This window comes from Brachypodium distachyon, chromosome 1, assembly GCF_000005505.3.
Source record: "Brachypodium distachyon strain Bd21 chromosome 1, Brachypodium_distachyon_v3.0, whole genome shotgun sequence".
Lineage (NCBI taxonomy): Eukaryota > Viridiplantae > Streptophyta > Magnoliopsida > Poales > Poaceae > Brachypodium > Brachypodium distachyon.
This window is the reverse complement of record NC_016131.3, coordinates 17,883,015-17,948,593: the sequence shown is the minus strand read 5'-3', so window position 1 is coordinate 17,948,593 and position 65,579 is coordinate 17,883,015. Positions and strand designations below refer to the sequence as shown.

The window sequence follows — 65,579 nt, the reverse complement described above, 5'->3', positions numbered from 1 at the left end:
CGGTGGATGAGACGAGCAGGGTGCTTACTTCCCAGGTGGAGCTCATCAAGCCTACCGTGAAGAAGTGCCTCCTGAGTATGGGTGCTCGACTTGTTTCGTCGGCGGTTGCGGCAGTCCTGGATGGCGGTGCTGGGATGAGCGGGCTTGAGGGTGAGATGTCTCACGGGGCGAAGAAGCTTTTGGCGGACCAGGGTGCTCCTCTTCGTGCTCGGGCTCGACACTTCGTGCGTTGCCTTGAGCCCGCTCTTCAGGAGGGTGATGGTGAGGTGTGAGCCTGGTCGCCCTCGGAGGTGGTGATGTACCTCAGCTGCTTACTTATGCGATGTTGCATATCTCCACTTGACTTAGCCTCATGGCTAGCATGTTTAGGCTTTTAGTCGTAGAGGTTGTAAGGCAACTTTTTTGTTGTGTTTCATGCTTCACTATGTAGTCAACATTATCGGAAATGTTAAGTTAGCTCAGCATGTATTTCTCATGTTTCACCATGTAGTCGACATTATCGGAAATGTTAACTTGGCTCAACATGTGTTTCTCGGAGTACCACATTTCCTTCTTGTGAAAACTATATTTCCTCAGTTTATACAGCTTGCGATCGTTCGCTATGATTACACTTTTGTGTCATCAATTGCTGTCGCCGTTGGGATACGACTTGGCTTCGGTGCCTTAGGCCATGGTTACGAGCCATGGGTCCTAGTACCCTTGTGAGGGTCGCTATCGATATGCCGGTAGTGATCCGGACATTTCGACCTGCCGTTCGGGAAATTTCATGCGGATTTTTCCCTCTTCGGACTTCAGGAAGCTATGCTTTCACGCGATTATTATGGAGCCTTAACCCGGTTACTACCATGCAGGCCCGCGCGCGACGTCTCGCATACAGGTAGCATGGTTCTCCGAGGTAAGTAAGCTCATGCATAACTCGCTTACTTACAGTTCCCCTTAAATGCCTTTTAAGGAGCTTCCGACCCTCGGGGGACTTGGTTCTACTTGGTGGATGGCCTCGAGGCACGCTAGGATCCACCAAGGAACAAGTCGCTAGTAGCGACCTATGTCCGTGGACATTTTTAGAGGATGCTCGGGCCAACGGAGGCCTTTCCACATTCCTCGGTGAGCGGCACAAGGGCAGCGGCTCTTTTACGACGATGAGTCGTGTGAGTATCTCGTGTCACTCTTAATTTTTCCTCAAGGACTTGCTTTATTTATCCTTGCTTCCTTGTCTTAAGGTATGGCCCGATGGGCACTTACAAGCCTTATGTAGACGTGGCCTCGTTGGCGCTTATGATCCCTCGAAGTTTCGTAGGGAAGAGGCCGGTTGGGCGCTGATGATCTCCTTTCGGGAGCGGCAAGGATTTCCCTTGAAGGTCCTCCTTAGGCGTAGAACCGCCGGAGCTTGTCGCCGTTCCAGGCATGGACAAGATTTTGCCCTTTTATATTCTCGAGGTGGTACGCACCATTTCCCAATACTGCGGCGATGCGGTATGGTCCTTCTCATTTAGGGTCGAGTTTGCGCTGGAGCTTTGGGTCGACATTCTTTTTCAGTACGAGATCTCCTTGGGAGAAGGCTCGTTCCCGCACCCTTCTGTTGTAGAAGCGTGCGGCGCTTTGCTCGTAGACGACGTGCCTCATGAGGGCTTTGTCACGAGCTTCTTCCACATGATCGACGGCCGTCTTGTGATGCTCTTCATTTTTTATGAAGGCAATTGGGGTGGCTTCTTGGAGCCTTTCGACCCGAGGTGAGCGGAACTCGACCTCGGCGGGAAGAACTGCTTCAGCTCCATACACCAAAGAGAATGGTGTTCGACCCGTGGAACGGCTTACGGAGGTGTGTATGCCCCAAACCACGCTAGCAAGTTCATCTCCCCATGCTCCCCTTTCTTTGCTAACTGTGTGCTCTACCCTTCGGCGAAGTCCTTGGAGGATTAGTCCATTTGCCCTTTCGCATGCGCCGTTGCTCTTGGGGTAAGCTACGGATGCGAAGTGCAGCTTGATCTCAAGGCATTCACAGAATTTGATGAATTCCGCACAGTCGAACTGTTTGCAGTTGTCCACGGTTAGCTCTCACGGGACACCATATCGGCATATGATGTTTTCCCAGAAAAAATTTCGAACTGCCTGTGACGTGATCTTGCCAAGCGGCGCTGTTTCTATCCATTTGGAAAAGTAATCAATCGTCACCACGAGGTACTTGCAACCCCCGTTGCATGCGGGGAAAGGCCCGAGGGGGTCCATTCCCCAGCGTGCAAATGGCAATATTATCGGGATATTCTTCAGGGAAGTCACGGGCGCATGGATTGACTTAGCCATTTTCTGGCAAGCTTCGCATTTCCGCAATATGGTGATTGCGTCTTGCACCATGGTGGGCCAATAGAATCCGTGACGTAAGGCTTTTGCCGCGGTGGCCCTTCGCACAAGATGGTGGCCGCATATCCCTGAATGGATTTCCAAGAGGAGCTCGGCTCCTCGGTCAGGAGTTATGCACTTAAGCAACGCGGCCGCTCCTTTCTTGTATAGGATGCCATCGAGGAGGACGTACATCTTGGCTTTTGCGAGCAAAGTTTTGGAGCTTGGGCCTTCCGCTTCTTCGTCCACCTCGCCTTTCAAGGCGCGGATAATCAGTATCATCCAAGTGGGTGGAGCGTCGATGACCATGCTGGTCTTTGAAGTTTCATCAAGGGCGTCGGCTTCTTCCTTTATGGATGGGGCGCGAATTACTTCGAAGAATGCACCGGGTGGCAGCGGTTTTTTGGAACCGGCCGTTCGGGCTAACCTGTCAGCCAGGTGATTTTCTCCTCGTGGAATGCGACATGCCTCCATGCTCAGGAAATACCGTTCCATCTTGCGAACTTCTTCGATGTATTTCTTCATTCTTTCATCAAGGCATTGATATGACTTGTCCATTTGGTTTATCACCAGTTGGGAGTCTCCCTGGATGAGAAGGCGTCGGACTCCCATGGCCTTGGCCAGTCGAAATCCGAGAAGTAATGCCTCGTATTCTGCCATATTGTTAGTGGCATTGAAGTTAAGATAGGCGGCGTACTCCAAGATCTTTCCTTCGGAGCTGATGAGTATAACTCCAGCCCCCGCACCGTCGAGGCGCTTAGAGCCGTCGAACCTCATTATCCAATGTGGTTCGGGGGGCTCGGTCTTGGATGTGATTTCTTCGGGCGAGGCTGGTGGAGCATGCCACTCGGCCACGAAGTCAGCCGGGACTTGGGATTTTATGGCCGTTCTCGCCGTGAGTTCCAACGAGAAAGGCGCCAATTCCGTTGCCCATTTGGCGATTCTTCCGATGGCCTCCTTGTTGCCGAAGACTTCCTTGAGTGGGAAGGTAGTTGGCACCATGATGGTGTGGCCCATGAAATAATGACGGAGCTTTCGAGAGGCCATGAGGAGGGCGTATGCGATCTTCTCGATCTATGTGTACCGACCCTTTGCTCCTCCCAAAGCATCGCTCATGTAGTACACCGGGCGTTGTGATCCATCTTCTTCCTTCACGAGTGCTGCGCTTACGGCAACCGGGGTCGCGGCGAGGTATAGGAGCAAAGGCTCCCCCTGTTTTGGGCTCGTGAGAAGTGGAGTGGTCAACAAATACGTCTTGAGCTCTTCGAAGGCCCTTTGGGCTTCATCGGTCCACTCAAAGTTGTTGAGGCTCCTCAGGGCTTTGAAGAAAGGGAGACCCTTTTCGGCTGACGGGGCGACGAATCGTCCCAGGGCCGTCATTCTTCCCGCTAGGCGTTGCACATCTTTGACGGAGCAAGGATGTTCCATCTCCAGAATGGCCCGAATTTTTTCCGGGTTGGCCTCGATCCCCCGTTGAGAGACAAGGAAGCCTAAGAGTTTCCCTCCTCGAACTCCAAATGCGCACTTTTCCGGATTGAGCTTCACGCCATACTTGCGAAGATTGTCGAAGGTTTCACGCAGGTCCTTGGGATGAGTTCCTGCAATTTGACTTTTGATGACGGCGTCATCAACGTATACTTCGGCGTTCCTCCCCAATTGTTCCTTGAGGATGAGGCTGACGAGGCATTGGAAAGTTGCGCCGGCGTTCCTCAAACCAAAATGCATCATGCGATCGCAGAAGGTGCCGATGGGAGTGATGAAGCTGGTTTTCTCCTCGTCTTCCTTGCCCATGTGGACTTGGTGATATCCTGAATAGGCATCTAAGAAACTCAACCTCTCACATCCCATCGTGCAGTCGACCAGTTGGTCAATCCGAGGGAGCGGGTAGTCGTTCATGGGGCACCCCTTGTTCAGGTCGGTAAAGTCGACACACATTCGCCACTTGCCGTTGGCCTTCTTCACCAAGAAAGGATTGGCTAACCATTCGGGGTGCCAAACTTCTCGGATTAGCCCGGCGTCGGAAAGTTTGGCAATTTCTCGCTTGATGACCTCGCATCGCTCGGTGGAGAATTTCCGAAGTTTTTGTTTTACGGGAGCTTTGTCAGGCCTTACGGCGAGGCGATGCTCCATGACGTCGCGCGAGACTCCTCCCATGTCGGAAGGCGACCAAGCGAAGAGATCGGAATTCTTGCGAAGTAGGTCGACAAGTTCTTCCTCGAGTTTACTCAGGAGGTCGGCAACGATCTTCACCGTGCGCGTGGCGTCTTCTTGGGAGACACGTACTTCCTTGAGTTCTCCTTCGGGGAGGGGCTTAGGGATGTAGCGCTTCGGATGATCGGTTCCGGATGCTCGTGCATTCGAAAGCATGTTGATACTCTTGGATGATTCTCCCTTTTCGGCGCACTTGGTCTCATGGCGGTAGAGGGTCTTCCTATCGGAAGATTGCTCGCCGCAGACCGTTATCACGCCATTTGGGCCCAGGATCTTCATACACAAGAAGTTGTGGTGGACAGCGGCGCAGAGACGGTTTAGCGTAGTCCTCCCAAGGATGGCGTTAAAGGAGGCCTCCATGTCCACTACGTCGAAGCGCACGAGGTCGGTTCGATGATTTGTGGCGTCCCCGAAGATCGTGAGGAGCTCAATTTGTCCGAGCGGCTGAATGGACTTCCCCGGTATGAAGCCGGTGAGAGGATAAAGGGATGGTTGCAACGAGCCGTTCTTGTATCCCCCTTGTGGTTCCATCAGCTTCTTCAAAGTGCTCAGATATAGGATGTCGGCGGAGCTTCCGCCATCCACCAGAATCTTTTTGAGCTCACAATTGGCGACGATCGCCGTCATGAAGAGGGCGTCGTCGTGCGGGAAGCGTATCCCCTTGGCGTCTTCCTCGGTGAAGGTGATTGGCACGCTTGCCCATTTCGGTGGTGGTGTCGGGGTGAAGGTTCCCACGACATTGACTTCGCGAGCATACTCCTTGCATTGTCGCTTCGATCCCCGGCCTGTGGCGGAGCCCCCGAGTATCACTCCGACGTGATGCGCGGCTTCTTGAAACGAGAGGTTGTCTTCCTTAGGTGCCGAGTCAGCCACGAGGACGTTGGCGGGGCGCGGAGCCTCGGCAGCTTTTTCATCCTTGCGCCGGGTCTGCATTCATGCCTGGAATTCTTCGCGAGCCGCGATGAGAGTGTTGCACTCCTCGGTGCTATGGCTTGCCGAGTTGTGGATGAGGCATCTCCCAGTTCCTCCCTCGGTCGGACGAGGTGGCTTCTTGGGTTGCCAGGTCTTTTGGGATGATGCTTGTCCTTCGACGGCGAAGATTTTTCAGGCTTGGTCGCCGGCGCCCTTTTTCCCCCACCTCCTCTTCTTCTTGGAAGATGAAGCAGGCGTAGGGGGTTTGTCGGACGAGGGAGTTCCGTCGGGAGCGGCACGTGGCGCGTCCTTCTTAGCAATGTCCCCATCTTCGCCTCGGTCGTATTCCTGCAAGATCCGATAAAGCTCCTCGGTCGTCCTTGGAGGATTGCGACTTAGGGCCCGATTTACTTCTCCTTGGAGAAGGCCTTGCATGCATGCGTCGATCACGGTGGTCGATGGCGGATTGGCGATTTGGCTTCGTACCTTCGTGAAGCGATGGAAGAAGCTTCGAAGGGATTCCCCCGGCTTTTGTTTCACAGCGTATAGCTCGTGACCTGTACGGGTTCTTTGAAGTTTCCTTGAAAGTTGGCGATGAAGACCTCTTGGAGGCGTTCCCACGAGTGCACGGAGTTCTTCCGCAGGTTATAAAACCAAGTTTGCGCCATTACAATGAGCGCGAGCGGAAAGAGGTTGCACATCTCGACGGGACCTCCCTCGGCGGCCCGTATGGCGGTGGAGTAGACATCCAAAAATTGAAGAGGATTCGACTCCCCGTCGTACGGCCGTATTGTGGGTGGCTCGAACCTTGGCGGAAAAGACGTGTTTTGGATCTCCCGCATGAGCAGGTTGCAGGTCGGCCGATTCTTTTGGTTCCTTCGGTGGCGAGGTCCTCCCTCGTCGCTTTCGTTGCTAGAGGGGTCACTTGGAGAATGATCTCGGCGTCTTCTTGGAGGGTCGGAGCGTCGACGGGAATTCCTTTCGCCGCTGGCACGGGTTCCGGATTCCGCCACTTGCTCGTTTCCATGCAAGCTGGGGTCTCGTTCCTCGCAAGGCGCGGCTTGAGGTGGTACCTGGTGGCCGCCCTGTTCGACCCCGACGGGGGGAGCAAGGGGCGCTTGCAGGGCACTCGCAAAGCGAGGTTGATGTTGAGTGTGTGCGACTTCGAGAGCGCCTTGCGGCGGAAGCCCCCAATAAGGATGATACCAAGGAGCTCCTTGGGCAATTGCGGCGAGCGCCAGTGGAGGTAATCCCGGGTTGGAGGGGTCGTAGGCCGGGACTCCTTGGTTTTCTAGCACGGATCCTCCCGACGCCACATTGTTTCCTCTTATAGGTTCCGAAGGCAGGGTCACCACCAGTTGTAGGGAAGGTGGCGCGAAGCCCATCGAGCGAGGCATGCCGAGTTCCGTATCCCATGCGGGGGCGGCAACCGTAGGCAGCTCGCCGATCCTTGCCACTACGTTGGTGAGTGTCGAGGAATCGCCTACGACGGTTTCGAGCACCTTGGGTCCTTCCGGGACGGCCGGTAGCGGAGGGGCGACCGTGACTTCTGTCGTGGCGACCATGATTGTGGCGACGTTCGGATTGGTGAGGGTTCCTTCTTCCTCGGGAACCCCCGAGGCACTTGCTTTCTTCGTTTGCAACTGTATAGACTTCGCGGCAAGTTGGGGACCCGATGAAGCAAGCTTCGTCGGGGCTATTAAATCTTCAATTGCGGTGAGGGTTCCCCACGGTCGGCGCCACTGTTATTGTTCTCGACAACAATTAGAGTAAGGGGTGCCAAAGCTCGGTGGCACAGGTACGAGTATAAAAGTAGGGCGTGTATGACAACCTTATAGCGAAGGTCGCCATACACTTGGACAAGTTGACACGTCGATATTTTTTGAATAGGTTCAGTCGACCCTGCGGGTGCGACTTAGTCCTATGTTAGGAGAGGCTTCGAGGGGGTCGTTAGCCAAAGCGTTCGGGTCGATCGAGGCTCCCCGAATCACTTAGCGAGAGGTCGAAAGGGGACTTCTCGTACTTGGGCCGAACGAGACTTCCCAAGTAGGGAGGTTGAGATACCCTTAAGATTCTAACCCGATTCCCTCTCCTTCGGGCTCGGGCCGAACGAGGCTTCCTGAGATCCCGAAACTAGAGCTCCTCTCAAAGAGACTCTCTAGCCCTCTCCCCTTGAGTTTATTCAAGTGAGAGTGAGTGGTACATGCCCCCATGGGGGGCATTTATAGCCTAGGGGTCCATGACACAATACCATGGCTACCCTTGGGGGAGAGAGAAAAATGGGGACAAAATGGTAAAAGTAGCTTCTTGGTCCATAACTTTTGTGTGCACCATATGGAAAAAATGGGGTTTGGTCCATGGTCCATCATGGACTAAGGGCCCCCTTCTCACACTTTTCTTGCCTTCTACTCTAACTCATTTGACCCTTTGACCATGGCATGAGAGGCTTGACTTGTTGACTTGTCTTCCTTTGTCTCGTAGGATTGACCGTGCCACATGAGCGTCTTGACTCGTGCTTGGAAATGTTGACCCAGTCGTCGCCACGTAGGATTTACGGTTCGGCCCATATAGGGGTTTTAATTTACTACAACACATAACTTGTTCTTTTGGCTTTACAGCTATTGACTGCGCTTGGGTTGCGCTGAGGTTGCTCGGGCTACTCGCCAAGGGTAGATGGGAAAGCCCTCATCGCCAAGCCCTAGATGTGGCAAACTTGGCGTATTCAGGTTGAGCTCGGTGAAGCGTCTTCGAAATCTACAGCTCAACCTTCTACCTTCTGTGCACAAGTCAAAAGGACCATCTGTCAAGCCACCGGCGGCGCATCAACTGACTAGCATCAATTCAGAGGCCCTTAAAGGTTCGGTCGGCTGCTTTACCCCGGATGTCTCCCCTGGACAAGTAGGTGGCTTCTACCGAAGTCTTCAGCAACTCTTAGCCGTAGCTTTAGCCTCTTGTTTAATCTGATGTATACATCTGTATGTTGTAAGTTGTTGCTCCGTTTATTGCTGGAGCTCTGTAATCTTCTTCTACTTGTAATATTTATTCTCCCTTTTTAAAAAAAAGCCAAAAATCAAACTCTAATCTAGTTGTGCGCGCAGGCCGCGCACCCAAGCCTCTCGTACCAATCGAACAACAACGTACGACCACCCCACGTTCAGCACGCTACCTACTCCACACCGGTGCGTGCCCTGTCCCTGTCGATTGCACCCAAAAAAGTATACATATATAACCAAAATAACGACAAGGCAGAAACGGCACGGAAATTGCACAAATCAGTCAAGGCATCAAGGTACAGGCACTAGAACCTAATCTTGCTTAAAAAAAACAGCGCGCTACACATGATCAGGTCATACGAAGGATGCAAACTCGTACTTTTATTACATTATTATACTCCGTAACAAAGTTTCAAAAAGAAATATACACTTTTATTTTAGCAAAGCCGGCCAATCATCGACCCAATCACCTGACGCTCACGGCGGCGGCGGGACGACGTAGCGGGTGGGCTGTGGGCACGAGCACGAGCGGCGTCTTGCGGTGGAAGGTGAGCCCGCCGGCTTCCTCCATGCTCAGCTCCTCCGCCCGCGTCCCCTCCGGGAGCGCCCAGTCGAAGCTGCACAGTAGGCTGGCCAGCGTGAACTCCACGGTGGCGGCGCCCATGGCGATCCCGGGGCACACCCTCCGCCCGGACCCGAACGGCAGCAGCTCGAAGTGCGCGCCGTGGAAGTCCACCCCGGCGCTCCTCGCCGCGGGCTCGAACCTGTCCGGGTCGAACTCCTCCGCGTCCTCGCCCCAGCTCGCCGCGTCCCGCCCGATGGCCCACGCGTTCACCAACACCCGCGTCTTGGCTGGCACGTCGTGCCCGGATATCTTGACGTGCCGCGTCGTTTCCCGTGGCACCAGCAGCGTCGCCGGCGGGTGCAGCCGCAGCGTCTCCTTGACCACCATCTTCAGGTAGCTCAGCTTCGGCACGTCGTCCGGCTGCACCCGTGGCTCGCGATCGCTGCCGTTGCTGCCAACCACGGCCCTGATCTCTTCCTGCACCTTCTTCAGCACGCGCGGCTTCCGGATCAGCTCCGACATCGCCCACAGGATCGTCACCGAGCTGGTGTCGATGCCACCCACGAACGTGTTCTGCAGGAAAGCAAAGAATTGGAGTGAGATTGATTATATATGAGCCAAAGATGGCTCAGCTGAACTGCAACTGAGCGATACGTACCATGAGGAGGGCCTTGACGTGGTCCATGGTGAAGCTGAGTGTCCCGCGTGGCTCGTTCGGGAGGCTGAGGAGGACGTCGACGAGGTCGCCGCCGTTGCTGGGCTTGGGCCGGGCCGGATCAAGGTGCTGCCTGATGACCGTCTCGTAGAAGGCATCCAGCTCCTTGAAGATCCGCTCGCGGCGGGACACGAGCCCCGTGAGCCGGTCGACGAGGCGTCCCGCGGCGTTGGGGAAGAAGTCCTCGGCGGAGAAGCTGGCCAGCATGTCCATGGCATCGTCCAGCACCTGATGGAACCGCCGCTCCTTGTCCTCGTGCGCAGCCAGCATCTCCGTGCCGTAGACGTTGCCGAAGGCCACCGTGCCGATGATGCCGTCGGCCAGGCGAAAGATGTGCTCGTCCAGCGCCACGGGCTTCTTCTTCTTCTGGCCCTGGCTCAGGACGCGCACCAGCTTCTGTACCTGCTCCTGGCGCGCGCCCCACGCGGCCTTGACGCGGCGCATGCTGAGGAGCTCCACGATGAAGACCCTGCGCATCTCGCGCCAGTACTCGCCGTAGGGCGCGAAGGCCACGTCCCTGAGGCCGTACGAGAGCCGGCTTGGGCCCGGGGATGAAGGCCGGCTGCAGCAGCTCACGTCTTGGTCCTTCATGACCTCCTTGGCCGCTGACGCTGACGAGATCACCACCGTCCGGACCGTGCCGAGGTGGAGCAGCATGACTGGGCCGTGCCGCCGGGCCAGCTCGCGCAGGCTACGGTGCGGCAGCGAGCCCAGCTGGTGCAGGTTGCCCAGGACGGGCACCCGAACGGGGCCCGGCGGCAGATTGAGAGCACCTTGTCCTGGCGAGCGCCTCCTCCGGATACTCGTTATCAGCAACGAGGAGACGATAAGGAGGGGGGCTAGAACGAGGAGCTGCCATAGTTGAGGCTGGGCGAGGAGCTGCCAGGAGAGTGAGATGGCCATTTTCGTTTAGACGTTGTGCTGGTGCTGGTTATGATACTACTTAGCAGCCTAGGACTATATTTAAAGTGGAAGCGTGCGGCGTTACAACAATTTAGTACTCCCTCCGTCGGCATACATACATCTATATTTGGACAAATTTGAGTCACTTAATTGGGACGGAATGAGTATCATATAGCACGTACTCCTGGGGCATACAAGTATTAATATAACACGGCAATTATGGATGTTTAATATCCCTACAAATTCAAATTAATTTTATTACTCCCTCCGTCCAACAAAGAATGTCTCAACTTTAACTAAATTTGAATGCGTCTATACACTAAATCATGTCTAGATACATTCAAATTTTCACAAACTTGAGACATCTTTTGTTGGACGGAGGGAGTATACAATTTTAATATTAAAAAATATAACATAAATAATATTAATTTATCATACTAGCATTTATCTTTTATTGCAGCAGATTTTTTTTTCAAAAAGAAGAATATACCTCCGACCTCTGCATCAATCTATGCACACAACTATTTATTGCAGTAGATGACCATGCCAAAGCTTCCATGGTTACAATGCTCCACAAGGTGGATCCGTCGTCCGTTTTCGGGCGTCTGGGTCAAGACATACATCTTCCTCTCTTTTTTTTTTCCGAACACGGGTCGTCTGGGTCAAGTAGCGGCGTCGAGGGTCGCCACTCCTCCGGTACGGGACAAGGGTATACATCTTCCTTTTTTTTCCCGACAAAAGGCAAACCAAATGATGCAATACAATACAATTATTAATCCTTACATTCCAATTACACATGATTTCCAATTCTTTTCCAAAGATTACGGCACATGAAACAATTTCCATGAAAAATAGCTAGAAATTTTGAAAATAAAACAAAAATGGACCATGAGTTAGGACTGTATATATCTCACACTTTCCACATCTTCCGGCAGGTGGGATCAGGTGGATCCCACCTGTAAGGAATCACAGGAAACCACCAAACCACCTGGTTTCGGGCTACTTGAGACATACTATCTTAAAATGTTTTGCGATAAGCGTGTTTCAGTGATACGACCGTCCCAAAAACTGTGATTCTCTGAAATTTACTCACAAGTTAACGATGTTTCTCACACATGCGATATTTAATTTAGCACAATTGTTATCGTGATAGAAAAGACCATATTAGTTCTAACCATCTACGGAACCATAAATATATTTCTCAGACACATTCAAACAAGACTCTCGATTTGCGAGTGCCAGCGTGGTAGTTCTTGCAAGAAAAGTATGAGAATGATCAGATCATAACTATTTTTGTATAAACCAGAGTAAACATGGCACCGCTGCGTACATACATATATCCAAGCTAAGTAGACACGCCAGCGCGCGCATCACTCGCGCGACTCGTCGAAAACCCTAACTATCACAACGATGGCATAACACGAGCAACAGATACACAAACATGTAGGGAGAACACAAGCGAAGACAATCCAGGGCTCTGGGCTCATGGCTTGGCCTCCGGCACCGGGAAGTGGAACTCGGGCATCTCAGGCTTCGGCGGCAGCTCCACCTTGGGCAGCTCTGGCTTGGCCGGAAGGTGCACCTCCGGAAACGGTGGCAGCTCCACCTTGGGCAGCTCTGGCTTGGCCGGAAGGTGCACCTCCGGAAACGGGGGAAGCTCAACCTTCGGCAGCTCTGGTTTGGCCGGGAGGTGCACCTCCGGGAACGTCGGCAGCTCGACCTTGGGAGCAGTGGCCTCCTCCTCCAGGATTCTCGCTGCGGCGCTCATGGCGACGCACGAGAGGAACAGCCCGAGGAGGAAGATGATGGTGCTTCTCGTTGCCATATTGGCAGCTGCTGTCACTAATTGGATGATGTCTTGCAGGCTTGCAGCGAGAGCTAGCTCTGGCAGTGTGGTTTGGATGTGGGAGAGATAGCAGGCTACTTATAGGGTCCAAAAAGCTCGTGGCGTGTCGCGCGAGTCGATCTGGTGATTTGCAACAAGGTTGGTCATCTACTCGTCTGCACTTCCTGTTCACCTGATGCCTGCGCTTACAATTTGGATCAGGAAAGACTTACCTGGGCTGCTCTATCCTGATGTTGTGTGCACAGCGGGTACGACCTTACAAGCACGTACACCTTACCTTACAGATGTTAGGCCAGCTATTAAGATGAAACACACCGCGTGTCAAAAAGAGGGCCACAGATCGTAGAAAAACCCAAGCAAGTTTGTCCATCGGCGTGACAGCGTCAGCATTGCTAACCTGGAGACCGTTAACTTCGATTTGTGAATCATATCATCGTCACAATTTGTTGATCTTGAAGATTTGCACTCGATAAAATTGTTATGATTTGTCTTAATGTTTCTCTTCCATATTTTTCTTGGAATTGTGTCACTTGATGTGACGATTAGATTAGTAAATATGGATTTTCGGAAAACAAAATTTGCCAATATGATGGACTGTAAGACGGAATCGCCGTCAACGTGCACAGGGGCTCTAGGAGCCTGGGAGAAAACAGAGCGGAAAGACCTAACCAGAGTTGGAGTGGTTAGGATTGTAAGTTCGAGTTACTAAGGGTTTTTGTCACATTGCCCTTGGGCTTGCAAGAGTGATCAGTATCAGTGGTGTTAGGTTAGTCCAACATCGTTAATTGATTGTGTGCGAGCACAACATATAAGATAGAGCAAATCTCACCTATCAGATCTCTCTTTTGGGTTGAGTTAGGTTTGATGCCTTAGTCGGTTGTGGGCTCCCGTGGACCCAGACCGATAAGGCACTAGTTCATGTATGAGAAGTTGGGCTGAACCATTGTGCGTTCAAAGATCACTAGACTATTAAGGCCCCCTCAAAAAAAACTAGACTATTAAGGCAGTGCTAGGCATGCATGGTAGGAAGAATGCTACGTTAGTGTGGGAAAAAATCGGGGGGATTGGGAGTAGTGCGAAATTGGTGGCAAAGAAAGAGGAAGCAGAGTGGGGTAGTGAGGTTGAAAAAATGAGCATGTGGTTGGTCTACATCTAACGCTTCATTGTAGTAAGAAATGGGCGAGTAGTGAAAGGATGCGGGCATGGGTGGTGGAGTGTGAGTAAGTAGCATATTAGCGATCTAGGAAGCATGTGGTTGATTTAAATCGGGCGGTTTAAAAAACAAATTTTATATACCAAGTGAAATATTAGGTGGGATGCAGAGTCAATTGCATCCATGAACTATTGCCCGTTCCGATGATCGTTGGTTCGTCCACAAATTAATTAGGGATGTTTTTACACATGCCATATTTTATTTAGCATAATTGTTATCGTGATAGAAGAGAACCACACCGTATAAATATCTATATTTCTTGGACAAATTTAAACAATACTCTTGGATTTGCGAGTGCCAACGTGCTAGTTCTTGCAAGAAAAGTACGAGAATGATCAGATCATAACAACTTTTGTATAAACCACTGTAAACATGGGACCGCTGCGTACATGCATATACAAATCCAAATGTACATATCCCAGCTAAGTAGACACCAGTGCATCACTCGCACAACTTGTCGAAAACCCCAACTATCACAACCACGGCATAACACGAGCAACACGAGAACGAGCGGGAGAACAAAAGTGAAGACAGTTCAGGATCTGGCTCATGGCTTGGCCTCCGGCACCGGGAAGTGGAACTCGGGCATCTCAGGCTTCGGCGGCAGCTCCACCTTGGGCAGTTCTGGCTTGGCCGGAAGGTGCACCTCCGGAAACGGAGGAAGGTCGACCTTGGGCAGCTCTGGCTTTGCCGGAAGGTGCACCTCCGGAAACGGTGGCAGCTCTGGCTTGGCCGGGAGGTGTACCTCCGGGAACGGCGGCTGCTCAACCTTGGGCAGCGATGGCAGCTCCGGCACCGTAAGGTGTGGAGTGTGCTCTGCTTCCTTGATCGCCTCCTCCTCCAGGATTCTCGATGCGCCGCTCGTGGCGACGCACGAGAGGAGCAGCCCAAGGAGGAAGATGACATTGTTTCTCGGTGCCATATTGCTGGATACTTTGGATGTCTTGCAGCTAGCTCTAGCAGTGTGGTTTGGATGAGTGTGGGAGAGATGGCTGCCTCTGCGTGCTACTTATGGGATCCAAAAAGCTTCAGAGTCAGGCGCTTTGCAACAAGGTTGGTCATCTACTCGTCTGCACTTCCCGTTCGTATCTGCGATGTCGAGTCCACCCGGCAGCTTAGAATTTGGGCCATGAAAGAATTCTCGGGCTGTTTGCGGCTGCAGTTGAGGATCATCCTGATGTTGTGTGCTGAGCAGGTATGAACGTACAAGCACGTACACTTGTTAGGCCAACTGTTAAGACGAAACACCGCGTGCAAAAAAGGGAACATCAGATTGTAGAAAAACACAAGCAAGTTTGTTCCTCAGCGTCAGCACTGCCAACCGGAGAGTTAGCAACCTAACAATTAACTTGAATATGAATCATATCATTATCATAATTTGTTGATTTTGAAGATTTTCATCCAATAAAGTAATACAAATCAACTAATTGATTGCAAAATGTGGTGATCCCTAGTGTGGATCTAATTATGTATAATAAGTGTCGGTGATTTAGTACAAAGTTATTATGGATCGGAGGGAGTAACATTCTTTTCCATGTTTTGTGCAAAATAAACCTACTTTCGTGATTTGGCAGATGACTGTTTTCTTGGTCAGAGGCGATACAACTTCTTTAAACCTTATGACGCCGACAATGGTGAGGAATAAACACCTGCGGTTGTATCGCTTGATGAGACGATGAGATCAATGAATCTATCCATAAGTCTTTCGCTTTTTCTTAAAGAGAGCGATGGTGGTGAGACGGAGTCGGCCTCATCGGAATGGTTAGGACTCGGAGCTTGGTTAGTGAGGGTTATTAGCGCATTGCCCCTTATAGGCTTAGATGGATGATCAATTGGGCGGGGGCTTCATGGGTAATTAGAGTGGTGTTAGGCATGGTAGGATGAGCGCAGTAAGTCAGTATACAAGGTAGAGATCGGGAGAAGGAGGGTGGCGGTGGTGGCAGACGGAGGAAGCAGAGGAAAGGTTGAAAAAATTAGCACGTGGTTGATCTATATCCAGTGGTTCAAAAAATCGACAACTTTCTAAAAAAGAAGAATCGCTTGATCTGTTGCCAGACCCAAAAATTAAATTTTGAATATCAGGTATTTGACTCAAATACCTGATATACAAATTCAATATTTGAGTCAAATATTTGCACCATTGCATCTTTAAACTCTTGTCAGTCCTGGTCAACCCCAATTTCCAACTATGAAGATGCCCAATAAACTAGTGTTGCAAAGCTATTTTGGTAGGCATTAGACTTTTATTCTTGAACTTTAATATAAGGTAAAAATAGAGATTGTGTGCAATCAGTTTGATGCAGAGTTTAAGGATATGTCCTCCTTTACCGAGTAAAAAAACTACTGACGCCTAAGTCAAGGACATAAAGTATTCAACGTAAATATCGCACGTCAGATATATCTAGGATGGTACACGTCTGATGGCACACTTGTGTGGGTACCTAACTTGTGATCAAAAGAATCCTCACAGGCTCTTATGTTTCGTGGTTTCAATGGGAAAAATATCCGATGGAACATCAACCTTTCAGTGAGACTGAAGTATGCATAAAGGCCTCAATGTCCCAGGTGTTTTCACGAGGAAAAGACACACCAGTTACATCAAAACAATATATATTGTCGTATAGTACACCACAGCAAATATGGGGATTAATTGCTGCGTCCATAGCAAAATCCTTCTCCGTTTATACACACCATCTAAGTAGGCACCATAGATAAGCGCATCTGCAGGCACAGGACACGCTGAAAGACCGCAACTAACAAACACACCAAGGCGGGGCAACACGAGCAAAAGATACACGAGAGCGAACGGGAGATAATAAGTGAATGAAGACAGACAGCACGTCCTCGATCATGGCTTGGCTTCCGGCTCCGGGAAGTGGAACTCGGGGACGCCGGGCTTCGACGGGAGCTCCACCTTGGGCAGCTCTGGCTTGGATGGAAGGTGAAACTCGGGGAACGGCGGCAGCTCGACCTTGGGCAGCTCGGGTTTACTCGGCAGGTGAAACTCCGGGAACGGCGGCAGCTCGACCTTGGGCAGCTCGGGCTTAGGCGGCAGGTGCACCTCCGGTAACGGCGGCAGCTCAACCTTGGGCAGCGTCGGCAGCTCGGGAAGGTGTTCCTTGTCCTTCGATGGAGCGGCAACCTCCTCTAGGATTCTCGCGGCGCTGCTCATGGCGACGCAGAAGAGGAGCGGCCCGAGGAGGAAGATGGCAGTGTTTCTCGATGCCATTTTGCTGGTCGTCCGTGTGAGTGTGTGACTGCAGCTAGCGTGGTTTGGGTGTGGGAGAGATAGCAGGGGTTGCATGCTACTTATAGGGTGCCAAAAAGGCCCGTGAGGCCGTGACACCAGAGTAAGGTGCTTTGCAACAAGGTTGGTCATCTACTTGAGTGTGGATCGCCACACTGGTTTGGATGTTCCAGTTCATTCCTGCTTGTCTATGTCTGCTAACTATTTGGATTAGGAAAGACTTCTCGTGCAGATAATACCGTACAAGCAGATATACAGCTGTTAGGCCAGCAGCTGTGAAGACGAAACGCCGTGTGAAGAAAGGACAACAGATTGCAGTAAGACCAACAATTTTTTCGAAGCAAAACCAGCGGAAGAGCTGACAGCCTAAAATTAACTCAGAATTATGAGTCATAACATTTGTTGCAAAACCAGCGGAAGAGCTGACAACCTAAAAAATAACTCAGAATTATGAGTCATAACATTTGTTATAATTTGTTGGTACTGGAGAGTACCAGCGAATAGAGTAAGACAACAAATACTTGATTGCAAAACTGGGGGAATCCCTATTGTAGTAGTGTAGGTCTACTTGTACAGAACAGCCAATAGCGATCTTAATCTGACAAAGGGCGCACATACTTCCAGCCATAATTGGCATGGTTTGGCTTTCAGGGATGTCTTGTCAACCTGTAATGCGGAATTGAGTATCAGTTTGCTACAAAAGATCAAAAGAGCTCAATACCGGGGTGAAGTTAAACCTAGCTATGTAAAAAGAAAAAAAATGATATTTTAAGCGATTGAAAATTGTGAAAAGCTTAAACCTCGTTAGCACAGGCACAAGGAACATATGGGAGGGAATCTTCCTGGTCACACTATGTCAATCCCTGATGAGATGCACAGCTTGGAATCAGCCCCACCACTAATCACACTGTTCCCTTTCCACCAATCGGCACATAAAACCTACAGCCAGTGATTGTTGTTGAGCATCTCTATTTTCCAACAAGTATGGACAAGGTAAACCAAAAATTAACAATACCTTGTCTTTGTGTGAATCCACAGACGCCAGAGGCCACTGCAACAGGAGCAAAATCATTAGTGACATGTTTATGCAGCAATCTGAGAAAAAAGGAACAAATGAGTAAGGGAACAAGACTATTAAAAGCTTACTGCTGTTCTTAGATCCCACAACATTACTTTCCCGTCAAACGAAGATGATATCAAATGAAACCATGAACTTGGATGCCATTTGCAGGCAGAGATCCAGCTTGAGTGCGAAGAGAACTGAAAACTAGGAGCTAGCGTTCCTATTTGAGGAAAAAGATATGAGCTCATCTGAATGTAGTCCAATAAAGCTATATAATAAAACATAGCGTTCTATATATTTACCAGGTTTTCGAGGATCCCACACCCTTAATACAGGGTCACTACCACCAGCGGCAATCAATGAAGAGCTCTCACCACCAATATCCAAGCAATTCAAAGCCTTCCCAGCAAACTATAAAAAGGTTTGGACATCAAAGTGAAAACAGATCGGTTCCGTTATGAAACAGAACAGAACTGAATGAGTTATGACTGCTAGACTTAAATTTTTGGACAATTTACAAGTTAGTAAATGAATAAGTAGGGACTTCCTCCAGTTTGCAAGAGGCAAAACCAAGAGATAAAAGAGACAATTGGCAGCATGCAGATGCCAATCAATATGCATTTAAAAGCTGCTTTTTTTCTGCACTGCTATGCTAGCAGGAGAACAGCATAGTTTTGATGCATCTTTTTGCAAACTATAGATTTTTTCCACATCTAGTCAGGTATAAATAGATCAGTTTCCTACATAATTTTACAATCTATAGATATAGTCTGCATACCATATTCCATGTTTCTTTCCCTGTTTGAGCATCCCATTGGCGAATAGAATGGTCCCAAGATGCCGAATATATTGTTCGCTGCTCAGGCCAGGCCACAGAAGAAACACATTGTGTATGTCCCAGAAGTGTTGAAGAGGCAGAACCCTGTGATACAACAGAACCAAAACTGTGAGATGAACAGGATTTATCATGAGTTGATGACAAAAAAAATAGCAAGCAACTCTAATAACATGTAGTGTCAGTCTTCCCTCGCCCCCAGAATCATGGTTATCAATGCAAATAAGATCCACTAGAGCACAAGGATTTTAAAAACATAAAAGAGCCTAAGGCCATTTTAAGCTGAATAACTGGAACGGATCGGTCTAGTCAATCATATAGCACAGGGATTTTAAAATTATTATCGAGCCTAAGCCCATTTTCAGCTGAAATTGATCTAGTCTGAGGTATGGAGAAGTCAAGAATAGCTCATGACTTGAACAGAACCAAACAATTTTTCACTCTTTTGAGTATTTCTACTACTTGTCTGCAGGTCCAATGGAAAACAACACCATACACTAAACTGGGTGGGGAAAACCTTATTTTCCTAACCCAATCAATCAACAACAACAAAAGAATACTTTACGACATGGGTACTATATGCTTATAGGACCACATAATTTGGATTATAACGTAACAAGTACCTCTAACTGAGACTCTTCGGGTCCAGATGTATCAGAGTTCGTTCTTCGCTTCTTCACTGAGACAGCATCACCATCTTCTTCAGATCCTTCGACGGCCCATAACTTGATGGTGGTGTCCCAGGAACCAGAACATATCTAGGTACAAAAATAATGTTGGTAGTTGATACGAAAAAAGATGTTAGTAGTTGGACCGAAAAAGATCTTCAAAAGAAACTGAGGACCAAAAGAGTATCATCTAGCATTGATGCGTTATACCAGATAAAGTAATTCATTACCATATCTCCGGAAGGGTCAACAGCAATACTTTGAATAGAAGATGTGTGACCAGGAAGAATTTTGTAAGCCCCAATTCGCTTCGGGTAGTTCATAGTTACTGATGTATCAAACTGCAGGAATGCATAGCATAATGTAAGATGACATAAAAAGTAAAATATTGAAATTACAGACTTGTAAAAGAAAATTTGAGTAGATTTACTTTGAACAGGCGCAATGACCTATCCTTTGAGCCAGTCACTACGTGCGAATTGCCATCAGTTTCAACTCCTGGAACAGCATTATTTAAGTTAATTGCTTCAAGATACAAAGTCTTGACAATTGACCATGATAGGAAAATAATTAGCAAAAGGAATGCACACTTCAGTATTTTTGACAGATCCTAAACATATTGAGCAAGGTAACCTTTATTGATGAAGCTGGCAGAAGTAACTGCGCCACTGTGCCCCTCCAAAATTTGAGTACATACATCTGCATCTTTCCATACTCTATGAAAGAATGTAAATAAAAGGGTTACATACTGAAGTGTAACATTTGACACTGTTTATGTGCCTTATTTCTAAAAAGCTTGATAGATGTATACCTTGTAAGACCATCGTAGCAACCTGTTAATATGAATCTGTAAAAGGTTTAAGTAATTTAGCAATACTGGAATCCACACGGAAGCAAAACATTAATAAAAATAAGGTTAAGCAATGTAACCAGTTTATTTGAGAAGTCAAAGTGGTTAGATGTTGCATTGCTAGCTAATCAAACTTCTCTAAACTATACTGAACCTTCTTGGTAGGGAAGTACTGAAAATATTGGCTAAGTGAGACATATAGGCACATTATAGTTCTTAGAAATCTTTGTAAATCATTGCCTTGGCGATAGATATCATATACTTGAGGCATATGCATGCCCTCAAGAAAAGATCTAAGGACATGTCTTTATGTAGCAAACTTCATGTGGATGAACCAAATTCATTCTTCAAAATGGACCGAGCACAAAAGCATATAAGATTATGAATTTGCCCGCCAATTCCACCACTTGGTTTCAAGTTTGAATGCATTCCTCAGTAGTCTCATTTAATCACAAAATATGCCCTGCTTCCACAGTGGAAGCAAGTGTCAGCATGCTCTAAACAATTGTTGACTAAAGTTTTCATAGAGCTATTTATGCCAGCGGACTGACCATAATACTTAACCTTCAAGAGCTCAAGTACCAGCTAATGTGAACTGGAACTGGACATGGTTATTGTATTTTTGGGCAACACTTATCCACTTCAAATCCAAAACACAAGCTCGTGCTATCTAACTAATACACAGATTAACGACCTTACTTGAACAGGATCTGTTCTGTAGGATCGTAAGGCAACTAATACACACATTAACACAAAATAAAAAGAAAAGAATATCTAAGTTTCTGACAAAATAATTCACAATTGACCACCTAAATCCTCAGCGCACCGGAGACATACCCTGGGTTCGATCCATCAACTGCACTGACCCAGTCATCATGTGGCAAGGGTTGTTCCTGCTTCCTCGGCGCCACGGCTTTTACGTACTCGAGCTCAAGCACCCTCTCCTGCAAAAGCGTTCACACCTCAAATCCCCAGACGATCTCCACAACCACGTTCACAGCACGCCCAAAAAAAGAGAAACAAATCTCCGAGCACAAAATTCGTACCGCCGAGATGCCCTTGGCGAGCAGGAACTGCTGGAGCGGCATCCGCACGAGCTCGCCATCCACGAGGAAGTCGAAGGGCTGCGCCTGGTGGTCCGGCTCGCCTGCGGAACAGAGGGACTGGTTCAGAAAAACGAAAATCCCCGGGACGTCTCGTCCTACCGGGGCGAGGATTAGGATTTAGGGGTGGCCCGGCGCTCACCGGCGAGCAGGAGGCGGTTGACGATCTCGGAGAGGCCCATGCGGGAGAGCTCGGCGGGGACCGCGATGGCGGTGGGCGGCGCGCGGAGCGGGGGCGGCAGCTTCGTCACGAAGCGCACGCGCACCTGGCGCGACGGGTCGGCGGCGTCCATGGCGTCGTCGGCGGACGATGGGGGCTGGTGGCGGCGGGAAGGGTCTGAGGAGGGTTTTGCGATTGCGAGTTCGAATGGTGGGCAGGCTTATTTGGCTAGGGTTTTGGAGTGCGGGGCCCGGTTGCAGCGACGAGAACTCGGAAAGGACGGGTTAAAAACTATCTACTCCCCTTTACAGGAAACCCCTCGAGATATCTCATTGTTCACATTTCAACACGGCCTGGGGTATTCCGGGCCTTCCGGCTCATTTGCAGGATGCTTTCGCTCAAAAACAAAAAAAATGCAGGATGGGATGCTGGTCCGTTGCGGCGGCCCTTAACCACTGGCCCACCAGGAACTAGGCCAGGCAGCCAGGCTGCTGCTGTTGTCAGTAGTCACCAACCCAAATAAATGCAAGTACTGTCACGGCAAAAGTTGGTGTGCCAACCTTTGGGGGCATCTTCACTACACTGCCTCGCTTCGTTGCTAGTTCAGTCAGCAGCAAAGCTATCCGTATGAAAGAAGTAGGAGTTGCACGGGATTGCGAGCTCGCACAACATTCCGTTGCCCCTACGTGCCGGAGGTCAGAGGAGGAGACAAGAGAACCGATCCAGGAAACATGAAGATCGATCCTGATCTGTTTTCGCACTCAACGTACGTGGTTTTGACCCCTTGTCGTCGACCACGATCAGGAGTTCAGGACGTCCTCTTCTTTTTGGTAACCAGGACGTCTAGAACTTCGGGAACATATGCTACGCGTCAAGTCCAGAGCTCAGGTCTGGCGGCATCCATTCTTTCTTCCGCCTCGTTCAATCGATCGAGCATCTGTGGAGAAAATACGCCAAACTTTTTGATCGGGAGCGCATGGAGACGATTCGGGAGTCCACTCGCAACAGCAGCATATATTCCCTGTAGCCCGTAGCCCACACGCACCAACCGCACGATCCAGAATCTCGCGCCGAGCCAGGGGGCGGGTCGAGTTGGGCGAACGCGTCGCGTCGCCCCTGAAAGAAAACCGAAGGACCGAGGAAACCACTCTCTGGACAGTGGCTGCTCCAGGTAATAATTCGAGCGTGCCATGCCACTGTTAGTCTGTTCTGTTACCATGACTCGCATGAGAATGGTGGTCGGTCGTGTCGGATATCGCAAAAGGGGACCAAACCAAAACCAAGCGAGGCGTGAGGAAGGGGAGTCTGCCCATGTGGGGCCCACTGGATTATTGTCTGGGTGCTGCGGCAAAGCTGTAAATTCCGCCTCGGAGGCTGTGTGGTTTCCTTCTGCTGACGAATGGCTAGCGTGGATTTTTTTCACTTGGAAGCCCCGAATGCGCCCGCTGGTGCTCAAAAATATACTAGAGCGGCAAAAAAGTTTATATTGAGAATGGTAGAAAGTGGCTGTATTTGTTTACGGGAATAAAGCTGCCATTGCCGCAGAAGGAAAGTAGGAAACTGCCCATTTGTATTCAACTTTGAAAGGAAAAGGCTGGACAGGGCAAACGCGGTTGGGCGCGGGCGTGCGGCTCAGTCCCCCAGACGCTAGATGTCGCCGCAACTTGCAACCGTGTCAAAAATTGTCCCTAGGCACACACGACCTGCAGTCCGGCACACACACTCTCACTCCTCTTCACTCGCTCTGTCTTCGTCTCCGTCTCTCTCCAGTAGACGAAGAGAAACGGAACCTGGCCTACCGATAATAATCGCCCGCAATCAAACCTGCGAGCCTCGCAGAGCTCTCGCAAACGCGTGCTCCGAGGACCTCTGGCGGTAGCTAGCTCGCTCGCTCGGCATGGAGGCGCTGCCGGTGGCTCTGCTGCTGCTGCTGCTGCTGCTACTCTCGTCCGTCTCTCTCGTTGCCTCTGGTGAGTGAGTGAGCTCCGGTCTTTTTCTAACCTTCGTCCGACTTTTTCCTTGGATTTTTCCTGGGCTTGACTAAACTATTGACTGCGAAGCCTCCGTTCGTGCTGCTGAACTTAGTTTAACATCTCGTTGTCTCAGTGATTTTTTCCACTCGTGATGTTGTGAGTGCTCTATGTTTGGAAGGTCGTATACAAGTTTTCTCTCCTTTCTTGGCTCAATTTCTCGTCGAGTGGCCTGACCAACCACCGCCTACTCTGGTCATGATTTCTCGACTTTTCCCTAGATTCCCTTTTTCCTCCCTGCCATGCGAACGCGAGGTGATCCGGGATTACTAATCCTATGCGGCTATGCCTAAAATCACTCAAGAGCAACACGCAATGAAAAGAAATTGTCAGGAGATCTCCGCTCTTTTCCTCCCGGAGACGTGTTCTTCTCAAGTGGATTTTCCCAAAGTAAAACATCAATTGGTTCTCCTCTCCAAAAGAAAGTGAAAAATTCCGGTAGCAAGATGCTAAATGGAGAAGGCGGCGCTCTCCCCCGTCTTCCTGTTCTCGACTTCTCTGTCTGCAAACCTCACTCTTATCTTCTCGCTGCTTTAATTTGTCGCATACGTCGACCATCCCTTTCTCCGTTCTCTGCACCGCGGCCATTTTGTGACACGCGTAGCAAGAAACTTACCAGGAAAAGCACGCACCGCCTTTTATTACTGGAAACGCCCGACCTTAATATTTTCCTCCGTGCAGATTTCTGCGTGTGCAAGACAGATCAGGCCCAGGCGGCGCTGCAGAAGACCATCGACTACGCGTGCGGGGCAGGGGCAGACTGCAACTCCATCCACGAGCAGGGCCCGTGCTACAACCCCAACACCGTCGTCGCGCACTGCTCCTGGGCGGCCAACAGCTACTTCCAGAAGAACAGGGCCGTCGGCGCCACCTGCGACTTCACCGGCACCGCCGTCCTCACCACCAGCGACCCGAGTAAGTAATACTCCGTACCTTCTAGTGTTGTCATTGCCTGGTTTTGCCTTTGCCATCAAGTTCAGGAATCCAATACCCACAAAAAAAAAAAAAAAAAAGAGGTTCAGGAATCCACCGGCTGACATTTGTTTATTCTAAGACTGACGCTTGCCTATTTTTTGGGCCAGAAGATATTAAAACTAGAATCAGATTATGTTTGATCTTGCATTTTAGACATAATTCTGATCTCTGTATTTGGATACGGCAATTTTCTGCACAATTCTTACCATTTTGTCGGTCAATTCGGCATCCCTTTATTTCTACAACCTCTTATGTTTTTGCTCGCTTGCAGGTTCTTCCGGCTGCTCCTACCCCGCAAGTGCAAGGTATACTATACATTACTACTTCTTCACTTTAATTTTTAAAAACGCTGTTGCTTTGAATCTTTGAATGGAAACCGCACTTCCTCTTGGTGAACCAAACGAAGCTCTAAGAACAACAGTCTTCATTTGTATGTTTGAGGTGTGCTTAGTAGTACCATTTTTGTTGCAGACAGAGAGTACTTTTTTGAGACACTTACGCACACAGTCAAGTAGCAGGCTGCACTATTGCAAGATAATTCTGTTTATAGAATTATATTTTCCATACCATGCCTTACCGTGTTGAGATATACTAGTATTGCTTGTGAAATAATCTTGATCCAGGGCTTCGTTCTGAGTAACAGTAAAGAATTTTTCACGCAGGCACCGAGTGTTTCAGCATGATTTAGAATCAGAACTGCAACAACACTGACAAAATTTCCTTTCGTTACACAGTGCTGCTGGAACATCAACGTCTCCAACTGGCACTGGCACTGGGATGGGGACTGGGACTGGAACCGGAGGCACAACAGGAACCTTCACGCCCGTTGCCGGCACCGGCACCGGCATGGGAACCGGCACTACCACTGGGTCTACAGGCACCGGGCTGGGCGGCCTAAGTCCAATGGGCACAAGCAGCATGGACACCGCAGCAGCGGGCTTGCATCCAAAGGCTGCTGGACCGGCTGCCTTCCTGGCCGTGTTTCTCTCCTTCCTAGCGTTTGCATAAATTTAGACGGGTCGAATTCACCCGAAGAAAAAAGCTGTTTTTGGTAATGCTTGTTGCAGCCTTGCATGAGCTTTGTGATCTATGGACAAAGGATGAAAAACCTAAACCCATCTGAAGGTGTCATCCTCCTGTCCCAAAAACTCTTGCTGCTTGTTTGGTGTCGATGGCATATATGCATTGCGTGGGTTTCAGGATCTGTACTCCGTGATTTTGGTAGTAGGACGTATGTCACTTCATGCAAGGACTCTTGTCTTCCTTTCTCTGCTCCCATTCTTGTAAATCTAGGCGAGCCAGCCAGTAGTTGGTTAGTTTGAATGAGAATGTTGTTGGGAGCGTGGGGCATTGCCAGACTGTAACCAATAACATGCGAGATCAAGTTCCCCTAGCTCACTGCCATGTTCCTCTGAAATGCCAAATTTCTCACTAATCATGATCCCTCTCATCCAGATCCAGGTCAGGTGGGCTCCATCTGATGCTGTCACAGCTTGTTGCCTAGCTAGTGTATCATCATATAATATAGATCTCCACCGGAATACCGGATGCGACAGTTCATCATGCAATGCCGGACGGGGCAACGGGAGCAGTGCTTCCGTACCTATGATAGCGTCCCTGATTCACTGGTCGTGATAGATATAATAGTACAGCAAAGCATGAATCCGCTTCTCACGAGTGAATGCCGTGGCCAGAGTCAGCCTGCCTTCGTAGTTGTACGCTTGTACGGTTGCTTGGCTCATGGCATGCCAATGTACTGTACTGTTGCCCGTGCATTCTCCTTTCTCAGTCTCTCTCTGCTCTCTGGGTAGCCGGCGAGAGTTTTTTCTTCTTCTTTTGACAGCATAACCACCCATCGGAATCAGTGGATGCCGCGCCGAAGCGGCCCAGGAGCTGAGGGCCCAGTTCGACCTTAAGTAGATCGCGGGCCGGGCTTTAGAAACTGAACAGGCTTTCAGCGGAAGCCGGTATCTTCTGGGCTCGTGTTTACGTCAGAGGCTGGGACAGGCTCCACAAATTAGTCGCGACTCAATATCTGAACTATTTTTGCGAGAATACATGAACTTCTTTATATTTACAGATCACCCAACATTAGACACAAACTTTTAAATTTCAACACGATATTTGAACCTGACACATGGGGGATCTCAGTATCTCACCTCTCTTTTTCTAACGGGAAGAGATTTCACCGTTCAAACAACGAGAACACGCCACACGTACGATTTATTAGGAATCCCATTGCAACTACTGGCGGAAGAAGTAACCCGGTCCAGTAGTAGTACCTGGGGGTTACCAACGAACCACACCAATATCGAAGGAAAAAAAAAATCATCCTTTGAATCCAAGATGGCAACCGCGAACGCAGAACTCGAATTCAAATTTGATTTCCCCTGCATAGCTAAGGCCACACATAGATCAGAGTTCCCCCATTCTCTTGGCGCATTCCACGCTGCAGTCCATGGTCTCCTCCACTCCATACCTGAACCTGAACCCCAGTTCCACGAGGTTGTTCGTATCAGACTGCACCCTCACCCCTTCACCTGCCACCCTACACAAAACAAAGACAACATGCATTAACCAATCGCACATCAAAAAATAAAAAATATACTCGCTCTGTCATAAATTAACTGACGTGGACTCTATAAAAATAAATACAAATTCACGTCAGTTAATTCGAAACGGAGGAAGCACTACATATCAAACATACGGAAGAAGAAGTAGGAAACCAGAGACATACTTCTTGAGCAGAATCTTGTGCTCGGGGTGCTTGGCGGCGAAGCGGGCGACGTAGTCCTGCATGCTGGGGTACCCGGCGGAGCAGAGGAAGCGGCCGGCCATGGCGGGGCGGTCCATGCAGAAGAGGTGCGCCTCGCAGGCGTCCTCGATGTGCACCAGCGGCACGGACCCCAGCAGCGCCTGCATGAACTTGAAGGCGTTGTGGTACGCCTCGTTGCCCGTCAGCGGGGCCACGATGATCGGGATGCTGCTCCACAGGACGGGCTGGATCGTCTCGCCGCCGACGAGCCCACAGGCCAGCGTCACCACCTCGAACGCCGGGTTCTCGCGCTCGTTGTACTTCAACAGCTCCTTCTCCGACAGGCTCTTGGACCACACGTACGACTGCATTTCACACGCGTCGATCGCCATTGATTTTGTTGTTGTTAGAAAGTATATGTACGTTACGTTTTTTTTTTATGAGATGTTGTAGATTTGTTTTGCTTACGTCGAGGTGATCGTTGGTGAAGCCGTAGGTGAGGTTGAGAGGGGACCAGCAGGACTCGTTGATGAAGGGCTTGAAGCCGTCGCCGTCTTCCCGGAGCGGGGAGGCGGCGCAGACGGAGGCCGTGTGGATGACGCGCCGCACGGTCTTGGACCGCTCGCACTGCTGCAGGATGATGCGGTACGCGTCCACGATTGCTTCGGTTGGGTTCTTGTACTGCACAAACAATCGATCAAATTATATTGGTTAGATCACTTCAAAACAGTCAGCTGGTAGTAAAACAGTCACGGTCGGTAGGTGTCCCAAATAAATCTGCCACGGGGTATCTTATCCGTGCAACGCTATCACGCACGCTTCGCTGATATGGATGGAGCGTGCAAGCAAGACCGGAGGAAAGAAAAAGTCAGCGCGCCAGGGCGAGGCCACGATGCTAGCGGCCAGAACGCGAAACGCTACAGAACTACAGGGCCTACGACAGCGAGACAGTGGAGCGACCGCGCGAGAATTAACAACTGCGCACGCCGATCCCTCGCCCGACAGTTTCCACTTTGTTTCTTCTTCTTCTTTTTCGACACGGAGACAGTTTCCAATTTTATCAGTGGGCGTTGGACCGCTTCGCTTCGGTTCATATCGTTGATCTTTTATAAGCCAGCCGAAGAAATCTCATTGGACGCGAGAGTAAACGCATGGAGCGACGGTCACTTGTCTTGTGCATAATTTCCAATAGTTTACGTCGCAATTGACCTGCTCCAGCACTCGAGTACTACGTCTTCGGACTTTGGTCGAATCTTTTCGAGAGCAAACAGAGAATTTGATAAGACTTTGATGCTCTTTCCCCTTTCATAATACTCTTAACTAATCGAGCATGCATACAAGGAAAAAAAACGGATCAGACTTTGCCGTTCTGTTTTCTTGCATTATCCGGACGTGACATTGGCGTCTCAAAGAGGCTCAAAGGTCGTTTTCTTCTTATAACTTCGGCATTCTGAAGACTACATCCGGCCATCCCATACTGCAGGGAGGTCGGTCGGTCGGTGTCGTCCCAGCTTAATTGGAGAGCAAAGCTAATCGTGGCATCATGCCCGTGTGATCTGAATATTTTCTGACGCTGAACGCCGGCCAGGGGCTGGCCAACGAGACGGTTATCGTGGCTGCCAGCGATAGAGCGTGCAGGACAAAGGACAAAAAGTCAGCGGGAGAGCGCCGCTAGCGGCCAAAAGGCCGACGGTATAGACTACGGGACAACGAGACAGCGCGCGAACTAAATTAAGAACCGCCCCGGCCGACCATAACAGCATACGAATGGTAAGAAATGAACTACAGAACGAAACGCTCGTACAGTATAGAACTACAAATCAAACAGGCTACTAGCTAGCTAGGCACAGAGTGATTAGCTAGTGGAACCAATCAACGCGAGGTGCGACCCTGCGAGCGATGGACGAACTGAAGTAGTAATGGCTGACGGTGAAATTTCTCGTGGGGGTAGTTACCATGGTGCTGGTGGGGTCGTGCTGCAGCGGGGTGGCGACGAGGAAGACGAACTCGCAGCCGGCGATGGCCGGCTCGAAGGTGGCGGCGTCGTAGATGTCCGCCTGGAACAGCACCAGCCGCTCCGCCGCGCCAGGGAGCTCCCTCAGCAGCCCCGTCTTCTTCTCATCCCCTGTCGGCATACATGGATCAAATTAATCATGCGTTCTTCTTTCAGTTTACTTGCAGCTTACAATCCAGAGCTTAATTGGCGAGATCGATCGGCTGACACGACAGCGATCGATGTTTGTATAATACACGGGCAAGCACGTACCGAGGTTCCGCAAGGTGGCGTGGACGACGCAGCCGCGCTCCAGGAGCTTCCTGACGAGCCAGGCCGCGATGTAGCCGGCGGCTCCGGTCACGCACACCCGGCTGCTCATGATCTCCGGCCTCGATCAGTCTCTTCTCTTTTCTGCTGTGTTACTCGCTCTTTCTTCTGGTCACTGCCTGCTGGATCGGCACTTCCTGCCGCTTTAAGTAAGTGAGCGCGCTAGCTGCGTGGGCCAAGACCTGAGTTTTCTAGTACCAGTAGTACGCCGATGTGTAAGCGCAGGCCGGGCGGTGCTGCACGTCAGGACTCACGACACGATGGCCATATATTACCATATTAACCCATATATTAATCCTGGATGTTGTTCTCCTCAAGGCACCACCATCGCGGATTGCGGGAGGCCGGTACAGAGACTTTGTAAAGATCGAGCGCTGCAGTTTCTCCGAACAATATATATGTGCCAGGCATGTGACGACAGAAGGTGCGTAAACTCACCGCATATTGTACCGAAACTACCCAGCAGAGTAACCTGCACAGCTGTGCACCCGTGGCTGGAGTAGTCGCTTGATTTTTAGGCAGAGATTAATTGATATGTTAGCCATCGGATCTCAATCCAACGATTAACCCAGCGGTTTAGAAACGTCGACTGATATTTAAGACTCATTTCTTAAAAATCAGACGACTTAAAGATAGCCACCCGCTTACTTTGGATACATAAACTTGGGACAAATAGTACTATGCTTAACAAAAATTAAAAAGGGAGGCCAACGAAAAGAAAACTCTTTGCCGAGTGTGAAACCTAAGACGACAAAGCATGTTATTTGGGCAGCCCCGTAAGGACCTCGCCCTTCTCTTGGGCCAAATGACATGTTTGGCCCAGCCGCCTATGGGTTGAGAGTAAAAATTGTAAAAATGCTAGGACCTACGCTTAATTGATTTCTCCAATCTTCAATATTTTTTGTCAGACTCCACTTAACCTGCATCCGACAAAATATGAAAGGTTATCTACGTTGAGATTGGAGGGGCTGATGGGTTAAATTGGCATTATTATTATTATTTGCTAGTCCATTTGGCGGATTTTCATGCTTGTGTAGGCTATGCTTATGCGTTATAATGGTTGGTTAATCATTTGTATAACATTATAGTATGTGTACGACGTGTGGTCCACTTTAATGGCATCGCAAGTCTAAAATTGGTGATCGACGACCCGGCATCTAAGGTCTGGGTTTTCAAGAAATCCATACGATATGAGATCCACCGAATGGTCATGCAGCTACGTACATCAGTGCATGCATGATTGGCTTGCAGTTTGACGCATACATCGTCCGGTTATTCCGACAGAGGTCGTTAAGTGGACGTGCTAATATTAAAGCAAATCCTGAGGTCCAAAGTCTACTCCAAACTGTATAATGTGGACTAAGCTACATTACATGTACCTCTCGAGTCTCGAAGAAGAAAAGGAAACAATACATTTTTCTGTGCATGCCTACACCCGCAAGACATCAAGCTTAATTTGAGATGTCAAACCAAGTGTACAAATTAAGCAAGTGTACAAGTGGTGGTATCCATAATCCCATATAGGAGTATATCCTAGATCTTGTGACGACTGACGATCGAATTAACGACTTATTTGGGTTGCACGCGTTTTGATTTCATAGATCCAGCTAGCTGAGGACGATCGTCATGAAAGTGAAACGAGGATCTACCGTCGGTTCGTCCTATCTGGTGCTGATCGATCATTTGATTACTCTTAATGTGCCTGGCGGCTAAGGCGCAATCTAGTTAATTACCATACGAGTGCCGCCTATACGTAGGGTGCTAGCTGGAGATTCCAACAACATGTCCACATGGTTCCCGGGGGGTTAATCATCCCCGCTAATCTTTTTGACAGCTATAATCTTATCTTATATGCTGATTCACTCCAACGGCGTACTGAGTGGCAAGTTAAATAGGCAGATTTATTCCCGAGTCAACGACGTGCGTTGGGGGCAGGAAGATCTAGCATGCATCACAAAAGTTGTCCTGTATAGCTGATTGTCTTGCTGACCCTGAACTTTGATAAGTCAAGGATCGATGTGACGTATATATAATATGCGCAAAATCCGCTTCGGTGGCTTGAATTAGACATCATGTGGTCGATTGGGTCAAATTTTATACTGTACGAGTCTTTGACTGGTACATCTTCATGTACGAGGACACATATCCCCGGTCCCGGCCGCTTCACGTCCTCACAGTCACGGTTTATGATCCAGCACCCAAGTGTCCCGGTTTCATATCCTCACAGTCACAGTACTTCATGACCCAGTGCCCAAATGTGTCCATTTATCTTTTATACATTTTTTGCGAACAAGATAACTAAGACATTATTGAATCTCGGTGTATAACAATGGGCTGTGTGGTTGTCCGATACACCAATGTGTCTCGTGGCTGCGAGGTACTATCAGGTCACGTGCCCTGCCGTAGTGCATGGCTGGAGTTGGTCAAACTCAAACCGCACAAGAGACAGTGTACTTCACAAGAGCATCTCTAGCGGATCTTATATCACTTTTAGCCCCGACCTGTAAAGTTTAAGGGTTTCGACGTAAAATATGGTGCAGCCTGTGCTTGTAAACTTGATCAGCATGTATAAATTTTTACGGGCACCTAAATCGGCCCTCATGCACATCATATATAGGGCTCAGGGGCTAATTTACCCGACGATCCCTTCATTTCTGCCCTCACCTCCCCTCGTTCGCCACGGCGCAATTTTCTCAAATCCATCGCTACCGACCACCATAAAGCTCCGCCGCCACCAAATCTGAGACAACCCAACGGCGTCACGTACCCCAAATTCTTAAATTGCGGCGGGGCGAGGTGCATTTGTGGTGCCCATACTTTTGTGTGGTTTTCATCATATTATCAACTTACCGATCGGGTTTTGTACCCTCCGCGTCTGGTTTTTGCTTACCTGCATATTTCGACATATCAGTTGAGGCCCTTTTGGTTTTTCTTGAAAAATTAAAACACCAAATACAAAACGTCTAAAAAAGCACTAGGATATCGGAAGGATGCAAACGAACAACCCGAGACAATATGTCATGGGTGTGAGTGTGACAATATATTCAAATCAAACTGTAGTACAATTCTTCATTCAAACCCAACAATATGTCGTCATGCGTGGAGGCATATCACAGCAATCCCAACCTCTTGCCGCACTCCACGCTGCCATCCAGCACCGCCTCTGCTCCGTACTTGAACTCGAAGCCCATCTCCACAAGCTTGTTCGTGTTAGCCTGCACGCTCACCCCCTCTCCAACGACCCTAATACCAACAACCCCACACACAAAACCAAAACACATTAACCACCACAAAGTAATCGATGTTAAAACCACTGAATTCATTCGCGTCTATATACACGTACTCTGGGATCAGCAGCTTGAGCTCCGGGTGCTTGGCCGCGTAGTGCTTAACAATGTCTTCCATGTTGGGCCGCGCCGTGGCGCAGAGAAACCTGCCGCCGCCGGCAGAGACTTTGGCGGAGTCCATGCAGAAGACGTGGGCTTCGCAGACATCGTCGACGTGGACCAGCGGCACGGAGCCCAGGAGGGCCTGCATGAACTTGAGGGAGCCGTGGTAGGGCCCGATGCCAGTGAGGGGCGATATCACAACCTGCATGCTGTCGGGGACATACGGCAGGAGGGCGTCCCCTCCGACGAGGCCGCACAGCAGGACCACGACGTCGAACGCCGTGGACTCGCCCTCGGAGTTGTGCTTCAGTAGCTCCTTCTCGGACAGGGTCTTGGATGGTATGTAAGCCTGCACGTGCGTCCATTCATGGAAGTCAAACGTGATCAATTAAGCCTTAAGGAGCAGTAAGAAGTACTCCCTTCGTTTCATAATTCTTGTCTCAAATTTGTCCAAAAATGGATGTACATATTCTTAAAAAGCGTCTAGATACATATAAAATTTCGACAAGAAGTATGAAACGGAGGAAGTACTACTGTACGGAATGGAGTAGTACTAGTTTCTATCTGAGCAGTCCGAATTTTAATTCCAAATTCATAATTTTAATTCCGAGTTCTTATGCAACCTCTTTCCGTCTTTCGTTCTAGTCTACCTTACGTTCTTCTTCTTTTTTTGAGAGGACCTTCCGTTCTTCTTTTGTGACTTTGTGTTGGCCTCCTGGCTTTGGGCGGGCCTCAGATCTACATTTGTGGCCCTTTTCTCTATTCTTTTTCTTTGCGCCGCCCATCGGCCCAGCCGCCGCTGCCTATTTTGTCAACCCCTGACCTTGCTGTGCCGGCCTATGCCTAGTGGAATCTATCATTCAGCAATTTCTAATAAACGCCGTGTTTTTGTGAAAACATACTTGAAAGGTGTCGCCGTGTCGCCGTGTCGGTATCAGGCCATAAACATGTGACAGGAGGAATTAGCGCACTCACGTCCATTATCTCGTTGCTGTGGTCGTATTGCAGTCCGAGCGGGGTCCAGCAGGATTCGTCGACGAAGTCCTCGAACCCGGTGCCGTCCTCCCGGAGCGGCGCCGCCGCGAGAACGGAGCCCGTGTGGATGACTCGCCTCACCGTCTTGGACCGCTCGCACTGCTGCAGGATGGCGCGCGTCGCGTCCACCAGCGCCTCCGTCGTGTCCTTGTACTGCGAAATCAGAAAATGGACTGACAGATTCTTCGACTGGCTAAAAAAAATTAACGAGTGAATGAATCAAATTACCTTGGAGGTGCCGGCGTTGTGCTGCAGTGGGGTGGCGACGAGGAAGACGAACTCGCAGCCGGCGATGGCCGGCTCGAAGGAGGCGGCGTCGTAGATGTCCGCCTCGAACAGAACAAGCCGCTCCGTCGCGCCCGGCAGCCCCGTCAGTAGCCCCGTCTTCTTCTCATCCCCTGCATATATATATAACGCGCCGCGACCACCAATTTGAACTCCATCCATCAGAGAAGAAAACGCAAACGGAGAAAGAAGAACAAAATTTGGTGTAGGTCGATCGATCAAATCGTACCGAGGTCTCGCAAGGTGGTATGGACGATGCAGCCTCGGCCGAGGAGCTTCTTGACGAGCCAGGAGCCGATGTAGCCGGCGCCTCCGGTCACGCACACCCTGCTCATCTCCGATAATCTGTTCTTCTCCGGCGCCTACCTAGTTAACCGAGCTTTTTATATATCAGTCCGATGAGCTGACCGATCGACCTTATCTAATCCGCTGGCGCACCGCGACACGCCAACTGGCGCGCGGTGTCCCACCGCGTTGCATATATAGAGAAGAGTGGGGGGGTTTCGCGAGCAGATGTCGGGAGCCACTGATTATTACGAGAAAATATCGGGAAGTCTCGAGTTGTGCCTGTAGTTACCTACGCAATCCCTGGCGTGGCACCCGGACAAACATGGGGTTTTCCGTGTGAGAAGTGCTCATGTGGCGCAACAGCGTGCGTTTTGTGTTGTATCGAGGAAAGGATTGCCATGGAGGCATCGACGACGTAATTTTGTGCTGACGATGGAAAGGAGCTTCGTGTCGTGTTTACGAGGGATGTGGACATATGGTCCTTGTTCATCAGCTTAGCCTCACAAGGAAAAGAAGGCAGTGCCGTGCGAAAAGGACAGGCAGATCCGATCCCCCTGGGGTTTGTGGGTGCATGCATGGTTCCGGTAAACGGTAACCCGGCCCCTGTGACTGATGACGACCTCGGTGTGACACTGACACCCGGGTCTAGTTATCTTCGTATTCACAAGACCGAACGGGAGATATCAACTGATGAACTGGGTTAATTTTCGACCGGTTAATGAATTAGGGATCAACTTCCGAACCACATGATTCCTGCGGGGAAGGGAGTATTAATTATGTATTGATCCACTCAAATGGCGCAGTGGCGTCAAGTTTTTTAAAGGCAGAAGATCTAGTTCAAGAAAGTATAGGTGAGTGGGAGACCGGGAGATCTAGCTATTCTAGCATAGGCAGATTTATTCCAAGAAGGTGCGTGGGCGTGAGAGACGGGGAGATCTAGCTGATTGCTCGATGAAATGTATATGCGCCAAATTAATCCTCTTTCGTGCCTCGACTTCATGTGGTTGATTGAGTTAAAATCTAGAGTACTCTAAAATCTATACCGAGTCTTTAACTGGTATGCTTTTAATGTACAATGACACATATCGCAGGTCTCGACTTCATACCCTCACAGTTTATGCAAAAAAATGTTAGTAAGAGCTTTATTTGAGGGGACAAAATAATTAAAAGTAGGGGAAATTTGCTCTTGGACACCGTTATTTCGTGTCCTTTGCTCAGACACACTCTTCAATCGTGCTTTTCCTGAGTACCATTATAATTTTGTGGTCATTTGCCACAACACACTCTGACATGCGGAGTTCCATTGTCAGCCACTCAATAGCTTTCTTCCTCCTTGGCATGACTTGTAGTATGCGCTTGTTGGTTTCAGACCAAAAGATCGCAACACACGAGCAGGACGTCGAATAATTTCGACAGACGCGATGAACTCGGGCGAGATGCATGCGTACAACTAGCCTGGCAAAAAACGATCGGCAGCTGGTTGTAGCATTCACGTAAGAAAAAACACACACACACAGGCGGGCGAGAATCGATTCGATGGATTGATCCAACAAGGGAAACAATACACATATCACAGATGGCTAGCTCTCACGATCTGGGGACGGTTCACGTGGGCTCACGGTGGCGAACAGTGGCGGGGCAAGCTTGGGGGCTCGTCGGGCAAGCAGGGGCGCGAACCGCGAAGAACGCAGCAGCACGAGGCATGGCGGCCGGCGGGGTGCGCGTCGTGCGGTGGTGTCAGCGTGGTGCGTGCAACCACGGGCGGCGGCAGGGCGCGTTGGCGTCCGCAGGGGCGAGCGCTTGTGTGGCCGGAGGCACGATGACTGGAGCGGGCTCTACGAGGAGGACGAGATCTCTCCTTCCTCCGCTGCTTGTGAACGGACGGGTCCGACGCCGTTACTCAGCTCGTCGACTGACGGGAAGCGGCAGCGGAGTAGACCTGCAGAGAGCCCAGGAGGCAGAACCTTGTGGGCATCGTCGCGTTGAAGGAGTTCGATGATATGTCAACCTGCACCTGATCGCACGATGAGGACAACGAGTGCGAGAGGTCATGCCAGAGGAGGAAGAAGAAGGCCATGAGTGGCTGACAATGAAGCAACACATGTCAGAATGGGTTGTAGCAAATGATCACAAAATCATAATGGTACTCAACAAAAACACAATTGAAGAGTGTATTTGAGCAAAGAACACAAAACAACGGTGTCCAGGAGCAAATTTCCCCTTAAAACTATGTGTGTGATCGTTGCAGCGGCCTTGTGGGCTGCCCGAAGAGAACATGGGCTGCTTTGAATCTCGGTGTAGCATCGACTGTCCAACATGGCAACATGTCCTGGGCTACAATGTGTCCGGGTCACGTACGGTATTGTAGCCCACGGGTACTTGTTGTTGGTCAAGCTAGGGAACGGCCGGGAGGTATGTTGTACACATGCACTTCTTCATACTACCTAAGTATCCATGCATTGTAACGGAGACACAAATATTTCAATGATTCATGTCTCAAATATAGATTACGCATGTCCATTGACCGGTCAAATTTTTTCTTTCCAAAACCTAATTGACAAACCGCAGAACTTATCTTAATTTGTGAAACTTACTTGCATATGAGTTTATTTTTCTCAAATATAGATTACACATGATTTTCTTAATTTGCGGAACTTACCTTGTGATGGCTTAATTTGTGAAACTTGCTTTGCTATGGGCTTAATTTGTGAAACTTATCTTACGTACTCATCTGACGGACAGTTTTTGAAGCGGACGACGTATGAAAAGCTGCGCTAACCTTGGACGTACAAAGTGACTTAAGAGGAATAGTAAAGATTAAAAAAAAAGTAAGGGCGGCTGTGGAGATTTCGACAGGCTGGCAGCGGTGGTGCCTCTAGCGAAGCATCCTATTTGCTCGTTTTGAAGCATGTTGTAAATTTTTCGGTCCCTCTATGGACGGGTCAAACTGGATTTTGTTTGTTGATCATCTGACGGTGCAAAGACAAACTGCCGTGGGGCATTTGTGGTGCTTCTTTTGTGGGGGTTTCTGACGTTTGCCACCAATGAGGACTCCATTCCTTTTGTGTATGGTTTTTCGCTCGGCGCGCTATATATTTCCCCAATTAGACAGGGAATGTGATTCATCGAGCCTCCAATACTGCTGGTACCAATTTATAACATACTTAAATCAAACCAGTATACATTTGTTCATTCAAACTGCATCGATCCATGGATGCATCACAGCGATCCCAACCTCTTGCCGCACTCCAAGCTGCCATCCAGCACTTCCTCTGCTCCGTACTTATACTCGAACCCCAGCTCCACAAGCTTGTTCGTGTTAGCCTGCACTCTCACCCCCTCTCCAACCACCCTGATCACAATCCACGCACAAAACGAAATCAAGAAACTCCCTACAATTAATCAATGCATAAAATTAATCGTCTTCTTTGCCTACGTACTCTTCGATCAGCAGCTTGAGCTCCGGGTGCTTGGCCGCGTAGTGCTTGACGATGTCCTGCATGTTGGGGTGCGCGGTGGCGCAGAGGAACCGGCGCCCGCCGCCGGCAGCGACTTTGGCGGAGTCCATGCAGAAGATGTGGGCTTCGCAGACGTCGTCGACGTGGACCAACGGCACGGAGCCGAGGAGGGCCTGCAGGAACTTGAGGGAGCCATGGTAGGGCTCGATGCCAGTGAGCGGCGACAGGATGACCTGAATGCTGTCGGGGGCATGCGGCACGAGGGCGTCCCCTCCGACGAGGCCGCACAGCAGGACGACGACGTCGAACGCCGTGGACTCGGCCTCGGAGTTGTGCTTCAGCAGCTCCTTGTCAGAGAGGGTCTTGGAGGAAACATAAGCCTGTACATCATAAATTGGCTGATTATTGTTGGTAAAAAAGACTTTCGCATTCTTTTTTGTAAATTGGTAAAAAAAAAGAAAGAGTTGACGTAACGAATCAATCAAAATATACACTCACGTACGTCCAACTGCTCGTTGCTATGGCCGTAGGGCAGGCCGAGCGGGGTCCAGAAGGATTCGTCGACGAACTCCTTGTACCCGTCGCCGTCGTCCTCCCGGAGCGGCGCCGCCGACACGACGGAGCCCGTGTGGATGACACGCCTCACCGTCTTGGACCGCTCGCATTGCTGCAGGATGGCGCGCGTCGCGTCCACGATCGCTTCGGTGGTGTCCTTGTACTGCATGCACGAGATCGACGACATAGAAGATACTAGAACCCAATAAAGCCAAAAGCGACGTTACTGTATTTGTGTAGAAATTTAGCTGCAGGTCCCGATCTTCGACAGCCGTGTCGACACAAGTAAACTGATGTGCACATACGTATGTAACGTATACGTCCTACAGTACTACCAATTAAGGACAAGAAGAAGAAGAAGAAGAAGAAGAAGAAGAAGAAGAAGAAGAAGAAGAAGAAGAAGAAGAAGAAGAAGAAGAAGATGGAGGTGTCCAAGTCCAACGGTCCAAAGATGAATGGCTCCGGTACGTCGTGCAAAAAAAGATCTTGCCTAGAGAAACCGAGGACGTCCTTTTATGGATGAAACTGCTACGATGCGAAGGATGTGGTGATTGTGGTCCCCCTTTTTTTCTTACAGCAAATGGTAGCTGTGCCATGCAAAAAAAAAGGACAGACAGGTTCCGGCCGGGTTTGTCCGTTTGTGGGCGTGGAACCGTGGTTCCGGGAACGGCAACCCGGCCCCGGGCCCCTGTGAGTATTATTATCTTTGCATTCACGGGACCGAAACGGAGGGAGAGAATTCATGAACTGTTTGATTATTATCCACGTATATGGAATTGTACCTTGGAGTTGCCGGAGCTGTGCTGCAGCGGGGTGGCGACGAGGAAGACGAACTCGCAGCCGGCGATGGCCGGCTCGAAGGAGTCCGCGTCGTAGATGTCGGCCTCGAACAGCACCAGCCGTTCCGGGGCGCCGGGAAGCCCCCTCAACAGCCCCCCTGCAGCATATAAAAACGCGCCGTGACCACTAAACTCAGAAGAAAGTACACTACTTAAGAGAAGAAGAAGAAGATTACCCAGGGCGTTCTTATGTACGTACCGAGGTTTCGCAGGGTTGCGTGGACGGTGCAGCCACGGGCGAGGAGCTTCTTGACGAGCCAGGACCCGATGTAGCCGGCGCCTCCGGTCACGCACACCCTGCTCATCTCTGCTTATTATTACTAGCTTAGCTTAGCCAGCTCTGTACCGTCTGCGTGCGGTGGACGACTCTGGCTTCCGGCCTTTACATATGAGCCTACGGCGCACCGATTTGGCAGTATGTACGTGTCCGGCTGTCACGTCTCGAGAGCAACGGGAACATTTGCCTCGCCCCGGCCCCGCGCCACACGAGACGCGCTGCGGACGGCACGCTTCTGATCGGGGTTCCTGCACTGGCTATATAGCTAGGGGCTGCGTGAGGCTGGCATCCCGGCCCGTCTGTTCTAACTTGTACTACGAGGAGGGCGGCATGAGCGTGCATATTCTTTGGCCATGGCAGTGGCACGCCCACACCATTCATCCAGCGCTCCAGCTTAGCCAGGAAAGGCGCCTGAACGGAGCCAACATGCGAGTGGAGCTGTATTATTTCCCCTGAGCAGCAGAGCACTCCACACGGACATAATATAAACATGATTTGATAGTACAATAAACGCGCGACCGGTTAGCTCGGTCAGGATCACCGTGCGGCGATTCAGCCGCATCAGCAGATACTACAAACATCTGACCAGCAGATACTACAATGTTTCTGGCTCTGCTCTTCAAAGTCTCATTGCCACTCTCATTGTCTCCTCGGCAAGGCCTTGCCTGTACGTTCCCCAGCCGGTGCGGGCTGTTGGTGCGGTTAAACTTCATACAGCTTCATCGAAGTCGACGAGCAGATTGGACTCCGGAGGCAAGCATAAACAGTGAATTGTCGTGTACGTGTTACCTTGTACACGCTAGCCTAAACGATCTGGTTCTGTCACCGGGCCCTGGATGCACACAAAATGTCAGTGGCTAAGCTCAATGCGAGGAGATAATAGCACAGATGTGGAGTGATGAAGGTGGCAGGATTGCAAACAGGAAAGCTTTTGTATGTGAACAATGACATTACCTAACTGTTGATTACACGGACAAAGCCTGGTCTGCCTTCTCTGTCTTCTCGATTGCGAGGAAATCAAGCAAATGTTTTGCTGCTTCCCTCGGCTTCTCAACATGAGGAATGTGGCCGCACTGCCCCACCTGTCTTAAGATTGCGCTTGGGAGTTCTTGCTGCAACCGCTGCAGAGGACACAATGCATTAAAATGGTGTGCATGAGTCTGTGAATTTGTTTTCAGACATGCTGTGCATATATCTTGCAGTAGCTAGATCACATGCAGCATTTACTCATCTCCAATAAACTTACATAGGCTTGTTTATTGCTGATTATTCCATCGTCCTCTCCCCATAACACCAGGCATCTATGCTTTACCTGTCCAAAAATGCGAATGTGATTAGAATTTCCACTTACACAAGTCATTTCATTTTTTCTTTGATGCCCAATTGAGATTCAGAAAGGTGACAATATCATAGTGTTATACTTGGCAGTAGCTAAGTATAACACTATTGAGAATGATGTCACACAATCCTATTAATGTTTGTATTGTGCCGGTAAAAATATTCATGCTAGTATATTTTGTGACACCAATGGATTTGGTTAACGGTGCATGAAACCCTTCAAACTATCTATACAACAAAAGGCCAAAACATATCAGGAAGAAAAGGAAGCAACACTGAGAATTAAAAAATAAACTGAATCAGCACAGATAGCAATTGCATGGCTAAAACCACAGGAGCAATTGTTCTCGTTGTTGTAGAGTTGGTGTTAGTGTTACTGATAGCAATTGTGAGAATTGGTGTTAGCATTTAGATGTTGTCTGGTGTGAGAAGTAGTTTTCATCTGGACATCATCTTACTGCAGCAAACAAGGCTAGAGCCTCTAAACAATGACAACACTGGTCAGAGAAAATTAGCAACTCGTAGCTGCTACAAGCCAACATCACGATGATAATACAATGGTTATTGATTAAAAAAAGTAAATCAGAAACATTTAACATATTCTGACACGGAAAATTATTTTAATGTTTAAAGAAAAAGAACCTGCTTTATTTCTTTTAGGATATTATAACCCCCAGTAAGCATGAAGTTGACTGTAGCATCTTCCCACCAAGGAAGTAGACAATGTAGACGGCCAATCTGTAACAAATTAATCAAGACAAAACAAAACAAACATCTTCAGATCACAAAAGTACAGAAGAAAGCGTTAAAAGTGAAACCTTAATATATTGATTTACTCATGTTAGTGTGTGCACTGTCCATATTGGGATGTTGTCAGATATATAGAACTGGAAATCGACTGTGAGAAATATATCGTTTGGATAAAATACATTATTGCAGCAAGAAGTAAATGGTCTGGCAATCATCGTTTATGCATCAACTGCAGCATGATTACTGTTCAAATATCTGCAGGTTTCTTGAAGAACAATGGAGAAAACAGCATACTTGGAGGATACATGTTTAACTAATATCATGGAGAAAACTAACAGACCAACAACAAGAATAGTGTAGTAGTTTCGTTCAGTTTCAAATTCTTGATGAAAGAATAAAGGCTTACTTGCACCCAATCAAAGAATCCATCTGGAATTTTATTAAATGCCAAGCATGTAGCTAACAGTCGCAGTGGAAGACTCTTCAGTAATAAAACCTGGGCCACGTGGAAGGTGTATTCCAGTCAATTAAATGCATGTACCACTGTACTTGCTTGATGCCAGTTAAAGATAATTGCCGAACATCAACTAGTCTTGAGGACAAGCATGACAGCATGTCAGCATTAAGTCAAAACAAACATATATTTAGTTCTAAATAGTAAATATGCATCAGTGCATGAAAACTAAGCATGTAGCAGCAAATTATATCGACAAAAACATAATGCTACAGAGCTGAAGCAAACTGTAAAGAATGCCAAAGCATGCAGCTCAGAAGACAGCTCACTCCAGCATATGGAACAAATTTAGGCAATCTGGTCATATCTTTTGTGCCCTCAGCATATACGCTTGCACCAATGAAGATCAATTTCGATACCTGAAATAAACAAGATACAGTTTGCTTCTTGTAAGAAAGCTTGTGGGATTTATAAGAAGGCTAGTTACATAAAATTACATTAAATTCTCATCTCTTAAGGCACTGAAGATATACAGTGTGTGGTGCTATTCCTATGTGCCAAGAAATGGAGAGAACACAGTAAGTCTTAACATGATTGTACCGCTTCCGGATAATGGACTGCAAAATCAATGGCAACAGCAGCACCGAGGCTAGGCCCAACTAGCACCATAGGCCTTCTGATGTAGGATTTCCAGAACTACACAAATATGTTGTTAAGATATAAGGACCATATATCATTGTAAGCATAACATGCAAGGATTAGTGACAATTAAAGGCAGACTCCGGAGTCCAGACAATCCCATCCTTATTTTGGGATAGAAGATAAACTTGTGTGTAGTTTTAATAAGGCTGGTATTTTAGATACTTATCAAACTTATTCTGAACTAAAGATTAACATTATAAGCCTGGAGACTAGCAAGTAGGAAGTGAACTCAGATAGGCCAGGTGGCACATGTTAATCTGAACGAGCAAGCAGATGTGTTCTGTTTAATTCTCCGTAGTCCGGGCTGTTTACAGTAAACCCGATGTATACAGTGGTGGATAGCAGGTGTCAATTCCAGCATAAGGTAATTTGGAAACTTAAGATCACCTTAGACATTTAAATTTGTGTGCGGTACTTATGTTGAGGGGTGATCCGCACAACACCAGCTTTTCTTCGTGTTCATTTGCCGTCTTGTCTTGTGGGCTGTTTCTGTTGCATTCAACCTTCGATCACCTTCTAACATTTCTAATATGTTAGGGAATTGGCGTGCGGTTCTTCATAAATCTTTAAGACAATTATACTTGCCTTTTTTTAGAGTAAAAGGAGCAGAGCTCCCGGTTTCATCAACGAAACCAGCAGTAACATAGAGGTTCAACACAGGAATGAAAACAACGGAAATGAAAACTTTAAGAACATGGGGAACAGGCCGCAGTCCTCTGAATTACACTTTTATTTCCAGCACTACAGCTGCTACTACCAACTGAAGCCTTACGTACAGTAGAAGATTATCATCATGCTCCAATCCTCTTTGTCAATGGCTTCCATCCATATCTTGAATGAAACACCTCCGTAGCAATGCTTGACAAACGATGAGCTGCCAACAAGGCAATTATACTTGCCGGCATGTGTTTTGTATGTTGACCGATATGGAACTGTCATAATGGTATTGTCTTTAGTAAGCAGAAAGTTTCCAGCCTACCCACTGGATTCATACTTGGTTCCCACTACCGCATGCGGAGATGCAGGATTCTATGGCTTTTGGGTGCAGCCGGTTGGAGATGGTAGCTCGGGATTTGTTCACCCAGTTTGGGTGGCATGCTAGTAACAGATTATGTGATGCATGAGTTGTATCGTGTTTTCTCTTTTGCTCCCTTAGTTCCTAGATACTTTGTGTAATGACATGATCGACTGAGACTGATGCGAGTCCAGGGGGTTTCCCTCCTTCCCGGAAGTGAACTCCTTGAATGAAAATTATTGACATGTACACCAGCAGTAATGGCTAACTTCGACACCGTACCTGGTAAAGATGCTCGCGCTTCGACCCAACATCACACGGCGGCCTTGTTTCTATGATCCAAACAAGCAATATTAGAAGTGGCTACAACTTACAACTGTGTCGAGCACCATTTATTGAACAAGTTCCCATGGCATGCAGAGTCGAGGCATACCTAAATTAGAGAAGCCCCATCCAAGAATGTCCACAGCCCAAGTCTCCAATCCAGCTTCCTCCAGCAAAGGGTAGGTGTACCTCCACTCTAAACAAGAACTGCATCTAATACTTTTAAAGGGCCCAGACTGCTAAATGCACGGTAAAGTTGCAACATGGTTTTTCAATTGGCACTGAAATTAGACATTGCAAGTTGAACCATAAAGATAGGCGCCCCCAAATTGGCGCTTCCACTGCATACACACCTGTCGAATCCGTGGAGCAGCACGACCGGGTCACTGTCCTGCTGCTGCCTGAGCGGCCTCACGCAGCTGCTCAGTATCGGGCTCTTGGAGAAGCTGGTCTGGAGAGGGGATTGGTTCAATGGAATTAGCTGCCCGACGTTCCCCGAAACAAAGGAAAACAGCAGAAATAGGGAAATCTCGGGAGAAGCTAGCTAGCTCGCCTGGACGGGCACGCGCTCGATTCGCTTGGCGAGGCGGATGGCGGCGCCGTCGCGGATGCGCTCCACCGCCCTGGGCAGGAAAGGCGGGAATCCGTCGCCTCCAACGGCCGAGGCGGCGGCGGCGGCGGCTCTGCCGTTGGCGCCGACGTCAGCAGAGGCCGCGACCCTGAACCGGGCCCTGGAGGGCGCCGGAGGCGGCAACACCGGCGAGAAGGAGGAGGCGACGAGCGGCGGCATTGGTCAGAGTGTTGCCGCTTTGCTCGCCCGCGCTCGCTCGTTGGAGTGCTTCGTGCACGCTCCGGGTGGAGCAGATGAATGCAAGCTTGGGCTTGGGCAGAGCAGCGGCGGCCGCGTGGACCGCCTGGCAGCGTTCGCTTCTGCTACGGTGCCACGTCGTCCAAATTTGCAGCGAAAACATGCATGGCCCATTGCGAAAAAAAAAGGTGGACTGGGCCTGGCCCCGGTTCGGCTGCGGACAAAAACACATTATGCCGATCGGTGAGCAAACAATCACTGATACCATCTGTCTGGTGCCACGTACTTGTATCCATAACTAGCAAACCTGTCGGATCAAAATCATGGAAGTACACATCCCTGGTCTAATTGCACGGACGCGTCTATGAGTGTAGGAATGCGAGTAGATGGGTCTAATATGTGCCATAATATGGCACCTGATTTAATTGATAGACTTAACTATATTTCCTCTAAATTCCTCTAAAAAAACTATATTTCCTCTAAAAAAATCGAGTATAGAAGGTTTATTTTGTCTACGTTATGGTCTATTCAACTGTCAATTAAATGAACTAGACGCAATCCTCACGGAATATTATGGTAAAGTCCTCCGTACAATTAAAATGAGGCTGTCCTGGGGTGATTTGGGTGGCAAACCCCCAAGCCTAGTCTATCTCTTCCTTTCCTCTCATTCCTTCCCTTGTCACTGTCATGGGACGCCGATGGCAAAGGCCGTGGGGCTGGTGACTGTGGCGGGACATCTCCTTTGCAGTTTTGGTGCTCTCTCGACCTTTGGAGGTTCGAGATGGGTCCGTGTTAGATCCAGGCGAGAGTTCAGTAGTTGTCGGCTCGAGCGTCTTCATGGGTGACATCGCGCATAGCTTCATCGGCTCAGTCGTTGGGCAGACAAACGGCCAGGGGTTTTGAGGCACACTCGAGCACATCTATGTTTACACTTGATTGTTTTCCAGAATTTTTTAAAATTAAATTTCTCAATTTTTTTCCCAACCTAATCATATTTCTAAGTTCCAACGTGGCCGTTCTTTCTGGCCTTCCCAGAGAGCTTCGGGACAAGACTGTCTGCACATCGCGCGCGTGGCCGGATAGCTCCGGTGCATCCTTAACAGATGCGACTTGCACTGCAGCCGCGTCAGAGCTGCCACGACGGTTGATGGACAAGACAAACTGCGGCCGCATATGCGCAACGTACGGCAGAATGGCAGATGGCTGCACCCCACCTTTGGAACGGACGATTGGCTCGTGGAACAGGCGTCGTGCACGTACTGCACGTGAGGCGAGGAACAAAAGGAAAGCTGCCATGAACCAACCACGCAGGCCTGAAGTGAGCTAGGAGTAGAGTCCGAACTTCCAAATCCAAATTAGAGGATTTGCAAAAGGATAGAAAAATGGGCGAAAATAATACGGAGTAGGGCAGACAGAAAAATACGAAATTGTCGATTTCCATCGGTATGCAAATTGCATTGCAAATTCGACAGAAAGAGGAAAAAAAAACATTTTTTCAAAGAAGAAGAACAATGAAGAACACATGGGCCCGGCTCCCGCGCGGCCCACTTCGACAACCAATAAAGCCCTCGTGCGCTTTGGGCCCTGCCAATCTTTTTGCCGCTACGCGAGTTCGAAGTTTCAGACTCAGGAAGCCCGTAGCGCCCACTTCCAGCTGGGCCCCGACGACGCCAGCAGGCGCCCACCACGCATCGCACGCACAAGAGGACCAATCAGAGGAGAGCAACAAACCCAAGTCCAGTAGTCCCAGTCGTCTCTCCCGTCTCCGCTCCGCCTCCACCCCTAGTTCCGACTCGTTTCGGCCACCGGTCTCCTCCTCCGCCCGCGCGAGGCGCCAGGATGGCCGCAGCGTCGGCGGCGCCGGCGGCGGCGGGCGCGGCGCATCCGGTGGGTGCAGCGCCCCGGGTGGGGCTGCTGTACGACGAGAGGATGTGCGCGCACGCGACGCCGGACGGGAAGTACCACCCGGAGAACCCCGAGCGGCTGCGGGCCATCTGGAAGAAGCTCGGCGAACAGGGTGTCGCGGAAAGGTACGAGTCCCCTCGAGGCTTGCTAAGCGAGATCGGCGTGATTTTTGCGTGGGATCGGTGGGCTGGGAGGCGTACATGCCTCTTTTAGTTGCGTACGGTTCCGTCGAATGGCCGGAGAGGCGAGGTCTTCGTGCGCTTAATATACTCCTGCTATGATTATAGCCATGCCCATTTCGATCTGCTTGACATTGTATTTATTGGTATCGAGGAAGTGTTAGTATCCATGATTCTAGTTGTATGCCTAGCTAGGTCTTCGTTGGCCCCAAACCTGAAAAGGGGTGAAGAATAGAGGAATTTTTGTCATACAGTTATTCAAATATTAACAGGGCCCCGGTATCCATGGAATTCCGGGTAGTCAAGTTCTTGCTTGTGTACAGTAACTTGGGTGCTACTAAAGTTAAGCTTTAGCATTATGCTTAGGCACTGTCCATTTTGTGCACTACTTTGATTAGCTCAACTGTATGGTTTGGCAAGGTTCTGCAGCTGCAGTGTAACATAAGTTTCTTCCAGGTGTGTGATCATGCCGGCGAAGGAAGCCAAGGACAAATATATAGCTTCAGTCCATAGCTCGACCCATGTAAAACTGATGAAGAGTATTAGCTCGAAGGAACACAATTATCGTCGAAAAAATCTTGCTAGCAACTATAATTCCATTTACTTCAACGAGGGCTCCTCAGAGTCTGCTTTTCTTGCAGCTGGTTCTGTCATTGAGGTAGTTCAGCATTTACATTTCTTGTATTGCATATATACATTCCATAGTGTTATACAGCAGTTTTGCCTACATCGATCCTCATTACTGACAAAATGGCTCACTGGCAAGTAGGTCGCTGAGAAGGTTGCAGCTGGTGAGTTGAGTTCTGCTATCGCTCTCGTCAGACCTCCTGGCCACCATGCCGAACATAATGAGCCAATGGGGTTTTGTCTCTTCAACAATGTGGCCATTGCAGCTAATTATCTCTTAAACGAGAGGGTGTGTATTTGAAACTTCCCCATTGGTTTTTCTGTTAAGATCAAAATATGCTATTTTGGTTCACCATTTCCTATATAGGAACAACCATCATGATTTATTATGGTGCGACATAACGAGAAGATGAAGTCATTTTCTGACCTTCCCTTTTCTGTCACAGCCTGATTTAGGTATCAAGAAGATATTAATCGTCGATTGGGATGTTCATCATGGAAATGGTACACAGAAAATGTTCTATAATGACTCTCGTGTATTGTTCTTTTCAGTTCACAGGTACAACAGAGCACCTTGACATTGTTCTGCTAGTTTTGTTTAGATTTCAGATTAGCTTTGTAACCTTCACATTATGATATTACTGAAGTCATGCCAGTTTTGTTGTCTACATTTCCAAGGTTTACTGTTCTTCCAATGGATGTAGCATGCAAAACATGTTTTCTATTCCATGAAAACAGTGAATATTTATTATTTGCATACTAATAACAAACTCATTGTGATAAGAGGGAGCTGCCCTTTACCAAAAACTTTAGTGTTGGTTGATATTATACCCTGCATTATTAGAATTGAGTTTCCAACTTACCACCAATCCACCTTGATTGTCACTTCTACGATATCTATTGCTGAATGACACACTGCTTGTAGAGTCAATTGGGTTTTGTATGACACAATCTAAATTCATGAGCTTAGTTCGTGGGTCACGTGCCAAGACATTGTTGTTTTAGCGCCATACTTTCTAGATCGACACTACTAACATTGGATCAGTCTTAATAATCTGTTCCAATCACCATAGTATTGTTAATTTGTTACCGCATTAGTCATTTGAATTGCCACCGGCTCACTGTTCATTCCCCCTAGATTATGATAAGCAATCCTTACATTTACTTCTATAGTTCTATTACAAACTAGCCGAGTTTCTCATGCAACTGCGGGCTAGATACTAGAATGCATGTTTTTCTATCTGAAAGTAAAGATGTAATGTTATGCAACTTCAGCACTCATTATTGTTATACAACTCTTGCTCTGGTTCATTTTAGATTAATCTGCATCGCTATAATCTGGAGCAACCAAAAAATACAGTGTGGATGTTTCTTTTTTTCTTTCTCTGATTAATCTGAGAATGTCTGGCCTCTCGAATCCAATGTGGAAGCTCCTTCTAACATTGTTCTAATAATATAATAGACACATGAGGAAAGCCCTAACCACTTTTTGTTTCAGTTTACTTGATAGCTTAGCTTACGATGAATCGGCAGACTGTAAATTGCCATGTTCGATAATGGAGCCTCTCCTTGCACCGCCCAGCCAATTTTGATGATATCAAATTTCAAACTTACAGTCAATCCATTTATATGCTTATAGAAGTCAAGATTTCTGACCTGTGGTTATTGTGGACTTGTGGTAATCTGTTGGTCCTTCAACATTGTGGAGATTAAATGTTTTCCTGTTTGCTCTGTAGATTTGATCATGGAGCTTTCTACCCTAGTCAAGGGGATGCATCTCACTGTTTCATTGGAGAAGGAGATGGTCAGGGGTACAACATTAATGTGCCCTGGAATCATGGAGGATGCGGCGATGCAGATTATATTGCTGCATGGGACCATGTGCTGCTTCCCGTCGCAGAAGCATTTGATCCTGATATAATATTACTGTCTGCTGGGTTTGATGCAGGTAGACGACTGTATAATTCTTACTCCCTCCGTTCCTAAATACTTGTCGTTGTTTTAGTGCAAACTTGCAAACTTGCACTAAAACAGCGACAAGTATTTAAGAACGGAGGGAGTAGAAACTATTTTGTCCCTACAATTTAAACTTATAATTATATCTGGGCACATCTCATGAAGCTTAACTGCTCATGTATACTAACAACTTGTAATTTATTCTATGGAATAGATGTGCACTGCTTGGACCAGCACACCTCATATACCTGATTTTATTGTTGCATAACTAAAGAGATCTTCACTGAAGATAATTTTGACGATTCTGGATGCTTGTTGTATTATATTGCTATTATGTGCTAATACAATCTTAACTTCTGGCTTGTCTCATGTATTAGATCATGCCTGTTCTTGTTCTTCACTGGTTTTGAATTCTTTCCCTCATGTTTTTGGTAGCGAGGGGTGATCCTCTTGGTGGTTGCGATGTCACGCCAGATGGATATGCACGCCTACTAACAAAGGTACACACTTGCAGCAAAATGACCTTTTATTAAACTACCACGAGTTCACCACATGCACTCTCCTACCCATAAAGAAAACACCGTTCATGCTTGACCTTGAAGTTTGGATGTGCTGGAGTTACATTTGTTTCTTTGTAATCATTCCTTTTTGTTGCCATCCCGTGCTGGTACCTGATAGAAGTTTTTCATTTGATCTCATCAAATTGCTTTACGCCTCCTTTGTATTTCTTGGGCTTTCTACTGAGATGATCAATGTTTATGCATGTTTTGCTGTCATGTGCAGCTGTTAGGTTTTGCAAAAGGAAGGATGGTGATGGCTCTTGAAGGGGGTTATAACACAGTGTCCATAGCAAATTCAGTTTTATTTTGCGCAAAAGTTTTGTTGGGAGACCAGTTCAGACTTAAACCTCCAAAGGATTCACCTTTCGATTCTACATGGAACGTTATTAAAGAGGTAGTGGTCTGCAATGTACTACCTCTGTCTAATTTCCTATCTTGCTATGGATATCTGTAATTATGTTTTCATTTCCCCTGCACTGACCAGGTACGTGATGAATTAAAGACGTGTTGGCCTGTTTTACGCAGTAAGCTTCCGAAGAATGTACCCTTGAGGAGTTCATCCTCATACGTCGAGGTAAATTTCTACTCTGATATATATATATATATATATATATATATATATATATATATATATATATAGGCTGGCTTGGTCTAACATCTGACTAATGAGTTCTACTCTGATGTTTGAGATATGGATTGCTTCGTTCAGATCAACTTATGTTCACTGGGAAACTTACTTTCTAGAGACATGTCATATCAATACTTACAGCTTTTGGACCATATTCTTAATGGAAAGTTATTTTTTGTTCCAGGACAAGTTAGCCCAGTTGCATAGATGAATGCATGGTCATGAGTCATAAGGACAGCTCAGTCGATAGGCTATTTCCATATTATTAGCAGACAGCCCATACTTGATGAACCTTTTTGTTATTGTTGTTGTCGGTAAATGCTTCCTGTGTATTCTTATGTCCCGAGGTGCCTCTCAAGTCTTAACTCTTGCAAAAGCACAAGCACATTTATACAACTCAACTTTATTTATACTCTTCATCTCTAGTTATCTTGTTTCAATAGTTTCACATTCCTTATATCATTTATGTGGCGTGTGGCATGGAGGCCGAGACAAATTATATGGAACATTAACCCAGTGGTGGAGGCCCTGAACAATTCTCTTTCTTGTTTTCCCCTCTGGGGCACGAACAGCTGTACTCTTCCTCTGGTTCCGAGTGTGATGTTGAAGATGATAATGAGCGTCCTGATGCCAATTCATCTGTCAGTATTATTCAAGTTGATGATGATGTTGTAAGTGAGCGCATCGCAATGTTGACACTTGATGAAGATAACCTTGCAACGAAGACCACATCAAGTTGCACAACAGACGAACGAAGGGCAACTGATTCAGTTCAAGCACAAAATGATGGATTTGTCGTGGCGTCTACAGGAATATATGGCCAATCTCTTACTTGGAGATCAGCATTGTCAAGAGTTTATGTTTGGTATGCCAGCTTTGGTTCAAACATGTGGAAACCAAGGTTCATGTGCTACATTCAAGGGGGGAAGGTAAAGTTGAAAACACAGTCTTGTATATGCTGCAAGGAAAATTAGGTTCCTCTATCGTAATTTGGCTGCCTGTCGCTGCATACATCACATCCATGCTTTTTCAGGAGATTTGCTTCAGTGCACGCCTTTGAGAAAATAGTTCGTGAATCTTAATTCACTTCTCTACCTACACTGTTGTGCTAGACGACAGTGGATCAAGTCGGTACTCCCTAGAACAATGCTTGCTCATGCCTGCTCTGCAGCAGTCGAACAAACCTGCTTCGCTCCATGGCTGTTCAGCTCTTCCTCGCTGCTCCTCTTGGTTGCTCCGGTCTAGCTCTATGTGAATCACATTCGTCGACTGAGGATCGATGTCTATGTATGTGAAGCTTCATGGTCATTGGCTGTAGCAATTACGGATTGAACTGGCTATGGTTTCTTTCCGTATCTTCACTCCTGCTCTAGCAGATGGGAGATATTGGGGCAGCAAGCCGTGTTAGAAGGAGATGAAGACGGGCTTGGTCCTATAGGTGGGCTACGTGGGCATGGCTAAATATCCTGCCACATTAAATAGACTGGTTCACTGGTTCGGTTTGCGGTTGCTGAACTTATTCTATAATCTGCCGTGAGCAAATACACATAAAAGCAGGGAAAAGGTTAGTTAGCCAAACAACAAAATGTGCAAAAGTGGGTGGGCAAACAGGATTATGAGAATCCACCGGAATACCAAACAGGCTATATTACTCGTTTATGACGTAAGGGGATGTGCGCGAACGACTCTTTTGGGATATTTTTTGTTCTTAAGGAGCTAGGAAGTGCTTTTAGTGCTTTCCATAAATGCAACTTACGGGCACTGCATTGTTATCATAATATTTACAATACAGCATCTCGCTTGTCTTCCTTATTATGTCCCTTGCCTTTCCTTTTCTGGTAAGCAGTGTGCTTTGTGTTTATTTGATCTGTGGCAGGTTGATGGTATGAGTATAGCATGTTTTGGTTCACATGACACAAGCCCACCAAGAGGTGCCATGTGGAAGACTGTGCCTCATAGGTTGTTTTTTGGGAGATCCTCTACCCCTTGCTGGGGTGCTGGTGGCGTTGCTTTCCTCAACCCTGAGACAAACTACAACGAGAAGTCATGGATCTGCATGTACAAAATAACGTATGTACGCTGTAACCAAATCCACCTGTTAGTGATCTTTGAATCAGGGCCAGGTGGGAATTGATCTTTCTGTGGTGCTCTGATTTGTCGTAATTTCTGGTTTCTGCTCTTCTTTACAGGCTCGAGCAGTTTAATGATGTATTGTTTCAAGAGAACCGTTTAGTTAAGGATGACAATGAAGGTGGAAAAGCTGAGTCTCCTGACTCTCCTCTTATTGGCTTGTCCGAAATAGAGTCTCTCTCTTCAAACAAAGCTCTTCATCTTGAACCTATTAAGGTTTGATCTGCAGCTTTCCACATTAACAAGCATACCTATTCTCCGCATACAATTTTTGATATGCCTATAAATGAGAATAAAGAATATCATGTCATTGAAAAAAACATTATTAAATAATATCAGGCATTACCAACCTTTTGTTGGCTTTGGCTAGCAGCATGTGTCACCTTTACCTAGATGACCTTTTAAGACAGTAATGATATTTTAATTTAAGCTGATCATTTTTGCAACTTATTAGCTTCATAATTTTTGGAATATTGTTCATTTTTGTCACACAAATTTCCTGCAGGATAGCTGGTACTCCAATGTACTTTATCTTGGACAGGAGGATTCCATTCCGATTCTAACTATGACGTAAGTTCAAATCTTCACTTAGACGAAGAACAGCAGCATAAGATGAATAAAAATACCATCACTATTTGAGTAGGAAGTAAAATATTAGTGTAAGATGAATAACATACAACCACCAGTGCAACTGAAAAGAAAAGCTGAAACAACATAAACTAGAACCCCGACCTAAAAGCTGATTAGTATTTATGTTAGATACTATTTGATGCACTATTTGAAGGGAGGCGGTAAGAGAAGGCCCATAATCAGATCAACGAGAACTTTCTGTGGATACTGTTAAATTGTTTGCATCTCTGTAGATGCCCCTCATTAGATGTTGTGAGGCACAAAGCCGGTGAGCTGCCATTGTCTCCTCCATCGGACACCTACTCCGCCACTCTCATCAGGGGACTCGTGGAAGGGAAGCAGCTGGACGCCAATGAAGCTGCAAGTTACATCGATGCTGCTGCTGCAAGAGGCCTGTGAACTTGTGAATGATGCTTCACCGTGTGTTTTGTACAGCTAGCGGGAAGAATTTTAAGGAAGAATGCAGTAGGCGTGTAAGATATAGCTTGATTCAGGACTGGGGAGCCATAGAGCCCCCATTTTTTGCCAGTGGAAAACATTGGATCTGAGTAGATTCGGTTGGGTGGTTCAGCGTTTGGGCCGGTTTGATCACTGTAGAAATTCCATGTACTCCGTATTAAACAAGTTTGAGTTTGTGTAGGCACCCAAACCTCGTATACCTTGGGACCGAATCACTCCAGTTATTTCTAGTGTTAAAATGCTGTGGCTGATTCTTGGGGCTGGCTTCTGCTTTACCGCTGTGGCAGAGTGCTGTGCCATATGCACATCTTTATGATAGGTGCCCGATGCCTATCCTTTCCCAAGTTTATGTGTAATTTTAAGTACCATATGCACATTTACACTAGGTTTCTCCCATGTTACTTTCAAAAACAATTGTACAGCCCCATCTACACACGAATTCATCTGAACTCATTGTGGTATACATAAAAGCTGAGTATGGACAAAGATTTCACCAGTAGTTTCCAAGCTCCGCCAAGACGTGTACCATACGAGAGGGAAACCTGGTGCTTCTAAGCCGTGTGGTCTGTTTATTTCGCCAAGTATTGGAGGTTCACGTCGTGCGCTTGCTTTGGGGATAAAATTAAATTAAACAAAGACTAGTAACGCAGTTGGTGCCTGTGCTGTAGTTGGAAACTTGATGAGTTGGAGTGGAGAAACGCTACTCTAGATGTTTGTGATTGGTCGATTACCCAGTGACAGTAGTACTCGTGTTGTTGTGCCTTGTGGACATAGGAGAAAAGATGAAAAGACACAAAAAACGCTAGAAGGAGGGCTCGAACCTCCGACCTTGTGGTTAACAGCCACACGCTCTGGCCAACTGAGCTATTCCAGCTTGTTGAAGTATTTAGCATAATATTATTAATCACTTTTGGTTTCGTAAATCGCGTGATCGAAAACAGACAAACCACCGCACTTGACACACGGACCCTAACACAGCGTCTACTACTCGACTGAGGTCACGCTCAACACCATTGCATGTTGTCTTACCAAAAGACCATCTTAAACCACCAAACAAGCATCGAATATGCTTATTCATCTTCCTTAAATGACTCAATATTGCGATGAAAGATTTATAATCCAGCGCAACGCATGAATGTTTTGTAACTAAAGTTCCAATAAAATGTTTAATGTTATTCGTATATGTCCAATTCATACTCGACAAATGCCGGAGATGGGTATAGTACTTTCATTTGGTAACAAACAGCCTCAGGCCGTTTACTTATTAGTAAAGAAATAAACGGAATGACCATGGAATTACACGGACTGGTTTGCCCGGTGTAGCCAGTTTCGACTCAAACCAGACACGAATATATAGCCTAACCGACATTAACAACTGCAAACTAATTTTATAAAATCCATGACTTTATAAATCTTCATAATACATTCATTCGATACGGTGGATATTAAGAGTTACGAACATAGCTATAGCTAGAACATCTGTAAAAAGAAGTTGACGATCGAGTGGCCTAGCGCTTGAGTTCAGGTCGTCCCTTGTGTCCAAAACGAATGATATCGATCCAATCTAACCTAACATTCCTCCGGTCCTAAATTGTTGTCCTTGTTTTATTTCAAATTTAAACTAAAACAACGTCAATGATGTAGGATCGAAGGGAGTACAAGATTGATGCCGGAGATTCTAGAACAAAAATCCCCACGCACGTGCGTACTGAAGCCGTGTACCGCTGGCGGTGGATTGCTTCGCCAGCTTTCAAGCCCGGCTAATTTCAAGATGCACCGCAGCGTGCAGCGAAAATACGACAAGTACACTACACAAACGTTTTGGGCGAATTAACAGCGGCCGGAAGCGCATGGGCGAGCTGATCGAGCACGGCTATATAAATCTCGACCCGGCATGCAACGATCGGAGCAGAGCACATACACAGTTACACACGCAGCCAAGAGCTAAGCAACGCCATCAACGATCAGAACTCAGAAGCTCTAATTCAGTTAGCAGCCGAGGCCCCGAGAGTCCGGTCCACCGGCCGGGTGATCAGTCATGAGGCCGTCCTCCTCCGCGAAGGCGCTGCGCGCGTGCTTTCTGCTGGCCCTGCTCGTCGGCGCCATGGCGCAGACGGCGTCGGCAGGCCGACGGCAGCCAGCTAGTCTCATCCGGAGCAGCAAATCATCGGCGCTATCCAGGGCTCACGTGGACTCGTTCGTCGAGGACGCTCCTGACCTGCCAGATTTCCCGCCGGGTTCGGACCCGATCGACGACGACGCTCCTGACCAGCCAGAGTCTCCGCCGGGTCCGGTAATCGTCGACGACGACGGTCCTGTCCTGCCGATGGTGGCGCGGACGAGCGAGCTAGAAGAGCCAGCGCCCGTGCCGGCGCCGGAGCTACAGCGTGGCGAGGATTTCGATCCACGCGATCCGGACAGCGCCCCAGTTACTAATTAAGCCATGCAGATATGCATTGCAGCTATATATACAAACGTTTTGGCTGCATGCTCCACGAGCAGCGTGCACGTGTCTTTCGTGTTAATTATGGAATAAGCTCGTGGCATCTTCCTACTAATTACTACAGTAATATGCAGCATGAATAAATAAACGGGGTGTGAGCTTTCTAAGGTAAGGCTGACTGTCTGAGTGCTGCCGATTGTACTACTACTTGTGTATACGATGAAATATATTTCCAGCAAAGATCATGTTTGCTTGCGTTTGTCTCAAACATGTGTAAAGCGCGAGGCGAGATATTTCTGATGTATGTTAAAACTTGGAACTTGAATTTTGGAACAAAATAGGATTTTATGTGAAAGTGAAACTCATCCAAAACATCTAGGGAAACTCCCATGAACATGGTGGTATAGGAAGCGAGCGTTCGCTCCCTAGTTTTCCAGCGCGATGGGCAAAGTTGACATCCGCACAAAATTAAAATTGCCATCCTCACAGACTAAAGTTGCCACCTTCACATAACTAAAGTTGTCACCCACACGGAATTAAACGTTCGCTCCCTAGCCTTCTGACGTGACGTTGTAAAGTTGCCACCCGCACATAACTAAAGTTTCCACCGTCACAGACCAAAGTTGCCACCTGACAGAACTAAAGTTGCCACGCCACATAACTAAAGTTGTCACCCCCCACAAGTCTTCTCAATCGGATGCCCAGCAGATCGTTCGTTCCGAGAGACTAAAGAGCAAACGTTTGCTCAATATAAATTCCGACATGCGGGCAACTCGTATGGACTTAATTTGTCCAAAAAAATTTGTGAACAAGGAATTACCAAAATCATGAAACTCCAGTAAAAGATAAATCTATCCAAGATCTGCGGGAACAGATATGTTTTTGTTTTATGATTTTCTAATTCTCTAAAAATTCAAACGCTGAAAACAAATTGAAGCGTGAATCAGCGTGTCATCTGAATTACCTATGACAAATAAAATTAATTGTTGATACGATTGTACAAATACTCTCTCCGATACATAAAAACTGTCGTTCATTTTATACTAAGTCGGTACAAATTTTGTACTAAGTGGACGACACTTTTTATGGATTGGAGGGCGTATATACTGTTATGCATGGGTTTTAAAAAACAACTGAAACTATTTGGAACATTACATGTGTGCAGTGGCCATTGGCAGGAAAACAATTACTATTCCAATTTCAGAAACCAAAATGACCTGAACATTAGCAAGATAAAACAAGAGGTGATCGTGTGGTCGTTGAAAGGTTAGCACACAAAATGGTTAATACAAATCGACCAGCCTTTACCACGCAAAACAGACGTCGTGCAAGATTCCTGGAACGAATTAAAATCCCAATGTACGTGCGTACAGCAGCCGCCTACACTCTGGCTATAGCTAAAATTTCAAGATATGCACCGCAGCGTGCAGCGAAAACAGAACAAGGACACTATCGTCGTGCCGACGACGATGCATGCAAGTCATCTCACGTAATTAACGGCGGCCGGACGCGCATGCATGGGCCATTTCGGGCACGCGCGCACATCTAGCTAGCCATAAATCTCGACCCTGCAGGATGCAACGATCGAAGCAGGGAGCACATAATATACACACGCATCCAAAGAGACCCAAGAGCTAAAGCAACGCCAACGATCACCACTCAGAAAAGCTCTAATTCAGTTAGTGGCAGCTATGATGAGGCCGTCGTCGTCCTCCGCGGAGGCGCTGCGCGCGTGCTTTCTGCTGGCCCTGCTCGTCGGCGCGCTGGCGCTGGCGCCGTCGGCGACCAGCAACAAATCGTCGGCGCTATCCACGGATGACGACGACACCGGGTCGCTCGTCGACGACGCTCCAGCTGACATGCCAGAGTTATTCCCGCCGGACCCGGCCGGCGACGCTCCTGAACTGCTGCCGGGTCCGGACCCGGTCGGCGACGGTCCTGACCTGGCGTGGACGGGCGAGCTAGAAAAAGGTTACTGAGCTCCTGCGTTAGAGCATCTTCCTACTACTAAATTAATACAGAATAAATAAAAGAGCTCTTCTACGGTACACCGGAATTAATTTAGATCGTCCATTTTTTAGATCTAAAGGTTCAGATTAATTAATACTCCCTAATACTCCAATTGAGCTGTGTGGAGTAATAGGATGGAGTATCCAGTAGCAAGGGCAAAAACGTAGTAACTGTCGAATTATTTTCCCCGAAAAAGCTCTACGCCGACCGTTCCTAATTCTCCTGCGTTCCCCGTCGATGTCCATGAATGTTTTCCGCCGCCGCCACAGACCACCTCATTCAAGCTCCCTCCGCTACCGCCTCTGGTGCCGCCCCCTTTCTTGTGCGGGCACTGGACCACCGGCGCCGGCTTGGGGTGGTTCAAGCAGCGGAGTTCCAAGGGCAGGAGGCAGGAATTGTTGGGCCCGGCCAAGAGGGCGGCGAGGTCGGCGGCGCGGGCTGGGTGGAGGTCGGCGGTGGTGCGTTGGAGGAGTGCGAGGACAGCATTGGCGCAGAGGGCGGCCGCGCGCGGGCTGGGTCGAGGGCGGCGCACTGAAAGGGCAGCAGTGGCGAGGACGGAAGCGCCCGCGGGCTGGGAAGGCGGCGCACTGAAAGGGCAGCAGTGGCGAGGACGGAAGCGCCCGCGGGCTGGGAAGGCGGCGGCAGCTGCACGCGCTGCGGGCGGCCGCGGCGGCACGTGATGGGAGGGCAGCGACGGCCGCGGGCTGGGAAGATGGCGGCGCGCGCGGCAGGCGCAAGGGACAGCTGCGGCGAGCCAGCGAGGGCGGTGGCGTGAGCGGCTTGGACGGCGGGCTGGTTGCAATCGAGAAATTAAACGGGAGAGAGACGATATTTCTAATACTCCACTTAGTCTTCGGGAGTAATAGGTACGGTAGAATTTGCCATATAAAAGTGGTGTGAGCTTGCTAATGTATACGACAGTCGCTAATTTTTTTAAATAATACGAATTATTTAATCATTATTGAAAATAATACGCGTTTTAGAAAAAAATCAAAAATAATACACTCTCGGCCTGGGCCAGGCCGACTGGAGCTAATCGGCCTGGCCTAGTCCGATTAGGCCCACTCGGCTTCGCCCAGGCCGATTAGGCCCCAGTCGGCTTCGGCCAAGTCGACTGGGTGTTCCTTTTCCTCGCACGTACAGGAACAGAAGCTCAAACGCCACTCCTGCCGTTGATCTCCCTTCGATTCCCCTGATCTCCACTCATTCTCTTCGCATTAACACATGCGAATTAATCCCCACTATTCCACGAACCGGTTCAGGCGCAATAGGTCTCCCGTCGCGGCCGGGGCTCCAGACACGGCTTCGGCATGACGTCGGGGACGGCACGGCCAACGGCAACGGTTGTTCGCGAAACCTTGTCAAAAAAGGTGAAGGGGGTCAGATGAGTCTCCCGGTGAAAGGAATCGAGGAACAGAGCTTCAGAGCGAGCTCCCCTTCAACAATGGAGGCGACGAGCGGCGGAGGAAAACGGTCGTGGCACGAGATGTAGAGAGCTTGAGGGGACAACCTCTCAATAGGATAACGAGAGACGAAGGGCAGAGGCACACGGTGACGCGCTTGGAATCGCCTTTTATAGGCAGAAGAGGGAGATAGGGCGACGGATGCCGATGTGCGGCATTCGGTGCGTGTCAATGGAAGTGTCCATTAAAGAAGAAAAATGAGAGACCTAGCGCCTGAATTGGTTCGTGGAATAGTGGAGATTAATTCTCATGTGTTAATGGGAAGAGAATGAGTGGAGATTAGGAGAATCGAAGGGAGATCAACCGGCGAGCAGTGACGTTCTCTTCCTTCCTGTATGTGCGAGAGCACCCAGTCGGCATGGCCGAAGCCGACTGGGGCCTAATCGGCCTGGGGCGATGAGCCAGTCAGCCTGTGGCCTCCAGTCGGCCTGGACGAGGCCGAGTGGGCCTAATCGGCTTGGGTCAGGCCGATTAGCTCCAGTCGGCCAGGCCGATGATGTATTATTTTTTAGAAATTTCTAAAACATGTATTATTTTCAATAATGATTAAATAATCCGTATTATTTTTAAAAAAATAGCACGGCAGTCGGCAGAGCCTGGGGCTTCCACCCCTTTTCGAAAAGAAAATGTATACGGCAGGTGAGTGTTGTCGATTGTACTTACCAACTAATTGTGTCGGTTTTGCTATTTCTAAGGTGTCCGAGAAATAGTGATTTCTAAGTTGATACTAAAAACCGTTCGATCCGATCACTGTGATTCGTTTCAAATTATACAAGTACAACTAATGAGAAAATGTAAGCAGTGAAACTCCAATTTGAATTAGTTCATCCTCTTGACATAAAAAATGGGCCCAGAAGTTGTCGAGAAAAAGAGAAATCCAATCGCGCGATCAGAAACGATCAAAGGGATCGCCTGACGTAGGTACACGGCTGGTGCCACGATGGTGGCTGACAGGAACGTCCGGGTTTCACAATTCACATGTCAGCCACGGCCACCACCACGGCAGCAGCCATACGTCAGAGGAGTTGTGTTCCACTATTCATATCAAAACAATGTTCATTTCTCAAACACAAACTAGCCGTGACAAAATTGCACTCGTGTCGATTGCTGGCCATCGAGAATTCCGGAACAAAAAAAAATGGTCCACGTACTGTAACCGTGCACCGCTGTACCCGATTGCCTTCGCCTGTTTTTCAGCTCTTCTAATTTCAAGACGTACCGCAAGCGTGCAGCGAAAATAGGGCCAGTCCGTATCCAAGTGCATCTATCAGCAGCCAGTACGTATCCGCCCGCGTGCAACGGCCGTATCGTGCCGACGTCGAGGCAAACAAAGTCCGCCAGCCAGGCAATCAATGGCGGCCGGACGCGCGCACGCGCACAGCGCATGAGCTGTAAATCTCCGGCCTGACGGGAGATTCGAGCAAACGCAGATTCAGCAGAGCACGCAGCCCCAGGAAGAGCTAACGCCGATCATATCAGAAGCTGGGGATTTATGCATGCTGAGGCTTGTCATAAACATGTGTGGAACTGAAGCCAAGTTTATCTCTTGGAGACTTGAATTTCAAAACAATATAGTAAGACTTGTGTGAAAGTGGAACTCCAGGGGAACTCCCCAAAACATGTGGGGAATTCGTCTGAACTTTATTCTAGAATTGTATGGACATGGATTTATTGAATCTGGAACGCCAAGTAAACTTGTGCTAGACTCAACTAGAACATATGCACAACTCAAACGGAATTTATCTCTAATCTGTTTGGACCTAAATTTCCAAGTTTTATGTTTCTTCTCATTGCAAAGGTAGAAAAATCCAAATCTAAAAGGTGCAGTGGTGAAAATTGAATGATTTTGACATGTGTAATATATAAAAAGGGAACAGTATAGAAGTACATGTGTTCTTTCGGATGAGGAAAGTCAAGTGAGAAGCGAACGCTCGCAAACAGCAAACTAAGGCTTAGTTTGGCATTGCTACTGTGCTGCGCTGAACTTATTTTATAATCTGCTGTGGAAAACACACACAAAAATAGTAAAAAGTTGGTTAGCCAAATACGAAAATAGTGAAAAGTGAGTGAGAAAAACGAGATTACTAGAGGGGGCATCATACATCCAAAATGTAGAAATTTCTGCTGTGACTGTTAAAACTCAGCTAGCTCCAGCGTTTGGCCCCTAAGTCTCGTCACAGAATAATTTGAATGGACCTGTATCCTCTGGACCAGCGCCATCTGGCTGATGCCGAGGCAGGCAAGTAGGCATCCTTTGAACCATGCAAAGACTGGAGCACAGGCATAGCACATGGCTAAATGCAGGGAAGAGGGGAAAAGGCCCTCCAGTACTCCAACGTCCAATGATAGTCTAATGGAAAACTTAAAATCTCATTGTAACATAACACGGTAATCATTACCAAAGGCATCACAGTAGTGATTCTATCAAAACAGCATGGAAACCAAAACAGAATTACTAATTGCCTAACCTAGCCCAAGGAGGGAATGAGCTTTTCGTATGCTCTAAGAAGCACCACTGGGTATTATTGTTACCTTGGCACAATATGTTTCGCTGTAACAAGCAAGGGATGCGACATTGTAACCTATCCTGACCTGCTTGCGTGGCGGTCCTCCAACTCAGAGAAGCAGTCTTCACCCAGCAGGTCGTCTTGCCCATTGTACCGTACCTTGTTAGCTCCAATAGTCTCACCGCCGCCAAATCCTCCAGAGTAGCTGTTTCCATTGTAGCTGCCAGTCCTGGTCACATTTCCGCCGAAGTTGTCAGTATTGCCTGCATTTCCAGTAAAGCTGCCACCATTGTTGACAGCAGAGATGCCGAAATGCCCACTGCTTAAACCGGCAGTGCTTCTGCTGAAGGCTGGATTGCCATCACCTCCGCTGTTGTAGCTGCCGGAGCCATAGGTGTTGGGGGAATTGTACCCACCAGCCACACCATAGCTCCCAGTATATCCATCAGAGTTGCTGGTAGTATTGTAGCTTCCGCCGCTGCCATATCCGCCACCAGCAGTGTTGCTGTGCATGTTAGAGTACTCACCACCACCAGCCCCACCACTGTAACCACCATATCCTGCAGTACCATATCCACCACCACTGCCATGCCCTCCACTTCCATAACCACCACCATTGCCAGCATATCCACCACCGCTACTTCCGTATCCCGTGTTGCCATATCCGCCACTTCCGTAATTACCAGTGTACCCACCACCTCCACGCATTCCACCAGCACGGTCAGTGGCGTAGGCCACCTTTACCATTCGTCCTTGAAGGTCCTAAAACAGATGACATATTTCAATATTTGCAAAAAATAATCAGAACAACTGGCTCAGTTACTAACAGGTATATGCATATTCTAGAAATACGGTCACTTTCATCACAGCAGAACAAAACAAAATATCACTAGTGATGGTTGGACAACATTTCACTTTACCCTAGCCCTATTAAGTAAAAACAATTCAAATATTTACAGGAATTGTTATTCAAGTGTGGATATGCCACAAGAAACATCTAGAATGTTGCGTCGAGGAAGCAAGTGGCAGAAGCTTAAGATTCTTACAAATTACATGAATGGATTAACCGCTCTCAAGCCTTGATGCGAACAAAGGGGGAAAAACCAAGAAGATATTTGCCATTTTTCTGGGGAGAACATAACATAGATCAATGATTTTACACAGCTTGATGCATAAAAAAAGAGGACCATGTTAATTAGTTTAAACCAACCAGAGAAGCACAATTAACAGTTAGCTGGTGGATCAATGCAAGTTCAGACAACTTCACTGCAGATCGAAGGACAAAAACTCAACGGTGCCTAAGTTGCATTGCATCATTAAGTTAACAAAACAATTTAACAATTGCAGTGTCTTGTAAAAGGCAGTCACCATGAACAATGAATGGATAACAGGACAACCTACTCCTCACGCGAGAAAATGTAACTTGAAGTTTGGAACTATCTTAGCAAAGTGATACAGAGTATACAAGGAAAATGATAGGTGAGTGGCATAGCGTATCTGCAAAACTCACCTTGCCATCCATAGCAGAAATGGCAGCAGCAGCAGCTTCACTAGATGTATAAGTAATAAATCCAAAACCCTTTGACCTGCCAGTGTCCCTATCGATGATGACTCTAGCTGAATCCAATACCAAAAGAAAGGAAGTGTTAACAATCATGGCCAACATGACAACAAAAATTAAATCAAACGTGTCACGGTAATTGGGTAAACAACCTTCACAGACATCCCCGTAGTGAGAAAAGGCATCCTTCAGAGTTGGGTCGTCGGTGGCATATGATAGTCCTAAAAGCAGGTAGATAAACCATGCTATTAGATAACTCGTCGGCGTCTGTAATATGCACGGACCTTCGAATCAACAGGAGAGCTAGAACAGTAATTCATCTGAACATACCTCCTACAAAAAGCTTCGAAGAAGACATGCACCTTATTGCCTGGAGTAGTGAAGAATTCGAGGACTGCGAGGTCCTTCTCAGAACACTTCCAACTCGACAAGCGAAAGCCATTGCACACACGGGCGGAGGACGCAGTAGGCGGCCGCCCTACCTTGATTTTCGCCTCAGATACGAATTGGGGAAAATTAAGGAGATGAAACGGTGGGGCTAAAGGGCGGAATCCGTTCGTGGGTTGATGGGAGGAGAAAAGGCCGGGAGCGAGAGGATCGAAGGGGAGATCAACCTGCAGTGGCGGCGCTCGCGCGAGTAGGAAGACGAGCTAGGGGGCTGGGGCGCTCGGCAGCAGTATGTGGGGGGGGGGAGGGGTGGCGGCGCTCGCGCGACGGCGCGAGGAGGAAGACGAGCGACAGAGCGAGGGGTCTGGGCCTATGGGGCGCTCGGCAGCGAGATGGGCCAGGGCCCAGGGGGAGCAGGGAGGGTTGCCGAGGAAAAACAAAGTCCCCTCAAAAAAGAAAGGAAAAACAAAGTGAGAGCCTGAGAGGTCGAAAAAAAGGTGAGAGGTAGTAAATGAGAGCAGTGAATCATTCCATTCGATTGATTTTCAAAAAAAAAAAAAACTTAAATCAAATCTCAGTCGACACGCTATATATGTTGGATTAAAATGCAACCCCACTCTCCCCCTCCCAGGTGTTGCCGTTAGATTAAGATTCAATGGTCAGCACGTTGACTTATTTCTAACTAAAAATCATGTAATATTCTCAAAGTTCACATCATCTAAAGAAGAACTTGTTTTTCGTTCCTAAACTTTGTTTATTTACTTATGCTTTTAAGCATGACCCATGAAACATTTCTTTATTGAATTGGCGTTTTCAATACAGGGTCCAGTCAACTTCGCACCAACGAGTTGGACCTCTTCAGTGTATGTAAAAAGTTTTTGTGTCTAGCAGCGGAGTGGCTAATTGATCCGAT

At 48.1% G+C, this 65,579-nt stretch overlaps 11 protein-coding genes and 1 non-coding gene across 13 annotated transcripts; 2 read left to right on the top strand and 10 right to left on the bottom strand.

Annotated features, from left to right (window-relative positions):
* Positions 1-8,750: 8,750 nt before the first annotated feature.
* On the bottom strand, positions 8,751-10,753 carry LOC100827324 (4-hydroxyphenylacetaldehyde oxime monooxygenase). The gene is made up of 2 exons (XM_003559949.4): positions 9,677-10,753; positions 8,751-9,591 (listed from the first exon to the last, which is right to left on the bottom strand). The coding sequence occupies exons 1-2, from the start codon at positions 10,634-10,636 to the stop codon at positions 8,920-8,922; spliced, it is 1,632 nt and encodes a 543-aa protein (XP_003559997.1). The 5' UTR covers positions 10,637-10,753; the 3' UTR covers positions 8,751-8,919.
* A 1,150-nt stretch (positions 10,754-11,903) lies between these two features.
* Positions 11,904-16,995, bottom strand: LOC100827019 (protein PELPK1). Its single transcript, XM_003559948.4, has 4 exons — positions 16,546-16,995; positions 14,264-14,700; positions 12,655-12,661; positions 11,904-12,556 (listed from the first exon to the last, which is right to left on the bottom strand). The coding sequence occupies exons 1-4, from the start codon at positions 16,922-16,924 to the stop codon at positions 12,120-12,122; spliced, it is 1,260 nt and encodes a 419-aa protein (XP_003559996.2). The 5' UTR covers positions 16,925-16,995; the 3' UTR covers positions 11,904-12,119.
* LOC100826707 (protein PELPK1-like) lies at positions 14,028-14,708 on the bottom strand. Its single transcript, XM_003559947.4, has one exon. The coding sequence runs from the start codon at positions 14,615-14,617 to the stop codon at positions 14,243-14,245; it is 375 nt and encodes a 124-aa protein (XP_003559995.1). The 5' UTR covers positions 14,618-14,708; the 3' UTR covers positions 14,028-14,242.
* Positions 16,996-17,301: 306 nt separating the features above from the next.
* Positions 17,302-21,831, bottom strand: LOC100842829 (ribosome biogenesis protein WDR12 homolog). The gene is made up of 14 exons (XM_003562698.4): positions 21,604-21,831; positions 21,405-21,505; positions 21,196-21,302; positions 20,320-20,355; positions 20,142-20,224; positions 19,939-20,006; positions 19,739-19,849; positions 19,464-19,598; positions 18,784-18,927; positions 18,308-18,416; positions 18,089-18,225; positions 17,958-17,993; positions 17,743-17,881; positions 17,302-17,608 (listed from the first exon to the last, which is right to left on the bottom strand). The coding sequence occupies exons 1-13, from the start codon at positions 21,752-21,754 to the stop codon at positions 17,789-17,791; spliced, it is 1,311 nt and encodes a 436-aa protein (XP_003562746.1). The 5' UTR covers positions 21,755-21,831; the 3' UTR covers positions 17,302-17,608; positions 17,743-17,788.
* A 1,436-nt stretch (positions 21,832-23,267) lies between these two features.
* Positions 23,268-26,024, top strand: LOC100843435 (PLASMODESMATA CALLOSE-BINDING PROTEIN 3). The gene is made up of 4 exons (XM_003562700.4): positions 23,268-23,591; positions 24,333-24,566; positions 24,898-24,931; positions 25,361-26,024. Exons 1-4 carry the CDS (start codon positions 23,519-23,521, stop codon positions 25,632-25,634), a joined length of 615 nt encoding a protein of 204 aa, XP_003562748.1. The 5' UTR covers positions 23,268-23,518; the 3' UTR covers positions 25,635-26,024.
* A 619-nt stretch (positions 26,025-26,643) lies between these two features.
* Positions 26,644-30,036, bottom strand: LOC100843133 (putative anthocyanidin reductase). Its single transcript, XM_003562699.3, has 5 exons — positions 29,648-30,036; positions 29,337-29,506; positions 27,850-28,062; positions 27,364-27,746; positions 26,644-27,174 (listed from the first exon to the last, which is right to left on the bottom strand). The coding sequence occupies exons 1-5, from the start codon at positions 29,754-29,756 to the stop codon at positions 27,042-27,044; spliced, it is 1,008 nt and encodes a 335-aa protein (XP_003562747.1). The 5' UTR covers positions 29,757-30,036; the 3' UTR covers positions 26,644-27,041.
* Positions 30,037-32,661: 2,625 nt separating this feature from the next.
* Positions 32,662-34,886, bottom strand: LOC100842525 (putative anthocyanidin reductase). Its single transcript, XM_003562697.4, has 5 exons — positions 34,643-34,886; positions 34,357-34,526; positions 34,069-34,281; positions 33,048-33,442; positions 32,662-32,947 (listed from the first exon to the last, which is right to left on the bottom strand). Exons 1-5 carry the CDS (start codon positions 34,746-34,748, stop codon positions 32,815-32,817), a joined length of 1,017 nt encoding a protein of 338 aa, XP_003562745.1. The 5' UTR covers positions 34,749-34,886; the 3' UTR covers positions 32,662-32,814.
* A 2,914-nt stretch (positions 34,887-37,800) lies between these two features.
* Positions 37,801-40,075, bottom strand: LOC100826394 (putative anthocyanidin reductase). The gene is made up of 5 exons (XM_003559946.4): positions 39,753-40,075; positions 39,497-39,651; positions 38,662-38,877; positions 38,142-38,539; positions 37,801-38,053 (listed from the first exon to the last, which is right to left on the bottom strand). Exons 1-5 carry the CDS (start codon positions 39,856-39,858, stop codon positions 37,921-37,923), a joined length of 1,008 nt encoding a protein of 335 aa, XP_003559994.1. The 5' UTR covers positions 39,859-40,075; the 3' UTR covers positions 37,801-37,920.
* A 172-nt stretch (positions 40,076-40,247) lies between these two features.
* LOC100842211 (uncharacterized hydrolase YugF) lies at positions 40,248-45,322 on the bottom strand. The gene is made up of 11 exons (XM_010237619.3): positions 44,967-45,322; positions 44,767-44,864; positions 44,523-44,620; positions 44,372-44,421; positions 42,973-43,068; positions 42,702-42,791; positions 42,325-42,414; positions 41,811-41,906; positions 41,077-41,142; positions 40,785-40,951; positions 40,248-40,662 (listed from the first exon to the last, which is right to left on the bottom strand). The coding sequence occupies exons 1-10, from the start codon at positions 45,201-45,203 to the stop codon at positions 40,796-40,798; spliced, it is 1,077 nt and encodes a 358-aa protein (XP_010235921.1). The 5' UTR covers positions 45,204-45,322; the 3' UTR covers positions 40,248-40,662; positions 40,785-40,795.
* A 1,641-nt stretch (positions 45,323-46,963) lies between these two features.
* LOC100826085 (histone deacetylase 5) lies at positions 46,964-54,556 on the top strand. 2 transcript variants are annotated; one of them, XM_003559945.4, is made up of 13 exons: positions 46,966-47,251; positions 47,762-47,963; positions 48,075-48,221; positions 48,379-48,491; positions 49,669-49,880; positions 50,324-50,388; positions 50,672-50,842; positions 50,933-51,022; positions 51,649-52,005; positions 52,953-53,146; positions 53,266-53,422; positions 53,712-53,776; positions 54,070-54,556. In XM_003559945.4, the coding sequence occupies exons 1-13, from the start codon at positions 47,061-47,063 to the stop codon at positions 54,233-54,235; spliced, it is 2,130 nt and encodes a 709-aa protein (XP_003559993.1). In that variant the 5' UTR covers positions 46,966-47,060; the 3' UTR covers positions 54,236-54,556. The 2 variants fall into 2 exon arrangements, with proteins under 2 accessions (XP_024312811.1, XP_003559993.1); XM_024457043.1 differs by lacking the exon at positions 51,649-52,005 and having other exon boundaries at positions 46,964-47,251.
* A 539-nt stretch (positions 54,557-55,095) lies between these two features.
* Positions 55,096-55,169, bottom strand: TRNAN-GUU. The gene has a single exon. It is a non-coding gene; the product is annotated as a tRNA-Asn (tRNA).
* A 7,341-nt stretch (positions 55,170-62,510) lies between these two features.
* Positions 62,511-64,931, bottom strand: LOC100841917 (glycine-rich RNA-binding protein 3, mitochondrial). Its single transcript, XM_003562696.4, has 4 exons — positions 64,610-64,931; positions 64,432-64,500; positions 64,229-64,335; positions 62,511-63,480 (listed from the first exon to the last, which is right to left on the bottom strand). Exons 1-4 carry the CDS (start codon positions 64,719-64,721, stop codon positions 62,794-62,796), a joined length of 975 nt encoding a protein of 324 aa, XP_003562744.1. The 5' UTR covers positions 64,722-64,931; the 3' UTR covers positions 62,511-62,793.
* Between the last annotated feature and the right edge of the window lie 648 nt (positions 64,932-65,579).

What these genes read in the sequence shown, in the direction of transcription:
- LOC100843133 (XM_003562699.3), bottom strand. Translation starts at nt 29,756, where the DNA reads ATGAGCAGCCGGGTGTGCGTGACCGGAGCCGCCGGCTACATCGCGGCC. An exon ending in ACGACCCCACCAGCACCATG is followed by an intron (nt 28,063 to 29,336) that starts GTAACTACCCCC and finishes TTGTTTGTGCAG; the next exon opens with TACAAGAACCCAACCGAAGC. An exon ending in TCACCAACGATCACCTCGAC is followed by an intron (nt 27,747 to 27,849) that starts GTAAGCAAAACA and finishes TGTGAAATGCAG; the next exon opens with TCGTACGTGTGGTCCAAGAG.
- LOC100826085 (XM_003559945.4), top strand. Translation starts at nt 47,061, where the DNA reads ATGGCCGCAGCGTCGGCGGCGCCGGCGGCGGCGGGCGCGGCGCATCCG. An exon ending in TTGTTCTTTTCAGTTCACAG is followed by an intron (nt 48,492 to 49,668) that starts GTACAACAGAGC and finishes TTTGCTCTGTAG; the next exon opens with ATTTGATCATGGAGCTTTCT. An exon ending in GTTCATCCTCATACGTCGAG is followed by an intron (nt 51,023 to 51,648) that starts GTAAATTTCTAC and finishes GGGCACGAACAG; the next exon opens with CTGTACTCTTCCTCTGGTTC.
- LOC100827019 (XM_003559948.4), bottom strand. Translation starts at nt 16,924, where the DNA reads ATGGCATCGAGAAACACTGCCATCTTCCTCCTCGGGCCGCTCCTCTTC. An exon ending in GGAGCCGGAAGCCAAGCCAT is followed by an intron (nt 14,701 to 16,545) that starts GATCGAGGACGT and finishes TCCCATAAGTAG; the next exon opens with CACGCAGAGGCAGCCATCTC.
- LOC100827324 (XM_003559949.4), bottom strand. Translation starts at nt 10,636, where the DNA reads ATGGCCATCTCACTCTCCTGGCAGCTCCTCGCCCAGCCTCAACTATGG. An exon ending in ACGTCAAGGCCCTCCTCATG is followed by an intron (nt 9,592 to 9,676) that starts GTACGTATCGCT and finishes GCTTTCCTGCAG; the next exon opens with AACACGTTCGTGGGTGGCAT.
- LOC100826394 (XM_003559946.4), bottom strand. Translation starts at nt 39,858, where the DNA reads ATGAGCAGGGTGTGCGTGACCGGAGGCGCCGGCTACATCGGGTCCTGG. An exon ending in ACAGCTCCGGCAACTCCAAG is followed by an intron (nt 38,878 to 39,496) that starts GTACAATTCCAT and finishes TCGTGCATGCAG; the next exon opens with TACAAGGACACCACCGAAGC. An exon ending in CTCAAGCTGCTGATCGAAGA is followed by an intron (nt 38,054 to 38,141) that starts GTACGTAGGCAA and finishes GATTGTGATCAG; the next exon opens with GGTGGTTGGAGAGGGGGTGA.
- LOC100842829 (XM_003562698.4), bottom strand. Translation starts at nt 21,754, where the DNA reads ATGGACGCCGCCGACCCGTCGCGCCAGGTGCGCGTGCGCTTCGTGACG. An exon ending in TGCTACGATGGTCTTACAAG is followed by an intron (nt 20,225 to 20,319) that starts GTATACATCTAT and finishes ATTCTTTCATAG; the next exon opens with AGTATGGAAAGATGCAGATG. An exon ending in TGGATTCACACAAAGACAAG is followed by an intron (nt 17,882 to 17,957) that starts GTATTGTTAATT and finishes CACTGGCTGTAG; the next exon opens with GTTTTATGTGCCGATTGGTG.
- LOC100842211 (XM_010237619.3), bottom strand. Translation starts at nt 45,203, where the DNA reads ATGCCGCCGCTCGTCGCCTCCTCCTTCTCGCCGGTGTTGCCGCCTCCG. An exon ending in CTGCTCCACGGATTCGACAG is followed by an intron (nt 44,621 to 44,766) that starts GTGTGTATGCAG and finishes TATTAGATGCAG; the next exon opens with TTCTTGTTTAGAGTGGAGGT. An exon ending in TCAGCAATAAACAAGCCTAT is followed by an intron (nt 40,952 to 41,076) that starts GTAAGTTTATTG and finishes TGTCCTCTGCAG; the next exon opens with CGGTTGCAGCAAGAACTCCC.
- LOC100843435 (XM_003562700.4), top strand. Translation starts at nt 23,519, where the DNA reads ATGGAGGCGCTGCCGGTGGCTCTGCTGCTGCTGCTGCTGCTGCTACTC. An exon ending in CCTCACCACCAGCGACCCGA is followed by an intron (nt 24,567 to 24,897) that starts GTAAGTAATACT and finishes GCTCGCTTGCAG; the next exon opens with GTTCTTCCGGCTGCTCCTAC. An exon ending in TCCTACCCCGCAAGTGCAAG is followed by an intron (nt 24,932 to 25,360) that starts GTATACTATACA and finishes TTCGTTACACAG; the next exon opens with TGCTGCTGGAACATCAACGT.
- LOC100842525 (XM_003562697.4), bottom strand. Translation starts at nt 34,748, where the DNA reads ATGAGCAGGGTGTGCGTGACCGGAGGCGCCGGCTACATCGGCTCCTGG. An exon ending in TACCACCTTGCGAGACCTCG is followed by an intron (nt 34,527 to 34,642) that starts GTACGATTTGAT and finishes ATATATATGCAG; the next exon opens with GGGATGAGAAGAAGACGGGG. An exon ending in CTCAAGCTGCTGATCCCAGA is followed by an intron (nt 32,948 to 33,047) that starts GTACGTGTATAT and finishes TGTTGGTATTAG; the next exon opens with GGTCGTTGGAGAGGGGGTGA.
- LOC100826707 (XM_003559947.4), bottom strand. Translation starts at nt 14,617, where the DNA reads ATGGCACCGAGAAACAATGTCATCTTCCTCCTTGGGCTGCTCCTCTCG.
- LOC100841917 (XM_003562696.4), bottom strand. Translation starts at nt 64,721, where the DNA reads ATGGCTTTCGCTTGTCGAGTTGGAAGTGTTCTGAGAAGGACCTCGCAG. An exon ending in TTCGAAGCTTTTTGTAGGAG is followed by an intron (nt 64,501 to 64,609) that starts GTATGTTCAGAT and finishes ACCTGCTTTTAG; the next exon opens with GACTATCATATGCCACCGAC. An exon ending in TTTCTGCTATGGATGGCAAG is followed by an intron (nt 63,481 to 64,228) that starts GTGAGTTTTGCA and finishes CATCTGTTTTAG; the next exon opens with GACCTTCAAGGACGAATGGT.